Source organism: Xiphophorus couchianus, chromosome 2 (assembly GCF_001444195.1).
Source record: "Xiphophorus couchianus chromosome 2, X_couchianus-1.0, whole genome shotgun sequence".
Taxonomy (NCBI): domain Eukaryota; kingdom Metazoa; phylum Chordata; class Actinopteri; order Cyprinodontiformes; family Poeciliidae; genus Xiphophorus; species Xiphophorus couchianus.
The window spans coordinates 18,900,461-18,972,549 of record NC_040229.1 but is presented as its reverse complement, the minus strand read 5'-3'; the positions used below and the strand labels follow the sequence as shown (position 1 = coordinate 18,972,549).

The window sequence follows — 72,089 nt, the reverse complement described above, 5'->3', positions numbered from 1 at the left end:
TTTAAATACTTAAATTCATAGTTGTTTTTTTTTCCCCTTTTAGCTCTAATTCATATTTCTATCAAAACCACATATAGGGAAACTAAAGCCTGTATATATTGACAATTAAACACATGTAGCCAAGCAACTTAAACAGTACTTGATGATTTATTTATTAAAAATATATTCTTGAATTTTTAAATATGAGCAGTTGTAATAAGAGATAAATGTTATTAGACCTGATCCAGTTCATTGGAAAAATCTTTTCACCTGTTATTTATGAACTCTAAGTCAGTAACATATCTCTCTTGAACATTTGCTTCTCCCTCCTTCCATTCAATAAATTGACTTGCATAAAGGTTGGCAACACTGAACTGCCAATTTGCACCGGGGGTCTTGGTTCTAGAGCTTAATTGGTATCAATATCAATATAATGTACTTGGCTTCAATCCATTGCAACCACTGAAAAAAAAAATGCCATAGCAGCTCCTGTATGTTGGAGTTTCAGCAGCAAAAAGCAAATGATTTAGTTTATTTGAAATTATCTTTTATGTAATTTTTACTAGATTTACTTTTTTGTATATAAAATTCAGCTGTTAATTCATTGTACACATATCGTGTACAGAAAAGTTTTAATGTATTGAGAATCCCCAGTCACATTATGAATAATTGTAACTGTTTCAGTCTCTAATTCTTAGTTTCTGATTCTAAGTTTCAGTCTATTTTTCTCAGCTTAAATTGTTTATGCTATGACTATTATTTAGGCAAAATGGTATAGACTGACAATATATTTTTGGTGTTTTAAAGACTTTTTAATTGTGTGTAGGAATTATAACACTTCTTTTTAACACTCTTCATTGGTCCTATGAACCAGTACTTACGTTTTTAGGCCTATGTTAACTAATATGAATATTTATTGTAAATATTTCTGACAATTGAAATTCTTTTTTTATTGTCAGCTCTTTTAGAATTAAATCAACTTATGAATAACAATTGTATAGAATATTTTATTACTGCGCTGGGGCATGGTCCATTAATATAATCTGCTAACTGTTATCTGAATATAATTTTAAAGGGGACAAAAAACAATTATTTACTATTTTTAGCAATGCTTTGTGGACAAAGGCTCAAAATCTGTTAACACTTCTCAAGTCCACATCAGGCAGATACTCCGTGATGTGACAGAACTGTATTTACTCAAAATTATTTTAAAAAGAGGTCAGATCCTAACTCAGATAAATTGTATCTGAAATTTAATATATCGAGGAAGTAAGGAAGATAATAACTATCCTGTCCACCGCTTAGAAATGTTCAATAGCTGAACAGGTAGAAAATAGCTCTCTCTATAAATGGAAAGCTCTGATTATAGAATGGGAAAAATTTAAACTGTTTTAGCAATGAAACACATAATTGAAATCCAAGTGCAGCTTGACACGTGTAATGTGGCATTTTTGTTGTCTGTGTGAAACTTCATGCTTCTCATTTTAGCTCAAAGTTAACAGATTGCTGATTACGCAATGGCTTCATGTCATGTCTCATCTGTGACTTGGGCTGCAATGTCCAAGTCTCAACATTTTGTCCATTTTTCTTTGATAATGGGAGGCTTCCTAGCAAAACTACACAGTTACAGTATTTTGTTATGTCCAAGTATTATTTTCAGCTTTTTATTTTTACAAAAATAAATAAAAAACTAAATTACTATTATGGTTTTTCTGACCACAATAGTATCATTAAAGAGTATGTACAGTATGAAAAAAATACTTAATTTGAAGAAGCCCTATTTGAGATATGAGAAGACATACTGTACAGTATAAAATGCATGCTAAAATACTAAAATGGCACACTACAATAAAAGTCTAGTCCAAGCAGTCTTAACAGTAAAAAGAGCTTGGTCTTGCCGTTTTCTCTTAGGAGTCTTTCGTGGTCGAGCCAGTGCCCGGTCCTGTTGGTTTCCAGTATCTTCTATCATCCTCTCCCTGTCCAATCCTACAAATGTCCACCGTCCGGCCAACATTTTCAATAAGTACTGAGCTCTGGCTTGGGTGTGGTCCCTTGTGGCTCTTCTACGGGTCTTGCTGTTTGCAGTCTCACAGGATCACCTCTTTCCACACCGCCCTTGTCCTTGGCACACTCACTCCTCACCCATCTCCACTGCCAAAGTGCCATATTGTTCAAGTTCAAGCCTGTGTGTCTCTGTTCATCCTTCCTTGCCTGCTGCGATTCTTGCCATGGTGCGAGCCTCTTGGGTGGACGGTGGCGGCCCCCTCGCAGCTCGTTCTCGCTTCGATCACCCGCTCGTCCCTGTGTGCACTCGTACCTTCAGTGTCTGCTGGCTTGTCAGTCTTCCCTCTAATTCCTGCATAGAGCTAATTCACAATTTGTCCATGTGTATTTTCAGCTTTGGCAAAGTAATGGCAAATGGTCTAACTTCATGCATGAAAACAGAAGTTACTCAAAACATGCAACACAACAAGATGAAATGAATCAAAAAGCAAAACATACGTGTAAAAAAAAAAAGTAATATTTCTTTTACACATTTGTTTAATTACGCTACCCAAATAGCAGTCTATTTACTTATTTAAAAACTGATTACACAAGACAGGTTTTCTAAAAATAAGTCTTAGTTCATGACCTTATGAGAAAGTACCTTTCAACACCTTCAAGGAAGGTTAGCTTGAATGAAAGGGGAGGTAGCCCCTTGAGTCTTATGGTGACAACAACCATGTCCTCTCACTGTGTGTGACATTTAGGTCTCAAGTTCCCTCTGGTAGATCATTTCCAACATGCCAGAGGTCAGCCTCAGGGCACATTTGTCTAGCTTCACTGACCACTCACTGCTTCTGGCATTTGACTTTTGAACAAAGCAACGAATTCGATCTTTCAGTCCCTCTTGGAATCTTACATTTGATATATTTCACATTTCTCACTAAAATACAACAATTTGAATCTGTTACAGATTACTGTAAAAAATATATGGCTGTGTCATACCAGAACATCATCAATGATAATGGCAGAATCTGTGCTCTGTCATACCATACATTTACAATGAAAAATACATTATGTTGAAAAGGATTGCTAAACATTTATAATAAAACCATGTCAGCTTTTTTTATAGTCAAACCTCAAATTCAGCACACTTCACATTAGTATTTTATTTCTGTGTCCATGTGTTCTTGTAGAGCACTGGTCTGGTTTAATGTTCATGACAACTCTTTGAGTGAACTCAAAGCAACAGGTGAGCCTTCATTTTCTGTTAAACCACTTTCAAATGTTTTATGACTTTGACACAAAAATGTAAAATCCACTAACTTGAAATGAACAGCTTTTAACTTGATACTGAGTGACAATAGTACAAAAGCATGTGCTTGTTCACCTAAGAGAGGATAGCTTTCTTGGATTTATGTGAAACAGAAGGAGCTATCAGAACTAAAAAAAAAAAAAAAACTATGATTGGACAACCTGACACTTGTTTAATCTACTTGACTTTAAATTCTTGAGTTAAGATTATAAATATTTTTTTGTTGACTTTTTACTTGCATTTTGAAGGGAGCAGGTGAACTGTCATTTTCAAGTCAATTGACTCTTAAATGTTTTACAGTGCACATTAGGTATCACAATGAAAATTTGGTCTCAACATATGCAACCAGGGCTGCAAGGTGGCAGCCTGCACTGTGCACTGCGCCTTGCAGCATGAAGGTTCTAGGTTCGAATCCCAGGCTTGAGTCTTTCTGCACAGAGTTTACATGTCCTCTCTGTGCATGGTTCTTTCTGGGTACCCCAGCTTCCTCCCCTAGTCCAAAAACACGACCATTAGGTTAGCCAAACTCTAAATTATCCTTAGTTTGTTTGTCCTATCTGTCTCTGTATTGCACTGCAATGGAGTGTCAACCTACTCAGGGTGTACCCCGCCTCTCGCCCGTTGACTGCTGGAGAAAGAAACCAGATCTCCTCTAGCGACCCTGCAAGGACAACCGTGGTAGATAATGAATGGATGGATGGCATACTCAACCATGCCTACCTAGTAGTGCATTATATATTTAATTTTAAAAAGCATGATATACCAAAAGGCAGATTGCTTCTTTCATTTGTTCAAGTATAACAACTTCCTTTAGACATATTGTTTCTGCTATGCTCTCCAGAAACAGCAAGTCTTATTTGTTTAGAGTTCAGTCTCCTAATTGAAATAGTAAAACCAAATAACAGAAATAGGACTATTGAAAAGAGTGCTAAAAAAAACTGAGAGGCACAGAAAATAATAAAGCTGTCCCATAATAAAGCTTTTGAGAAACTAAGAAAGTCAAAGGACAGACTGTTATACAGAAAAGCCTTCTCTGTGGTAATGAATACACTTTACTTTCACTTACTTTTTAACTCAAAAATTGCTTGCGCCTCAAGGCAGACAATAAGAGTCTTCTCAGCTCTATTTCTCCCAGGGTTGGCAAGTGATTTATCTAGCTAGTGAAAAGCCGAGTCAGGTGACTTGTTGAAAGATGGAACTTTGATTCCTATTAGTCTCCCTTGTGCTCAAAGTTGCACATTGTAAATGTTCTTTCTTGCTGTGTTGACTTGGGGATTAACCTTAATGGTTTTTCTCCTACTTTAGTTCTTACCCTGTTTAATCCCAAATTGTACCCTGATTGAAAAAGTAAACATATTTACAAATGAAGCAAGGCATTTCAAAACTATTTTTTGTTTGAGCTTCATTTAAAATTGATATCATTAAGATCAGTTAACTCAACACAAGACTAATGCATACAGTAGTAACTGTGTCATTCTAAACAGCACATCAGTCCCACTGAATATTCCATATTTTCATAACTGCCTATGCAATACATGAGGGTATAGACCAAGTCCTTCTTCCACTTGATTCATTAATACCCCAGCAAGAATAGGAACCTTAGGCAATGATTGGCATGTAAATGGCCTTGGTCCATCTCCTCCCACTTATTTTCAAAGCCCCAACATCCTTCTAAATTGGTGCAATCCAGCACAATTTTCTATATGAAATCTGGGATGAAATACCCAGAAAAAACTTAATGCACATCATGTAATGCACAGCACTGATGTTCTTATCACAGTAACAGAGGTCAATTTTTGGGCAAGAAGCCTATTGCTTTTTGCCTAAATGAAATAATGGCCGTCTAATGAACATCAGGAGCAATACATTTGACAATAAAAAGGTTTAAATCATACAAATATGTTGGGCTCTGTAAAAATCAGTTGTCAGTAGATAAAAACAAAAACGCTTATATTTAGAAATCATAAAACAAAAACAAGCAAGAGATTTATTTAAATTGCCATTTAAAAGTTAAACAAATATGCAGTTCTGTTTTGCAGAATTATATGCAAATATATCAAACTGATCACTTTATATGAATAAATAGTCTTAAACTAACGTGCTTTCACTCAGAGATTCTAAAGGCAGAGCTGAAGTATTTTCACACAAACCCAAAGCAAATAAGTAAGGAAGGAGTGAATGGTGTACAAATCACTGTGATGCTAATGGAACCTGATACTGCTTGGCTCAGCTGAGAAAACCAGTACATCCATGCTCTCAAGTGACTCATGTCAGAAAACAAATTTTAGTTAAAAGCAGTGTTTCCATGTCCACACAAATGCCTGTTATAACAGCAGCAATTTGAGGTTGTGCTTTACTTCTTGGTTGGATAAAGCTATTTATAATTTTAAAAATACAGCAGTGCTTTTTAAGCATTTTAAAGAATAAAAAAAAATTGAAAACTGAATATCATGACAACATAGGTATAAAAACTTTGTAAGCAGATGTGTGAAAATAAACTTTTGACAGTTTAAAGGGATCTATGATTAGTTGAACATGTTGACCTAAATATGTATTAATTTTAAAAAATGCTGCTTGTGATACTTAAAAACCCATAATTACTTCAAATGTTTTATATCTTTTAACCCATGGAGGTGGCCATTTTTCACCTGCACAATGCATGTTGGGTTGGCAATGCGGTCACAGGTCCGTTCTTTACTGGGATCTACGGAGTAAACACAGGCTATCTTTATCCAAGTTGTTGTTTATTATATTGCACTTGGTGTAAATTTAGACAATGCCATACTACTGTACTTCAGTGTTGACTGTAATCAAAAAGAAAAATAGTGAGGTGAAAAGAGTGCATTGACTGTTTGGAACATGCATTTGTAGCTGGATCAGTGATCAGTTCATACGAGCCAGACTTTGAAACTACCTAGTTGCATCCAGATCCGCTTGAAAATCTTCAAACATGTTTGCTTGGGTACGACTGACGCTGAGTCATTTCCCTTCACACACTTGAAGACTCCAGACTTCTCCAGTCCCCTTAACAATGTATTTATTTTTTTGCTGACTCACGGCTATCCCACAACTGATGCAGACTTTTCTCGTGTCAGGATCTGTGTTTTCTATGTTTATTTTGAGTTTCTGTGTCCTTGAGTCTCTTCGTTGTCCTGTCCTCCCCTTGATTGTTCCCAGGTGTGTCTCGTTCTGTGATTACCCCCTGTGTATTTAACTCCACCTGTGTTCTTTGTTCCTCGTCAATGTTAGCTTCTGTGTCGTCAGTGTTTCCATGTGCCTGCTGCTCGTTGTTTGGATTAAGTTTTCTCATTAAATCTTCATATTCATCATACCTGGGTCCGCTGCATCTGCCTCACCACTCTCAACACACCGCTTTATGACATCTCGACTGTGGTAAGTCAGGCAAAATAATAGTGTATCCCCAACTTAGGTTTTTCGATGCTGCTTTTTACTGAAAGAATACAGTGTGTTATTCAGGTAATTGTTAAAAGTTTCTTTTTGTGGATTGGAATTTGTGTATTTCATGAACTTTTTTTTTTTTGCTATTAGTATGCTATTGAGGAGCTCATGTTAGACATGGACAGGGTTTTTGGTTTGCACAGTAATTTGACAGACTTCATCAGTCATACACCATAAAGACCTTAATTGTTTTTCAGATACTGAGTGTCTGGACTAATTTTAATCAGTCATTTTCCTTTTCTTACTGTCACGTGAAGTAGTATTAGACTCAGTAATCTTGATTGTTCAAAATGATCTTACATGCTAGGATAAATCAAGTCATGGTTGTAGTTTCCTACATTTTTTTCACACTGTGATTTTATTCAGTATGTCTTTTCTTTTTAGTTTCCTGCTGTGAATCAATTTCCATGTATCTATCCATGCATGTCTTACAGTTTATAGGGTTAGAGTTGTGTTTTAACCGTGTCAACATTTGCATTAGTTTCCCAAATGTTTATTTCAAATTATTATCAAAATAATCCCATGTTGATTTTTAAACAATTGAACAATAATGTCACCTGTTTACAGGCACTTCACAAGTGCAGGTTCACATATACATACTGTAGGTTTGAAGTACTGAACTTCATTCTTGAAAGGGTAGAGCTTATTCTCTTCACTCTACTTTTTCAACAATATTCTCCCATTACTTTTTAAAAAAGCCACTCAATAATTGAAGTGTTTTCCACAATTATGTTTGGCTGCCTTGATATGCTGAATTCTTTCTTAAAATAAAAATGAAAGGCAATAGATAAAATTACATTTTTTAAAACTTTAAATTCCGTACAACCACTGTGTAGTTTCAAAATAATCACTCTATTTTTTAACGCTTTCTTTGGTAACTGGCTTGTTCTTTTCTTTTTATGTTCCTCTTGTTTTAAATATAAGCTTACTACTGCCATAATGGCGGGAATTGTATTGTGGGGTTCTTTTCATCATTTATAGAGGATTAAAATTGAAATCCTGTCTTCTAGGGTATATAAGCTGCTGCCTGTTGTCAGTTTTCTGCTCATTCTGCTAATCCCTAGTTGACAGCTCCTGCTTTGCAAAGACATTGTACATGGCTGCCCCTCTCTTTCCATCTCTTCTGCTTTCCTATGCTTCTACCAAATAAACAGTTTTTTTCTTCCAAATTGTTGCAAAATTTAATTTGAGACATAAATCCGTCATGGATATTAAATGTCAACTTTAACTTGATAAAATACATTGAGGAATGTATTTTATCATTTTATCAGCCTGAATGTTGCTGACTAGTTATTGGAAGATTGACAGGCCCTACTGTATTCACTATTCCATCTCATGTAAAACAGATAAAACTGAGGTCATGTTAGGGGGAACAGCTCATAGTCTGGAGACTTGTAGAGAACAAAGAGGCGGGGCTGTGTTGCAATTCAGATAAGACATTAACCTTGGCCCAAGCCTCACTTTATCCAATCATGTTGACTGGTCTCTCCAGCTGACTTAGCTACTTGTTCTTCATTGAACAGTGACATGTAACCATAGGCATAAACACAACCCCAATAACACTTGAGAAAATAATGGGAAGCCTCAATGCATTTGGATATGTTTTCAATTTGGATGTGCCAAAATTTTGTCAGAGAAATGTCATACATACTTACAGTACCATGCAAAAGTGTTCATTACCCTTGAACATTTCCATATTTTGTCACATTACAACAAACATACATGTATTTCATTGGAATTTTATGTGGGAAAAAAAGTGATATACAATTGTGAAGAAAGAAAATTATACATGACCAAGCTATTTTTTTTTTTACAAATGAAAAACTGAAAAGTGCAGAGTAGAAAAGTATTCAGCCCCCTTTTCTCTGAGTTCAAAGAATTGTCTCCAAAAGTTTCCAGATGAAACTTCAATAGTTTCATGATAAAATTTCATCTGAAGTTTCTTTTTTTTCTAATTTTTTTCTTTGGCTGAAACTAACTCGCATGAGCAGTTTTGCTCAGGAGCTGGCTGCCTTGGTGTTCACAAAGGAGGTTCTTGCCCAGTCCACCCTGACTGGGAAGTCAGGGACAGGGGGACCACCAAAAATGCAGCTGAATGTTGCGAAAGTGCAAGCCATAACTAGTAAGTACCTTGAGTCTACTTACAAAGCTCATGTGGTTTTATTTATTTTGTGTAGCATTACTATAAACCACCAGTTATCATTAACTGTTTTGCTATGATAGGAATATTGGCATGCCACTGTGATGTTATTCCTCACTGCTAATCCTTTGAAAAAACTAGCATTGTTCATTGCCAGATGGTCTAATTTAGTTAAAATAGAAGGAAATGTTGACTTTGCCTCTGTTCTGTTCTGCAGATGCTGTTCTTCAGGAGTTTCCACAAACAAGTGTCTCTGATATGCAAGCAGTCATCAGACACGAGTGTAATGATGAGCACTTCATTAAAAAAAAGAACATAGTATGTAGGTTTAGGTAAAGTGCAATAACAGAAATGTTCATTCATTGTGCTTCTTGCTGTTTTCAGTGTCTGTTTTTTAAGTCATTCTGAAATGCTGTGATGAATTATAAAACAAGGGTAATATTTTATATGTTTTTTGAAAATTGTCCTCTTTTTCCAAGTGTTAGGTTTTAATTTACTAATTGTTCACATTGGAAGTTGTATGGAGTGGTGATAGCTAAAATTTGCTGGATCGCTTTGGGGGAATCTTACAAAGAAAAAAAAAAACAAGAATAGAGCAGAGATATGGAACTGCATACAATTGTTTTACAGAAAGACAAGCAAGAGTAGAAACAATGATTCAAGGGAAGTGTGTGGGGGAGTGTGTGGGGGAAGGATGGAATAGTAACATATGGTAAAATTGAAAGAGCAGTTACCACCAGAAAATCAAAGTATCTGTTTAAATTATGTTCATTAAATCTACCCAAGGTCTTGGTGGATAGAGCATCTGATTCATTCACAGTAGTTTCTTTTTTGCATGAAAACACATGTAAAGCTTGCAGCCTTGGTCAAGCTTTAAATTAAACCCCAACATTTGGAATTACACCACAGCGCAAAGAGCAAGTCTGTAATCTATAATAGCTTGGGGGAATGACACTATTTCCACTGGATAAACATTCTAAAATTCCTAATTTATGTATCTTTTCATCTGTTTTGAAATGAAAGCACATTTTTAACATTTCACAGGAGGTGCAAGAATGTTACGCCATCATAAAAGAGAAGGGTGGTCTTATGTTATCAACATCTTTGGAAACTGATACCATAAGTAAATGTGTGTTAATGAAAAGAAAAGTGAGCTGTACCCTCTTTTGCAGCCTCAAGCACAGCACCCCTGTTGAAAATTAACCTGCACCCTCAGGTGTCATGTTGCTTTTAATGTCAGCTGGAACTGATTAATACCTGCAACTTCAGCAGATTCAGTTGATATGGGACTGAATGCTAATTAAACAGTTTACCATTATAGTCAAAGGCCAGATGTGGTAGCTTTTTTGGCTTTGAGAACTTGATGTAGCAAGAGGGAGAAGTTCACTTTACAGAGTGATGCAAACATTTTCACATACAGCAAGTTTTTCACATCACAACTCCAAATGTTAATATATTTTATTGGGATTCTGTGATAGCAACAATAGCAACACATTAACTAATAAACTAAAAAGTGTGGCATGAACTTGCATTTTGCAAGAATTACATCTTTGCAAAAATATCTCAAGTTCAGTGAGATTGGACTGCAGTAAAAATGTTGTCACATTTTCTTAGTTAGATTTTGTCATAGCATGTAGATGGTGCAAGACCCAAATGCAGAGCAGGCTGAGGCAGCAAGTAGTAGTTGAAAGTTTAATGAAAAATGATAAATAAGAAGTTACAAAATTAGGCATTCACTTGGAGCCACATCAAGCAACAAACAGAGACCAGGTACAAGGGGTATAATGGGAGAAACCAGAAAGGAGTGAGAGGTGGAGAAGTGCTTAAATACTGAGAGAGTGAGTGTTGGAACAATAGACCCGGGCTGATTAACTAACGGGTTGCAGGTGTGAAGAGAGGGCTGAAGGCAGGCTGACGGTAGAGGGAGGGAGAGGGAGAACATCACTGGGAGTGAGGAGGCGTGAACACATAGGAGAACTGGGAAAACAAATCTAACAAAAGTTAACTTCAGAACAAGAAAAAATTAATAAAGAGAATATAACTTAGAATAACTAGGCATGGCTAAATTAAAGTAAAACAGAAACATGGCCAATCTAATCAAAACTAAGAATAAGACAGCACAGAAAACAAAAAAAAAATCCAGAGGAAAACAACCCAGAATCCCAATAGAGTTAGGCCTGGCCTAATAAATTAAAATGCCTTGATATAAACCATTCTATTGTAATTTTGTCAATATATTTGTATATTCACTGAAACCTGCCCCTACAGTCTCATGTCTTCTGCAGCCCCTAACAGATTTTCTTTCAGTGTGGCACCGTAATTAACCATCCATCTTCCCATCAACTCTAACAACTCCATGTTTCTGCTGGAGAAAAGCATTCACACCATGATCACCATGTTTCACCGTTGGGATGCTGTATTCCAGGTGCTGTGCAGGGTTTCCCAGCAAACATAGCATTTTTAAAAAAGCCAAAAAGTTCAATTTGATTTCATCTGATCAGAAAAAGTCATTCCAAATGTTTGCTTTGGCCAAAACTACAAACATGACATATGGTCTTCTTTTAACAATGTTTTTTTTTTTCTTGCCAAAGTTTTATAAATGCCAGATTTATAGAGTGGATAGCACAATTTTCAAGTCAATGGATTATCATATATTATTTGTATATTAACACTGCTCCTCTGAGTATGCCTCCTGCCTGCTCCTCTAATAAACACTCACTATGTCCAATATGTCAGTTTAGGTGGACAACCAGGTCTTATTGAATTTGTAGGTGTCTCATGCATTTTTCATTTTCGGATAAAGGAATGAACAGTGTTCCCTGAGATATTTAAACCATGAGACATTTTATAACGTTGATTTAAACTTCCTCTTTCTGGTATATTCCTTATTCTTCATGATGCTTTTTCTTCATTTATGTCCTCTGAGCTGGATTTGTACTACATTACATAATAAATTGAAGCACTTTTCAGGTTACCATTTTTGGTTTTTAATCTTTGTATCTTTTTCTTTCCTACTGTTAGAGTAGAAATTCAACCCCCACTGAAGTTTTTCTTTGTAACCCTGACAAAAAGATAACATTTGATCATGATGTTCGAAGTTAGAAAATTGTATAGCTTAGAGTAAAAAAACAGCCAGACATCTGGTCATAAGTGATGTCACAAAGAGAGAACTAGATACTACATGCAGGTGTCTAGTTTCAGTGAAAGTCTGTTTTCTAGACTTTATCCTGTATTTAGTAGTAATTATTTATGACAAGTGAGATTAGGAAATTAAAAGTTCAAACTGTTAATTATAGTGAGACGTTTACAGGTCATGAGTATCAGCAACAACGTACTGCCAAATATTTTCAGAAGAGAGAGTGTGGATAATGATGTTTGTATGAGTCTTAATCGTAAAGCTCTGTTGAGTGTTATTTGTTTCAAACTTCTAACTTTTAAGTTTACACGACGACACGCGGGTTAGCAAAAGGTGAGTACAACTAGCAATGATTTCCAACTTGATTATAGAACAATGTGCAGGTGTGAATGATCACAAAATCTGCCCTTTGTAGGAATAAAGGAGAGGAAAGAATACATTACAAACAACATCACGACAGCACAAACTTAAATCATACTATAAAATATATGGATGAACAGTTAGATTAGGAAAAAATAATTCCCTTTCTAATAACAAAAAAGGGTGTGTAAAAGGTAAGACTGGAATTCTTCACTAATTTTAGTAAGTCTCTGCCAAGTGGTAAATAAAATGCTGCTTTCTTTCAGTCTCTTCTCTCAAAGACATTAGCTCTAAGCAGAGCTTGTGATTGGATTATCCTAAATTATTGACATACTCATTTTTTTGCATTAGCACTTAAGTGATAGAGAGGGATTTATAGAGAATTCAATTAATTTTAGCAGTCTGGTAGTGTATCTGAGAAAACTGATTGTGTAACTATGTTTCACTTTTCATAATTGAGCCTGGCTTTGATACCTCGGCAGATTTCCTTGTCTTTAATTAAAATACAACCTGCATTATACATAAGTGGCAACTTTAATATTTTGTGCATTGTTTTATGTAATTAGAACATCCACATCACCTCAGCAATCAGTTACAGTCAACACCCCCTGCACTAATCATATGCAAAGCAAAAAGGCCTGTATATTAAAGTGTGTACCTTTCTTAAGCTTTCTTTATTATTCACATAGTTCACTGACTAATAGGGCTGTAGTCTATTCATGTATTGCTGTGTGTCTTGAAATGTATGTTGCCTTCCAAATTAAAAATGCTGCTGTTACAGTAAACAGCTTACACTGTAATTATCTTGAGCTAAAGGGGTCCCTTTCTTGTCTGGATGCACTATGTGCAGATATAGCTTGGATTTTAACAGGCTGTTTTATAAACAAACAAATTATCTGTGCCCAGAGATGTTAGATTTTACTCGGAGCTGGTGACTATAGATGAGGATAGGAACGTAGGTCAAACAGTAAGTCAAAAGCTTCGCCTTTTAGCTCAGATCTCTTTTCACGATGACATCCGCGATATTGATGCTTTTCTCACATTCAAATCACAATTCAAAACTCATCTGCTCGAGTTGGTCCTTTCATTGTAATCTCTTATTTATACAATCTTTTGTGGGGGTTTTTCTTCCACATTTGTTTTTATTTTTTAGTGTATTTTTGTATTGTTTTTTTGTGTAAAGTGTGTTTGGGTGAAAGATGCTAGCAAATAAAATGCATAGTTATTATTTTCAGAATGCAAACTACTTAAAAATGTACAAGTTCCAATGATCTACTTTCTGACAGTGGGAGGACTCCTGTCTCAAAACCCCAGATATAAAATAAAATGTACGTAAAAGTAAATTTTTTGTCTGTGATGATGACATAGAAGAGAAATAGGACAACTACATGGAGAATCAGTGTTTCTGCCCCCTTGGGGTTAGCAATCCTGTTGGACAAGGCAGGATTTCATGACCAATTGTATTTAATCTATATGCTGATGATCTGTTCATACAGCTGAGAACCTGTAATACTGGGGAGATATTAATAAACCATCTTCCGTATGCAGATCACCTGGTGTTATGCAGCCCCCTTTCACTCACTTTCAGAAAAGCTAATGTTTACTTTTAGGGAATGACTGAAGGATGCTGGTAACAGTATAGTTTTAGAACTCGCAGTTCCGACAAAGTAGTTCTTGTTACTCATCCAGTCTGAGGAGGCAATTGATGAATTGACTGTGGCAAAAAATGGTAAGGTTCCAAAAATATAATAATCTGGAAAAGATAAGACACCTGGTCATGCTCTGATCACTGTCTCCCAAAGTGCAACGTCTCCCCTTTCAGAAACCATAGCACAAAGTGTGGTGGAATTACACCACTGCAAATTTGGCTGGATAATCGTGTCACGTTTAGGATTTATAGGGCTAAGCAGAGTAAAACTGATTGAGAACACAGATTTCTTTGACAAGAGTTTTATGACAATTAGTGGCTTTTACTTTACATTATTGAGTATAGCAGTGACGTGCGGTCAGGGGAGGCAGGTGAGGCACTGCCTCACCTGCCATCATGGAAAGAAAGAAAATATATAATCATAAAGTAATTTAAATTGTTCATCCGGTGGTTTGCACTAAAAAATATTTATTTTTCATGTAGCTTCACCAATTTCGATTTTTATTTGTTCAAAATCGCTGAATTTTCTTATTTTCCCATTCAAATGCTTGGAAGCGATGCCGGTGAGGCAGCAGCGAGCTCTGCCTCACCTTGGATTGCGCAATCCCTGGCTCTGCGCTGGCTGCTAAGCGGAGAGAGCATGTTGCTGTACGGCGTCAATAAAATGGTTTAAACAAATTTAATATGTGAACTTATTTCCAATAGTTTAGCTTATGTATATAATGTACAGTGCTTTTTGTCACCAACTGTGTTTGTGTAACGTGTTTCGTGTAATGAGCGATTATAAACGGCAGAGAACAGGTTCGAGGTGAGGCAGGCAGTTCTCTTGCCTCATGGCAGGGGGCGCTCAAGATCCCAGACGTTCGTCTTGTTCACTCCTCAACTGCCGAGTAAGTGACAGCGAGCTAGGCTAAACGATTCGGGAAGCAAGTCAAGTGCGGCGATAGATTATAATAGAGATAGTGATTTTTTTCCTCTCGCTCATCCCGACTTTCGACATGAATGACTACATTACAACACTAAAAAAGTTTTCTCAAGTGGACTTTCAATCGAAGCAGGTAAGACAGTAATAACATTTATTTTGTTTTGTTTTTTAAGGAAATGTGTGTTTTGTGAGCTACAGTTTGTATGTGTAAGGATGCAGAAGTGAAACATAACCTGTAAACTGCTGTCAATCTATGCATCTATTTGCAAATCTGATTCTGATGACGTCAGTGCCTCACCAGCTATGAACCTCACCGCACGTCACTGGAGTATAGCCTTTTAAAAACACAAAATGAGGTGCTGCATTAATGCAATAACCGCCACACGTTATGCCATTTTATTGGGTTGAACATCCAAGTATGACATGTTTAAGTCTTGTACATAATTTTTTATAGTTCACAGTGTGAGGTAAGTTTAGCCTGGTAAAAACCAGTCCCTTGTCCTATGCCATTTATGCCACAATTCTAGAACAGTGCAGAAAATTGACACAATTTTTGATAACTTCTCCTTCTGTTTGCTCTACTGAAGATAATCCAAGTCATGTGGAGAAAGCCCAGACGGTGCTGGAAGTAAGAATTTTTGTTTAAGTGGAATTGCACTGGAAGGCAATGGTCAGGCTAAGGTAAATATGGCATATTTACCATAAATATGCCATATTTATGGATTAATCCCCAATCCCCAATGGGATTGGGGATTAATCACCATTAATCCCCAATGGTGATCTCCACAAAATCCTGTAAGTAATTGATGTTATATTTCAGTGTTTTAATTCTGCAATGTTCAATTCTTTGAAGGAATTTCTTCTTTTTTTTTTTTTTAATAATAAAGTACTGCTATGTTTATTCACATTTATATGCTATATTTACATGGAGACGAAAGATACACTAACATAATTATATAAAATCATTTTAGAGATGAAATAGCTAAAGTACAAAATCTAGACTAGAGTTATGTCCTCCATCATTTATCTGAGAAAAATAATGGTGAACACTAATAAAGTAGGTCATAAAAAACCTTTCTGTTAATATTCTGCATGTATTTTTTTATGCTATTATGTGAATTAGTCTTTCGGCTCATTAACTTAGCAAAAATAGTGTGGCTGAGGTCATTTCAGACTAGTCCTTTGTGTCTCCTATGCTGTTTGATCTGTATGTCATAAAGTACATTCCCCACGGCACATAATGTATGAAGACGGATTATGTCTCACCTCTCTAAAAGGGGGATATTATGAAAATTTTTATTTTTCTGCTTCATATCATTATATGTTATTCCCTATTTAAAAAGCATACATGGAGTGTTGCTTTGATTCTTTCATGCATGTTTGAGAAATCGGTTAGTCTCCGCTGGCAACCATTCAGGGTGTGTAAATGCTTACTCTATCTGAGTGTCGCCTATTCCACACAGAACTGCTCTCTCCAAGCTGAACTTCCACCTCACGCCTATGTCTAATGTTTTATTTTTTTGACTCGGGGCATAATTGTCTTGCACATGAAGTGAGCTCAAACATCAAGCTGTCATGTCCATTCAGTGTGGTTGCTTCTTGCTCTCTATTTTGTGCTGCTTTCTATAGAAAAATGTTTAGCACAAATTCAATGTAGAATTCACTTGTGAATTCAGTATGAAAAACTGTACAAAATAATAAGCACCAATTGTATTTAATCTTTTTTTCTTGACTTTCCTTGCTTATAGAAAAATCTGCTCCTTTCTCTAAAATACAGCTTTTAAACCTAGTTCAGTATTATGACTTGAGCTATAGTGATAAATAACCATAAAGAGGGCACAGTGTGGTTTTAATTTCAAAACATGCTGAAAGATTCTTGTACATTTCAAAATTTGTCTAAATAATGAGCAAAGAAAATTAAAGTAGCATTTATCATCAGCAAGAGATTGTAACTGACAAAGCAACATATCACAAGATGTTAGTTTTATGTAGTGCGTTTGGCTGAAATCAAATTTGTTGATGGTAATCATATTATCCATGGATCTGTAGGGAAACTGTCTCTCAGCAAGACATGAAGCAGTGAACGCAGCCTGGTTTAGATTGTTTGTGACATGTATGTTGTCACTCAGCAGCAGCAACATTTAGACTAATTAAATTTGTATCAATTATTTTTTCCTACATTGAATTTGACAGCAAAGCAGCTATTTATTAATAATTTATTTTCAGCACTTTGTAGTTTAAATAAAACAGAACAGGCACAAAGTTCTTTACAGGCTTTGTGCCTGTAAAGAACAAAGCATTTGTTCTTTACAGGCACTTTGATTTTGACAATAACAAATAATTTTAAGTCCCATTTATAAAAGTGATACAGCAGTAATAATAGTATCAAAACAGAGTTATTCTAACATAGAGGGGAAAAAATATTCTCATCTTGCTTGTTGTGGGTGTTTTTTGTGCACTGTTGTCACTCGCAGTCAACTAATTTGTCCTGTTGACACAATAATGATCATGTCTTCCACATCACTGGCAAAAACTATTATCTCAATCAGCCTTTTAAAGCACTAACGGTGCTCATCTATCTTTTCAATGGTCATTGTATTTTAAAAACAATAGAAGTAACCTTTGTCCATGAGGAGTGTGGTATAAATGTGCACTGGTGCTGTGACAAAATTGGGGGCAATGGAGTGAAATAATGCCAAGCTTATTTGAATTGAAAAATGGATATTATGTAACTATTGTTACAGCGTTTCTCATTGTGCCACTTATGTTGGGGTTTCTAGAAACACGTTTTTGTGGGTCCAAATGAGAAAAAAAAAAAAGTAGGTTTTTTGTTGTTTTTTTTTTTAAAATATTGACTCCTGTGATACATACATATTGCTCCTGAGAACAACGGTATTGTTATGAGACATAACAATACCAGTTGGCACTGTGGCAGGTTGCCTGTGTTACTGATGTTGTCAAAACAGTTTTCAAATAAAATACATTAAATATGGAGTTTGATGCAAGTCCAATTAACCTCAGAGCTATTCCATTTTTATTTCAAGTCAGTAAAGTCAGTAGTCCTTTCATTTCATTGTGTTCTTTAATACATGCAAGAGAAACTAATAGTGGATATTTCGCTCAAAAAAACAAGATCAACTATCGATTTTTTGTTAAAAAATGTTTTGAATTATTTCTTATGCCATCATTAAAATTTCTAATTCCAATGGTAAGAAACACTCTGAGGCTTCTTTTTTCTTCCCATTGGCATGGTGGGTTGCTTTATCTGCCTTCTGTTGATGAGGGATTCTTATTAACTCATGGTCACGCTTAACTCGGGACTGACTTGACTCAGAGTTGAGTTACCTAGTTGATGCCTCCTGTTCTGAAACCGAAAATCCTGAGTATCAGAGTCCAGAGTAGGATTACTCAGAGTATCTATGTATGTACGTATGTTATGGCATTTTGTTAGCTACATACTTATGTTGCTAAATCTAAATGAGCTTGACTTTTTATTTAGTTATAATACAACATAGCTATCCAGTAATAAGTCTATTTGGTAACTACTTTAAATATTTGCTATTTGCTAATAACCTAATTTATAAAAAGAATTTGCAAAGGAAATATGACACAACCCCCCAGCACCCAGACATCCCAACTTCATCAGACGTCTTTAAATTATTTTACATTATGCTAAATTTTTGTTGTGCCGTGATAAAGGTATAAGTATTCAGATGAATTATGGCAGGTGTAAAACAGCAGGGCAAACTCGTTCATAAATACTCATAAATAAAACAAAATATATGCAAAAGTCAGATTTTTCAGGCAAGTGTTTTTCTCAGAGTATCCGCTGTTCTTGAATGCCATATTTACCATTTCATGTGAAGCGATAGTAGGCTTTCTCCCGCACAATTACTAAACCATGACAACCCATTTCAGCTTTGTCAAACCACTCACTTACCATTTCAAATATTTCTATTACGATGCAGTTTGGCCCATTATCTTTTGCAGTAGGACACCCTTCTTTTTTGTGGGTGTTGTGATCAGTGTGGGCAGATTTTGAAATTTTAGTGAAACATGTCTTAACCATCTGTGTCAGATATTTTTTCTTAATTCTGGCTCAAAGATTCATCATTGATTTGCCCTGTTTGGCTGCTGTAACGCCTCTGAAATATTTTTGTTTTAGTTTTGAGCTTCCATTAAAATGATCCCTTTGAGAAGTTGTACTGTGCATTTATTTTGGAATATAACTGTCCTCTTTTCTGTGTTGCAGCATGATGTCCCTCCTCTAGGCATCATCCCATGATCCCTCTCCTGACAAAGACCTGCCAAAAACCACAACCACTTCTGGTCCCTCAGGCTGATGAACAGATCCATTTTCACCAATAGAGTAACTTTTCTCCGTTTGTCACTAGTAACTGCCCTCTATCAAGGAGAACTGAAAATAGAAATGCAAAAACTTTCTGCATAACCTTAACAATATTGACTTTCAGTACCACATCTTTATTGAATGTCATTTTATTTATATTTTTAGTACTATTTTTTTAATTGTGCATAAAAATTACAAATAAAATCACCTACACATAGACATGCAAACAACTTAATAATTAAATGCCATTTTGTTCTACATACAGCAGATAACCAATTCAATAGTTTAATGCTGTACAGTATATTTAGAGGGCAAGCAGCTAGTTCCTGAATGTTCACATACAACCACAGAGCCAATAAGCAGTGTCAGGTTTGCAGCACTAACAGGATTAAGCACCAAGACTTTATGTCTTTTACAGCCACTGCCAGCTACAGGCCTGGAAATAATGGGATCACTTTTGAAGCAGTTCATCATGGGGAAAACCACCTCTTCACACATTAGCTAAGGGGGAAGGATTCTCATCATGTATGCATGCACAGGAAAACAACAATAAATTCTCGGCAATTAATGACTTAAAAATCCACAATATTAGTTACAATATTATCAGCAAGATGTTTATGAAAAGGTTACGATGTAGTCAAGGGGTTCACTGTTAATGACAGCATGCCTGATTACATTTACATTCTTTTGAATTTGCTTCCTTTTGGAGGGCCTTAATGAACAAAGAACTGTCATTTTCCTACCTATAAGGAATTATGGGTAATCAGCTGCAAAAATATGAATTGGTGTAAAACAGATGGTAGGTGTAAAATAAATAACAGTATAGTGAAAAGCACATTACAAAGATTGTTATGGCTGACTATTTTTTTTTGTTTGTTGGCACAATAAAAGTAGGCATGACTGGCTGGGTAGTTCCCTTGTTGACTACAGAAGCATCTGATGGGTGGAACCTTGGCAAAGTTGTTTCCTATCACCACAGTCCATAATTACCCAGGCTCAACATCCACTTATCGACAGAACTTCTGATTCAGCTTCAACTTCAAGTTTGCTCCCGCCTCCACCCTATTATCCAGCCTTTAACTCTGAGTCTACTATTGGGTCCCTCTTTACAAGTGTTTGACAAAGACAGAAATAAATATTTATGGTTATTCAGTCAGTCATTGTTATCTAACAAAATACAGACAAATGCCAAAATTCAATTTTACAGTACATTTAAAACACATTCTATAGTCCTAACTGGCACTTTATTGTTTAGTATGACTTAATGTTAGCAGATGAAGGAAAAATAATACTGTCTTAATACAGTCTATGTCAAAAACAAACAGCTATACACATCCACTATAATCAGCCATTCACCAGTATATTTACAGTGGGAAGATACTCTATCTATCTATCTATCTATCTATCTATCTATCTATCTATCTATCTATCTATTATTATTATTATTAGACCACTGTCATAGTTCACTTCAGATGATGTTTATTGTGCTCATCTTCAGGTGAAAAAAGTTGGAGAAGCTATGCAGCATAAATAAAATGGACATACAGGGAGGTTATGAGGAGAGAAAAGAAAGGGGGCAGGGAGGAAGCAGACTTCAATGCAGTGCAAAAATAAAACAAACCAAAGAAATGCAATATGATGCATAAATATATATAATTATCTGACAGCCAGCTTTCAACGTACCTTCAGTGTGTCCTCTTGAGTTTAAATTCACACCGACTCCCTGCTGCAGAGCTCTCTTTCATTGTCACAGGCTCCGCCCACAAGAAAACAAAACAAAACAAAAACTAAACAATTTCTTCTAACTGAAGCAAACTCTTATCAAAATGTACAACATAATCAAAATACTGAAAAAAAATAAAACTGTGACCAAAAATACAGTACTCTGTTTAATAAATACACTCAATCAATACGTCCTGGTGACATCATCACGTGATTCCCTCCCAGTGCGCTGTAATCCGGAAATAACTTTGTTTGAATATCCGAACCGGGAAAATGTTTGACTGAAAATGGGCTCTTCGCAGGTTTGCTTCCGCGTTCAGGGACAAACGGCTAGGTCGTTTCTGGTCTATAGAAAAAGGCATTTTACACTCGGTGCTTGCAGGGCTTGTCCAAGCTCCAAAGCCCAAACAACTACGCTGGAGCACTGTTATAAGATGTACACCTCGTTATACATTCGCAGATACAAAGGTGAGTTTTATTTTCTTTAAACTTTGTGACTAACATTAACTTTAGCTTATACTAGTAGGCAATATTCTCGGACATTTTTCGGTACCGGCCTTTTGCTTCCGAAGTATGAGGAAGCACAACAAGCCCCATATGTAGCTTAAAAGTAGGGCAGCACTGGTAATTGTCAGAGTTCTGATTCAGCTGACTGTTCAGGTTCAAATTTGTTGCTTTTATAAAAAAAATATGACAATGTTCCTTAAGGCCTCCGTGTTATTTAGTTGTATTACTTTTCCATGTTTCTTGTGAGATGCTCAAATGGGATGGTGTTTACAGCAGTGTGTACAGGCGGATCTTTTGCTCAGCGATCTGGCTCTGATCTGCTCACTCCTTCCCATAGACTCACTCTTTCAGGCTGAATACAGAAGTTGTTCCATGGAAATAATACAGGGGCGGCTCCTTTATTTGCTATCCCCCCATCTGGCCCCCGGTAGTTTTAGGCTGAAGAAGCTTATCAGGAGCGAAGTGAAGGCTGCAAACTTTGCTGTGAGGCGTTAGCTTTAATTTGTCACGACAAATATTTACAAGCCACTGTCTTCCTAATTCAGGGTCTCTTGGAAATCCATGAAAACTTAAAAGGGCATTATATTTCAAAGACAACAATGTTCATGGTTTTGCTTTATTTGCTTCTGAAATACGACTTTGTCTTTTCTAGCTGCCACGGGAAGCCGCAATGCGGATGTGGCGTCGGCGCCATACGTGCAAAGAGCCCCTTACCAGCAAGGATGGATGTGACAACTAAGGCAGGAACACGGCGTGTGCACCCACGATGAACCGCGCCAGTTTGTGCTGAAACCAATATGGATATGTGTGTGCTTGTATGTCGGCACGGACTGTAGGACTACGTCCCAGCTCATGACGGCTCCTCAGTCTATGGTACTGGTAATATAAATTATAATGATCTCTTGTTGGGAGGGCGCCACGTTTATAATTCTTTATGCATTGTGTCGATGTTTTCTGCAAATTTTAATCAGGTGTGTTAGAACGTGCCAACATCTTAGAGATGCAGGGCAGTATGCTTTGACGACCAAAATCAGGAAATATTGCAACAAGAAATTGCTGCTTTAGATATCTCCCTTTTTTCCTTTCACCTCTCATAAAATTTTGCTCTCTACCGTCTTGGAAAACATAAAAAAGGCACCCAAGATTGAGAAAAAATGTACATCTTAGGTTTTGCTTACTGTATTCATTTTAGTCATAGTTTAAAAAAAATCCTCTTTAGGAAAGGTTGCCAATTGGCTTGTCAGCAGCATGAGTAAATATGACTAAATTAGGTAAGCTGGCTTTGAATTAAATGAATTTGGCTTCCCTTCAGAATAAATTTTAATAATTATATTTGTTGATGCCTTTTGTGGAGGTTAGGAAGAATTGTTACTTTGATCAATTCTAGCTTTCCTTTGCACTATGTGATACGTAGCAAATGCCAATGGTGATTCCTTATGACAGACCTAGGATTCCATGAGCTGGAGAAAGCAAAGTAGAAAGACCCACCATCTGTTGGCTTTTTAGATATGATAGAGAAAGCTCAGTTTGATGACCGAGTACGAACAGACAGTGTGAGTCAAATCAATTTGTTATAAGTGGGAGTGACAGTGTCATAATATTTTCTGTCCTCGATCCTAGCAGATTATTCGTAGTAGAGAAAGATAGGTTAGAGTTATAATCTTAAAGGGGTAGTATTGTGTATTTTCCAGGCACATATTGTGTATTTTCCAGACACATTGTGACATTGGTGTTTTCTTTTCTTTTTTTTTTTTTACTGCAAAATATTTTCTACCATGTGGCCTTGAATAAGCTTTGGGAGTTGGATGGTACCTCAGGGTGAGGTGAGGTTTACCACATTGCCAGTTACCATTAAAAAATATTAAACACATCAATTTAGTTATCTTGCAATAAAGCTCCATAGATGGGCTTTTAGATACTTAAAGTAATAAAAATACAATATAAAATAAAAAAATCTAAATAAGCTGCAAATTCATTAAAACTGCTAGAATAATGACTACTAACAAATGTCAAAAAGAGAAATTTGGCAATCATATGAGTACAAAGTTATTCCTTATTTACAATGAACAAAATGTAAATAACATAAACATATAAATGCTCCAAGCTGACAAAATTACAAGACGTTTGTATTTTGGCTGTTACTGGAGAAAACTGTATGCATATTTTTGTTACACATATTACTGCTAAAATCTTACACACCAGTGCTTCTTCCACTTATAGTATAAGTGCTAGATATTTTTATTTTAAGATGTAGAACACTAGATTCAGTATGCCAGAAAAAAAATAAGCTTTTACTATTTTTGTGTTTCTTGCAGGTACATGGCAAACAGCTATCCATGCATGTACGTCAAAAGTATACTTATCTTGCTTAAAGGGAAAAGAGGTGTACAGATGCACTCAACTGGTATGCTCATAACGGTGAAGTTAAATCTGTTTAATGTGCTGTCATTATAAGTATATCATGATTAGATGGTTTCAAAAGAGTGTTAATTGGTTCTTTAATACATTTAAAATACATTTCTTAACCTAACTGAAGGTGGTTAGGTTAAAACAATCCTATGAAAGTAACATGATTTTATATATCGGGCAACAACCTCTAAGATGTGGGACAACCAAAGGAAGAAATAATACAAATTACTCTGTAATCTGGAAATTTATTTTGCACGTACAATTTTATACCTTCATAGGTTTGAACATCCACGCGCCTCCTCTAGGCACACTCACAACCACGCGTGATCAACATATAGTCCTTTGAGTGTCTTTAGGTGGCACAAAAGCTCTGTTGTGTTCACAGAACGTACCAGGTTTACAAGGTTAGATTGTAATGAGTCTCTTTGCCTGGCCAATCTCTCATCTGATATGTTCCTTTTTGTTTCTGTTAGAAGCCCAAACCATTCTATCATTGTGTATACAGGACTAGCCAGGTCCATCATTAATACTGTTCTTATCATTGTGTCTGCCACAATTTCCATCCAAAGCTCTGTTATCAGTGAGACCCATATCAAACCGTGTCTGTCTTGTTGGGACATACAGCAGAAGATTTGCTACAAGGCACACTGTCTGTTAGTTGTTGCCTCCCGGGCAACAGAAGACGCCACAACCTTGACATTAATGATTCAATGAGCACAGTAATTGAGTGCCTTTCTCATTTCCTGGCAGCTACAATACAATGCTGGTGTGGGGTGACAGGAGAGATACAGAAAGAGAAGGATAAGGGGGTGGCAGAGAAAGGCTTATGAAGAAAAAAAACTTAAGGAAACGAGAAGCGATAGGATTGAGTGGCAAGGATAAGACACAGAGGGAAGGAAATAAGGAAGACGACTAAAGTGTGGGTTAGGATGAAGAGAGGATCAGAGACAGAGGACAGCAAGAGGAGAGATTGCTTTTGCTCATCATCCCAGTAGGCCTGGCTTTGCTGTGAGGTTGGCAGTCCTGAGAGCTCCTGTCCTTCAGACTTCCCATGTGCCTGTAGCATTATCGCCTACTTGCCATAGTGACCCACACTTTATTAGCTCATGTTTTTTTTGTTTTTTTCTCACTTTGGAAATTATATAGTAGGTTTGCTATAGGTTTTAATAAGCTTTAATATCTTAGATTTTCAAGTTGGTCACTCGGTAAAAGTAAGTTTGAGTTTACTTGACCAAACCTTTTTTTTTTAATAATATGCCTCTCATTACATCAATCAAGAATCCCATTTTTTTGGGAGAGACTCAGTTTGCAGGTTTTACTGACAAATGAGATTGTCTCAACCTCCTTTTGAAGAGAAATGCGCTTAAATAGCATTTTAACAGGAGAGCAGACTTTTGAGAGAAACTGTAAAAACATGCACATATAAAACTGTACCACGTTTGACTGTTTATTGTATGAAATAGGAACAGTGTTTTTTTTTTCCCTTATCGGTTCTTGAGAAATTTATCCTCTGATACTAACTTTGATGTTGTGGGATTAGAAGTTGCATTCTTTTATTTTTTTTAATTCTGAATATTTTCTGATGCCAAGAATCGAGTGCGACTATACTACATAAGCATCTTTTGTTGACGTTTTGTGATATGGAATGGATTAATCATACAAAAAGTCACATATAAAGGCCACCACACATTGCATAAGAACACAAATAAAAGATGAATGGGTCAGTAAGTGTCTGTGTTTGAGTATGGCACCATGCATCCATTCTCAGTCCAGACCGTCTGACCCAGCCGCCTGTCAGCGGGACGAGGCAGATGGGAGATATAAAATGCTCAGTGCCTTGACAAGGTAGTCTGTCAAAGTTAGGTAGAACAGTCACAGGGGTAATGTTTTGACAACGCATTAAATGTCTACTTCGCAGACTCCCGAATGTCATTCCACCAGATTGATACAGATAACTTTATAAACTATGCCTATGGACATTTTGTCTATTCATGCCTTGGTTTTTGTTATGCCTTGACCCACTTGCCATACAAGACAAAGGGTTAACCTTAATGGAGACAATTATATATTTTCCAGGCACATGCTGCCATTTTATACCAATATCAAGTAAGTGTATAACGTTCAGTTGTTACAAAAATGATGTATATATCAAAAGTAACTTACAAGAAAGTTTATTTCACAATTTGATGCCTTGAATTTGTCTTTTTAAAAAGCTCCAAATCATGTCAGATTTTTCCTCATGCTTCAAGATATTGATACATCACTAGATTATAAAGTATTTTTTTAGTAATTTTATTGTCTTATCACCACATTTTGTTTTTCATGTTTTTTTTCTATTTCAATTAAAACTTTTTGGCTGCATTTTATTTACCATAAAATATTGTACAAAAAATAAATGTACAGTACTTTAGATTAAAAAAAAAAATACTTTCAGTTCTAAATACACTTTGCCTTGATTAGAAAAAAATGCTTCAGAACCTGAGATGAGCTCACAAGCTAAGGAGCCTGTTTTCAACCATTAATAAATTCTAACTCTTCTGTTACTGCAACAAGACATGAATCCACTTCCTTCGCTTTTCCTAGTCATCTGCTTTGCCTCTGTACTTTTCTTATTATTTCTTCTTTTTGTGTGTGTGTTTTTTTATGTCCATAACCCAAATGCAACCAGATGTCAATGATGCCAATTTCTGTTTATTTTTCACCCTTTCTCTCTCCTACAACCCAAATGTATAAAACACATACATGCACAGTGCCATGGATTGACTGGCACATGACAAAGCAAAACTTATTTTCCCTGACTCTATTACACAATCAAAGTAGACTGGGGGAAATTGTTGTTGAAAGTTTTAGCGAAAGTCATTCAGAAGTAGAGTATAACAAAAGAATTGTTTTAATATTTAATAAATAATGCACCAAAAGGGGCTGCACAGTGGCGCAGTTGGTAGCACTGTTGCCTTGCAGCAAGAAGGTCCTGGGTTCGATTCCCGGCCGGGGTCTTTCTGCATGGAGTTTGCATGTTCTCCCTGTGCATGCGTGGGTTCTCTCCGGGTACTCCGGCTTCCTCCCACAGTCCAAAAACATGACTGTCAGGTCAATTGGTTTCTCTAAATTCTCCCTAGGTGTGAGTGTGTGTGTGCATGGTTGTTTGTCCTGTATGTCTCTGTGTTGCCCTGCGACAGACTGGCGACCTGTCCGGGGTGTACCCTGCCTCTCGCCCGGAACGTAGCTGGAGATGGGCACCAGCAACCCTCCCGACCCCATTAGGGACAAGGGTGAACAGAAAATGGATGGATGGATGGATGGATGCACCAAAAGTATTGCAAGTGATTAGAGGGAGCTTTTGCGTTATTCCACTGATCCTCATCTCGTGAACACAAATTGGTACTGACAGAGCTAAGCAAGCCCACAACTCAGAACATTCAGAGAAACCAATTTGTCACACAGACTTGAGCTAAAAATGAGAAAGAGAAAACAGGTTGTCAGTCGCATGAAGTTGTTTTGGCAACAAGAACAACATGCAGCACATTAAATACATTGATCCAAAGCAAATCAACATCCTCACATTAATATATCCATATAATGATATTAATATAATATTCATATTAATGACATATCAATGTCATTATTATGAAAGATACAAAGTAACCACAGGACAACTCAGACAAAGCAATCTCATTATTTAAAATGGAAAAAAAGACTTACTAAAATGGCAGAGTCCAGTTACTCAAGTCACTTACATAAAGAAAAAGGATGTTACCACAGTTTTAAAAAAGGCCAAGCCATCTTTCTACACTATGACAGGATTTCAAAAAAAAAAAATTACAATTGTGATCCAATAATGTACACTTTTGTTCTAATTTATGGTACTCTTTGGGTCAAATAAAATATTTCACACATAACAACAAAACAATTTATTGAAAAAGCATGTGTGTGAGTTTTTTTGGTCTGTTTTCCTATAGAAAACAACCACATAACTTTATAAAGTGTCCCAATTGGAAGCTAATTAAACACCAATTACGGATGTTCCACTGACTGTTATTTGACAAAAGTCAACTATTAATTGCTAAAAGCTGAATTTACTCATAAATATCTTCTTTTTTTTAATAGCTTGAAATGCATATTCCCATAGTGGCTCTTATAAAATAACGTGCTTTTACTATATTCTGCTGCTTTGTTTTTTGGGGATTTTTTAAGGTGAAGAATTTGCACCTATGCATGACAGTGACAGTCGTGACTTTTCAAGAATAAAGTGGAAAACAGTCAGCTATGATGACATAAGTAGATTCATTGAAGCTTTTTTTCTTGTTAGTCATTCCAGGTTTTTGTCAATTGATTATGAGTAGTGAATTAATAATGGATGCATATTAGTTGAAATTGACTTGTATCCCTAATTTTTAATTGTTACTCTGAGTAATCTTGATTGTTAGTACTTTAAAGTACTTGTTAAAGTACTAACAAGTACTTTTACCCAGAGCATCTCATGGCGCATTTGTTTGAGCAGACACCCCTTATACTTCTTCAGTTTCCTGAGGGAGTCTTCCCAAAGGATCAATAAAGTACAAGTCTAAGTCTAGTCTAAGTCTTATACAGAGGCTATAAACCAGAGGCTATCAACACTGCCATCTTGAGTTTGATTCCTATCCTCGATAACTTTGCCACATATGTTTCCCACTTCTTTCTACATCCCTCCTGTCAGATTACTTTCAATTACAGGCATCTAGTGCCAAACAAAAATTACTTTCACTCAGCTGCACTCACACTCACTTTCAGTTCTGATCAGTAGATGATCTAATTAAATTAATTTCATTGGCTAATTTTTCTCCCCACGGACACATTGAAGCATGTCTGGGAAAGTTGGAATCAAGCTACCAACTTACCAGTTGCTAGTTACACAAATACAGGATCCCATCTCAACATTCCCTTGTTTAGCCCTCGCTACATACCACCATTGTCCACCTTTTGCAATAGCAGTGGTAGACATGCAAGTATAAAAATCAGATTTAAAAAACAATTTTTTTTACTTATTTTGTGAAATTAGAAATTTAGAAAAGCAGCTCTTTTATAATTAAATATTCTGCAAACTTTAGGACTCCCTTGCATGCATGTGCAAAAGGTCCAGGCTTGGCTTGTAATAGACAATAAGCTGCAATATATCTGGGCCATGTTGTCCTCAAGGTTTTGTGTTCTGCTTTTTGTTCCAAGAACCTGTGTGATAAATGTTGCATACCAGAATGGATGAGATGAGGCTGTATTTTAACTTCATGGTTTTGTGGCCTTCAGCCTCTCTTCACCTGCTGTAATGAATTATATGCATTACCTCAATGTTGTGCCAAATGTAGTCACTTCTTACCTGCCCCTCATCTTTATTCTTAAGATGGGCCTCGTCTGCACAGCAACTGAGCAAATTGAATCTGCCACTCAACTGAAGCGTCACACTTATCTAATCTGACCTGTAATACAGGGCCATGCTCTATTGCCTTTGCATAACAACCTATCCGTGTTTGTAACCCAGTCCCCAAGGTAGCTCTTAAGTATTGTAATTTCACCTACCGTAAATCAAGGCTGACTCCACCTTTGCAACCTTATTTCTTACTCTGCTGCTTTCTGTTTTTGTCAGGGGTTCTCTCAAGTGTGCTACCACATAAAAAAGTTAGCCATTACTCACATAATTGAAAATACTTAATATGTAAATGCCTACACAGCCAATCACAGCAAATGAGGGCAGAAAGATGCACAGAGTGACTGAGAATTCCTCATGCCAGGCAGTAGTGCATTTCTGCTGAAGTCAGCAAGGGAGATGTTAATGCTGCAGTGAGAATTAATGAAAGTATTGGCTTACAAACATTTGGTGATACATTATTGTGGCTCCCAGCAACTGGCGACTCTTAGGTTATTTTTCAATTGCAAAGGCCACAAGGGAAGAACTTCCTGTTTTAATTAGATACAGGAGAAGCAAATAGTAACTCAGATAAACTGTAGGCTCTGTGGTCAGCTGTTTCCTGTTCCACAGAATTATTCATAATTTTCTATAATTGATCAAAGAGCACTTGCAGATAAAAATATCATATACAGTGACCAATAAATAACTTAAAGAGGGACGAAAGTAAAAATTAGTATGAGAGAAAATGCCATTTTTAAAGGAAAGAAGAGCAGATTTTTGTGTGGAAATGGAGTATTCAAGCATAACATAATTTAGTAACTTGTAAAACTGCAGTTTTTTTTCTTTACAAAGACTAGCACTTTTTATTCTTCAAACAGAAACTGTTTTTGTTTGTTGAAGAAAAACAACTAAAACCAATATTATGGTTTTAGTTGTTATGGGTTTGTGCAGGAAGAGATCTGTCTTCAACATCCTTAAGTTTTTGTTTTGTTTCTCTTCAAACTCAAAGCTTTTGTCCAGTTCAGCAATTGTAGTGGGATTTGTTTAAGGACATGTACAGATCCCTAACCTAACCTGCCAGCTAGAGTTGAAAAGACTGGAAATAGTGACGATGAAAAGATTACTTTCCGTCTAAATATAGTGATTTATAAACTTATACATGTTTGGGCATCATCTGAAATATGAGGTTTTTGGTATGACAGTTACTCCTAATCAGTATTAAAACAACCATTGGAATATATAGGTTGCATTAAAAATGTAATCTCTGCAACAGCTTAGAAATAATGTTGTATTAAAGGATGACTTGTTTATGTTTGAGGTTATAAATGAATGCTATTCCTTCACTGAATTCTTGACAAAGGAAAACCTTTCAGTTCTGAAAGTCATTAACCATCAGCAGGTGGTCTATGCAAAAACTATATCACACTTCAACACTTTTTTTTTTATTAAAAGCTTTTTTCTTGTTGCCGTTTTAGTCTGCAATGTTTTTCCTCAACACAAAAAAATCTTAATTTTGTTGAGGACTTCCCATCATTTCTCACTTAATCAATAAATAGCTACTCCAGCATCTCAGAGCTTGTCACATTACAATGGTTTCTTAATTTGAATAATTAAAAATAACAATATTTTTCTGTAAATAATCATCAATCCGGTAACTAAGAACACTGCCTGCTATGGTCAATTAGAGAGTGGTCCTGTAATCATTTCCATTTCCGGCATAGAGAACACTATTTGCACTGTCTCAGTAATCATAAATAAGAGGGCTCTTAACTTTCTCAAAATGCAGATGCCACCTGATCTTGAGAGTTAGGCTGTCACAATTTGTTGGATATTGAGCCTAGCTTGCTCCTTTCACCAGCCTCCCAGGTTAATTGACTGTGCATTTTGAGTTCTCAATAAATATAACATAGGCAACAGATTAACCTGTGTTTTTCTAATTCCTGACAACATTTAAGACAAAATAAAAACCTTAACATGATTAAAAGAGGAATCACAGGCAAGCCAGAACAAAACATTCTCTACTCCAAAGCCTGCAACATTAAAAAAAAAAAAAAAATGCAGTATGTTATTTTTTTAATGTTTTCTAGTAAGTATTTTTGTTGCGGTTGGTTAAAATCAGCTATTTAGTCTTAGTTTAGTGAACAAAATATCTAAGGGATTTTGTTCACTAGACTATGGGCAGGATGGTAGACAGACCGCTGACCTTGAGAGTCGCACTGATTTCTTCAGCAGGCTGTTTGGGAGTCTGGAGATGTAGCACAAGCTGTATCTGAAGATGGATAAATCTACCTTATTAATATCATCTGGGCAAGAGAACATTTTATTGAGTTTTTTTGAGTGTGTGTGTGTGCGTGCTTGTTTGTTTGTCATCTTGTGCATATCTGTGTTTTCCTGTAATGGACTGGTGACTTGTTCCCACAAACTCTGTGACAACAAGTAGGTACAGACAATGTGAATATTGCCTGGATATTTTTGAGTTATATAAAATGGATAATACATTGCAATTAAGATATTTTACTCAAATCTTTATGGTATAATATATATAAAAAGTTTGTTTACGTGTTAAGTTTTACTTTATGAATGAGATTCAAAATTAAGTAAAGTCCTCCCCCTCTTTGTGGAGAGATAACACAGTATAACATTTCAGTAAAAAAAAAAAAAAATACTAGCAAAGTATTTTAATTTTCTCTTGCTCACACACAAGTTTCAGTTCGTGATTGTGCCGATTAAGAAGTAATATCAACTACAGGAGGGAAGTAAAAAAAAGCCAATATTCCAAAGTGAGGGAATTTTCAAAATCCTCAAATGAATTATATAAGACCATGCTTTCATTTCACATATATCAAGCTACTCAAAACCACTGACGCTCTTTTACATTTTGCTTTGTATGTTTTTTCCTATTTAAATGTAGAGTTTGATTATATTGGCCTCTTTTTGCTAAGACTGTGGCCTTGTTCTCCAAAAAAAATTTGATTCCTATAATAGTTTTTTTATCAAGGTTCTTGAGTCCGTCTACTCTTCATTTTCCGGGTGAAACTTCCAAAAGTGTTGCTGCAAGCAGTCATCAGATCTCCAGCATACCAACCGAATAAAACTAGAGTAACTTTAAATCTAAGCATAGCAGCGAATGTTTACTTTTTATATGATGAACAAAGGCGGTGTCATTATGATTTTAACAAAGCTTGCAATCTATTTTCTTCTTTTTCTATCTTAATCAGTAAACACCACTAAGAGGTGAAGTCTTTTTTTCTTACTTTAAACTTTTGTGTACTACCAAGAGATTTACAGGAGAAAAACAAACTAAAACCTTCTTTTTTCAAGCCCAGCAGCATCTTCTTTGATGTAAAATTTAATCTAAAGACCGTAGGCACATAGATTTTGTTCATCTGAACCTTTCGCAAATGTTATGCAATTTTTTTTTTTCAAAGCCCAAACATTTTAAGACGGGGTTTTTAAATGGAAAAAAGGAAACAATGCAGTGCAGTCACTAGATGAGTGACCTCAACAGTGACTGTCCTATCATTGACATTTTGACTTGTATTTATAAATTCAGCCATGATTTCAATGAAAGCAGCTTATCAGATGAAGGCTGCTTTTTTCATCTTTGCAAGATGAAAAATGAAGTCTATTGGTCTTTAGGAATTGGCCTGAAACAGCTTGCCTTTCATAAACATGTCTGTGGGAGGAATAAGTGGAAAGAAAGATCAAAAGAAGAGCTAGGAGTTGAGGCCACGTGTAAAAGTATTAGAATCGTCAAGACGCATTGTTTTCAGTTCAACATGGGGTGTTGAACTGTGATAATGAAAATAATGATTATTGTTACAGTAATAAAAATAATACTTTCCACATCTAGATGTAAACATTAGAAAAAAGAGGAGTTTAATTCGTTACAGTGACAATGTGGTGTGTAAGTAACAAATGTACTTGCTGGTAGTGAAATATAAAACACTGTAGGAGCTCACCTAATAAAAATTACTTTTTTATTTTAATAAAACATAAACCATAAACATAGATTAAACATTATATGTTCGCAAGAAGATGTGTAACAGGTTACGATGTTATGCTACTGACACTTAACATTACCACCACAAACCTCAATGTTTTCACCAGGATTTTATGTGATAGACCAACACAAAGTAATACAGTTATATTCAATAAATTAGAATATCATTGATAAGTTAATTTATTTCAGCAACTCAGTTCACTAAGTGAAACACATTATATAGATTAATTACACACTGATGTTTTCAAGCCTTTAATTCTGTTGATGACTTGCCACCTACAGCTAATGAAAACACAACAATTAAGATTAGAAAATTACATCAGACCGATAAAAGCATAAGGCAAAGTAAGAATAGGAGCCAAAAAATGCAAAACACATGAAAATAAAGAATTGTGAGAAAAAAACTAAATAAAAAATAAAGAGGGTTAGACACATAATGCACCTATAATTAAATACATAAAACAAAAGAAAATACATTTAAAAAAAGTAAAATTTGTATGTGCTTAAACATATATTTAAATGAAACTGAACAAATAAATGTGAATGTGAGATGTAAAGTTAGCCATTTTAAATTGGTGCATTATAAGTGTACTGATTTATTTAGTTTTCTTTTCATTTTTAGTTCCATCAGTTTGAGCCATCTTTTTCCGCCAGCTTTGTACTGATATTTTTGTATTTTTTTGGAAAATACAAAAGTATTTGTAATTATGTGTCTAACCCTCTTTATTTTTTATTTAGTTTTTTTCCTCACTATTCTTTATTTCCATGTGTTTTGCATTTTTTTGGCTCCTATTCTTACTTTGCCTTATGCTTTTATCGGTCTGATGTAACTTTCTAATTTCTAATATTTGTATATATATATATAAATCCATCTAGAAGCTGCAGAGGTAGAACTTGAGGACTGGACTTGGGCATACCTGCTCTAGACTCTAGAAAAGGGGTCCTCAACTATGTAAGTTCAAAACAATCACTTAAGCAAAATAACATTTGGAATATCACCCAAAATGTATAAATATGTTGGGGGGGTTTGTTTTTTAATGCACATTAACATGTTGGCACAATAAGCACAAGCATCTTGTATCCCAGATTAAGCAGAATGTGCAATTAAAACAAAAATAAAATATTATTTTATATATTTTAACTCCAATAACACCCTTTACCATTTTTTAACAAAAACATTAATGCCCTCTCAGGAATGTTAAAATAATGTTAGCACATATTTCCAAGGTGCTCAACTCCATAGGATACCATGTAGCTCAGTTGGCTGTAATGCTTGCCTGTCCTTTTATGCAAATTGGCAATAGAAATCAAGAAAAAGAAGAAGAGTAAAGCATTTTGAATATATTTAACTTTGCAGTATTGATGGATAAAGACAGACCAAGCGTACCTTCATCTATCCATTATCGTACACGCTTGTCCCTAGTGGGGTTGGTAGAGTTGACTATCAGCGGTCAACGGGCGAGAGGCGGGGTATATCCTGGACAGGTCGCCAGTCCATCACAGACCAAGAATACCTATTTCTACGACCTGAAATCAATCTATGGCTGTACAATAATCTTTAAACAGGAAGTATCCTGCATGTTTGGCTCCTGTGAAAACTGGTTTCACAAATCTGGATGTTATCTTTGATAATTCCTTGTCTATTATTCTCTGTAAAATACTTGTTCATAACGGTTTTTATCATTTAAGGGATATCTCTAATTTAGGACCATTTGTGTCATAGACTGAAATAGAGATGGTTATTCATTTTTTTATTTCCTCCCACTTAGGGACTATTGTAATAGTCTTTTTATGTGTTTGAGTAAAACCCCGTGGCTCACCTTCAGTCTTTGCAGAATACTGCAGCATGACTGTTGACTAAAACGAGCGCGCATAACTCCTGTTCCTACTTCCCTGCACTGGCTTTCTGTGCACTCTAGGAATAATTTTAAAATTTTGGTTTTAACCTTCTAGGCAATCCATGGCCAGTGCTCCTAAATACATTCTGAACCTTTTGGATCTTCAAGCTCCATCGAGGACTCTGATCTTCGATACAAATGTTGTTGGCTGTAACTTGAACTCATTTCAGGCAGTGGCTTTGAGACTTTGGTACGCCCTCCGACTATCCCTACACTGCAGTCTCCACAGGCTCTTAAGGAATGACTAGATATTTTTATTCAGAAAGGCTTTTGCTTAATGTTTCTTTTGTTAGTTTTCATTGATTTACCTTTGCGAAGCTCTTTGTGATCTATATGTGTGTGATAGGTGCTATAGAATTTAAATTTTACTTATATTTTGTGGTAGACTTCAACTCATGCCCAAAAATGTGAGGTCCTGAGAGGAAAAACTGCAATGATCCAAAACAACTAAGGAGCAAAATGACCATATATCTGCACTCAAAGTATGAAATGTAACTTTCATGTACTGGAGCTATTGCTGTAGAACCAGGAAAAGAGATTCAGCTAGAGGCAGTAAGCTTTGTAATACGTTTTATAACTTTTGTAATGTAAATATTGTAGCTTCTACTGCACTTTACTCTTTTCATTCTATAGCCATTTGGGTTTACTGCAGAACCTGTCTGCATTTCTCAGAAATTCAATCATGGCCACAGAGGAAACAATAATTGGGTTCAATGTCAGCTTGTGTTATTCTGAGTGCTGTCCTAGAGCATGGTGTCCCTGAAATTTCAGGACCCGCGTTTTCTCAGTCACAGAAAGGCCTTTATAACATGTCCAGTCTCTTATAATTGGTACAAAGGTGGGTGTTCTAATCTAGTTTCTTTCTCATTTTCTTATTTCTCTTTTGTTATTACACAAAGAATGTGTGAGGTCAGAATGTCTATAATTTTGAAGTGATGGATAATAGGTAATTAGGGCAAATATATTGCTTGATAAAGAATAATGTTCTCTCAGTAACCAAAGAAAGAGGTTAATACGAACTTAGTCCATATCATTTAAATGGTCTAGTTATGATTTGCCCTATCCCATTATGTGGCTCCTTATTGAATTTGAGGGTGAGTTTCCCAAGACTTTAGTGGTGCTTAATACCAATGATAATACTTCCATTTGAGAAGAAAAATAGGTATCTACACTTCACATACCATAAAAAGGATGAAGATTCACATGTAGCTATTTTTTTCTACTCTTTGCAAGCTAAACCACACTGATTTGTTTTTTGTGCACCAAGATTCAAATATTGTTAAACACAACCCCAAGCACTTATTTCAAAATGCCAGTAACTCACAGTCCAACTTTAGATCCACTAGCTGGACAGTGTGAAAGCCATTAAAAGCAATGATGGAATAAATTCCCAAAGGGAGAGTAGATGGACAGCTACATATATGGCAGGTGATGAGGTGAACAAGGGGGCATGAGGAATGGTTATTGCCTCCATATCACAGGTGATTACTGCAGTACATGCTGAATCACCTTCAGCATTACTGCACTGCTTACTGAAAGCTACGAATGAATTCTACCTGTGTTGAAATTGTCATTTTTATTATGGGGTGATGGGTAAAACGACTAAGTGTTGCTTGTAGACAACAGATTGACATGGGTATTCAGGATGGGAAACAATTCTGAACCTTGAATGTATATAAAGCCATTAGTCTGTCTGAGGACCATGGGTTTTGGGTTAAATAAAACAACATTTTAATTTATTATGGCTCTCAAAAGTGGACACACCCTGTTAAATTCTTAGATTTTTGAAGTTGAATCCATGACAAATCATTTCAGAACAATTTTCACCTTTAATGTGACATGTATGGAAAATTCAGTTTAAAAATACAACTGCTACAATGACTTTTTTGTATAATTGGGCACATCATATAGACAAAACATTTGTTTTATGCATCTTTTGAGCTATAAATTACCCTTACGAAAATGTGCATGCATATGTGTTGGTCTTTGTATAAAAAAGAGCATTTTGCATTATAATCAATATGATTTTTGTTATTTTAGTCATAAAGAAGGGCCAATTTTACTGTTGCACGTTTTCCACCATACAGCATAAAAGCACTAAAGTCTTTTTCATTGGTTTCAGAAAAGTGCAAAAAGCATCAATATGAAATGCCAAAACTGAACAATGTGAAACTGAGTTTTTAAAGAGCAGCAAAAATATTCCATTTGATAGGGCCAGATGGTCTTTGCAAAATAAATGCATCAAGAGGTGAAAACAATTGAGGAACCACATGTTTTGAGCAATTAGGCTTATCTGAATTTGCTTGTTTTCCCGCAATATTGGAAGAGCATTAAAAACCTGGGTTTTTTTAATAAACCCCCAGTTTTATACCCTGGCGGCTATAAAACCTATAGCCGCCATTAAGGCAACAGGGACTTGGTAGATTTTCTGAAATCAAAATAGCATGAAAATAAGACTGTCATTCTACAAGGAAGTGTGGTACTTTAAATGTAGCTTCATGTTCTCAAGTGGAAATATTGTCTCAGCAGGATTTTAAGTGTTTCCATTAAACATAAGGATTTGTTCATTTTGACCTAAAATAACAGTGTTGTGTTACAAGGCAAGTTCACATTTGAACTGCCCACATTAGCAAGTGCCACTCAATATTTTTTTCCATCATCTTCACAATGACAAAGGCATGATGGCTTTTATACACCACCTAACTGATTAATCTGAGTAAATATGCCAACATTTCACACACACCCACCCCTACACACAAGTTTGTGTTTCTATCCATACTAGGAATTAGTATTGAGTTCCATTCATCTTACTTGCATTTATGCCTAACCCTCTACAAGGTGGTCCACCATATTAGGATCAGGCTTTGGTCTCCATAAGGTCTTCAGAAGGTTAGTAAATATACCCAGATGGTCCGTAATATGATAACTAAACAAGTGCACCCACACAGAAAAAAACAGGATCATGAAAACACTTTTCAATGCCTCAAGTACTCTGAATGATTTTGAACTTGTAAATGGGCACTGGCTGTCGGAGCAAGTGAATGAGCTGCAGAGGACAGGTGTGGGGTATATTTCATTAGACATGGAGCCTTAGGGGAGCTGACTGCACACTATGTTTGTCACAGAGGATTGACGACTGCTTTCTATAAACATAAATAAATAAATAAAAGTACTGTAATCCCAGAGATGTGTAAGCCATGTGTCCTGCCACAGAAAAATAGTCTGGTTGGTGGCTTGTGATTGAAGTTTAATTCAGCATGGAACATGTAATTTATACATTTAATTAATTATCCACTTATTTAAATGCGGCTGCAAATGTGACTGAACACCTGGCCCATACAACAACAATAGCACAGTGGGTTATTGTGTTTGTTGCTACCTATTTAAAAAGTATTATCTGCTTCTAAGCTGGAGGAGATTATAAAATGTGAAATGTGTTCTGGGCAAAACATCAAATGAAAGGCTTACTAGTTATTTCTCTATGAATATTCCTCAATCCTCAGTTCTGTGGAAGTAAGCAAAAATGGCAGAAAGATGTGAAGGAAAACATACAAGATGTTCAGGTTGATGTTTATAGTAGTGTAGTGACTTTAAAAAGAAAATCAAATGCCACAAAACCAAGTGATGTGCACCAGAATCAAGTTTAAATATAAAATTCAAACCTGTTTATTGAATAACATGATACATTGAAAAGAAAAGAAAAAAGTCAGTTTTCTAAAGATAAAACAATATACTTTTACACATGAAACCAAACACTTTAGTACCTGACATTTAATTATGCAAGTTTATATAATACTATTTACATTAAACTTTAATGTAAATAGTGCATTGAAAATGCATTATACGTCCCTTTAGTGATTAAAGGGATGTATAACGCATTTTTGATGCACATGGTGCCATTTTACAGCACAAGAAAGTAACCATGTTGTCTTCAGTTATTATAAAATGCTGTATATAAACCTCAAATATGGTAGTGTCAGCCACCAATCTCACAACACCTCAGTCTATACTGAATACAGGTTGAATGTACTATTTCCTCTCTAAAGACATGACCCTCATGCTAATGATGTGGTCAAATTGATTATTCTTTTGCTCCATAATGACTATTCCCTTTAGGCCTCCTTCACCTGTTGTTAGCAATGCTTTCTGAGGAAGTTTCTGTCAAATGCTGACAGAGGGGGAAAAAAATAAACATATGGTTGCCTTCATCTGTTAAAGCTGCTGGAGAGGAATCCCTATGAGGCCAGTTTGACCCTCTACAGTCTTTGTACTGCAAATACATAGTAATTGTTTTCTTAGCTGAAGCTACTGTGCTCCCCTAATATATTTATGTTTAAGAGAAGCTGGATAGCAGTTCAGGCAGTGGTATACAAAATGCTTAAAGCACTTATCATAACTGATTAAAGTTGGAAGCAAGATAAGATTGCATAATCTCCAACACAATGGTTGTTTCATTTTGCTTAATAGATACATTCTTAAAAGTGTTATGTTAACATTGCTTGTTTTTTTATTACCATTTTACACATCAAAAAAAACATTTTTAAATGTTTTTTTTTTTTTTCAATCCTACTTGATTTTTGAAGAGGTCTTCAAGTTGTTTTCAAATCGGTTTTCATTCATTTGCACATTGCCAGTTCACAACAAATCCATTTCAGGCGACTTTAAAGTAAAGATATGCCCAATTAAATGCAGCCCTTCCCCTTGACTGCATTTTGCATTTAGTGCTTTAGGAGAAATTGAAAGAAAGTGCTGAGGTCGTTTGATGGTTGGTGGTTGGCTGCCGTTGGGCTGTGTGTTTCTATTGGGATCTTTATAGATGTTTGAAGTATGCTGTTTATGTGAGAAATGAAAAATGTATAACCTTAATGAAGATTCCTTACTTGTTAAAAGCACAGATTAAAAACTGAGGAACTGGCATCTTTTGCATACCAGTTTTTCTTTTGTTCAATGTGTTCTGTTCTCATGTGTGTGAGGTGTGAAAGTTTAGATACATGCATATAATAATTAAAAACTGCAAGATAGATTTCTGGTTGTTAAATCTCAATACATTTGAGAAAGCCTTTTGATGACTTAATGTTAAACTTCCTGTCCAAAAAATATTTTCTGGCATTACCGAATATGATCTTGTAAAAATGTGTTTTTATTCTTTACATAACCATTTCTAGATATTGTATTTCAGTGGGTTCTTGAGTTTACATGACTCTATTACACTAAATACATATTGTTGTAGTTACACAAGAAGAAGAGCATAAGAATAAGGATGTGAACAAGCTGCAGCTACTTCTGAGGTTACATGAATAGAACTAGAACTGCTATGATGCTGTCATCATTACCATATAAAAGACACGTGGGGGAGGAAAATCAGTACGCTGTATATTTAGAGCAGATTTGTAGATGTTCAGATAAAAGAACAGCTATGACCCTAGTATTGACTTATATACACCACCCAACAAATAAAAAAGAAGTCCTTTAAAGCATATTATTGTGTTTGGTTACTAGCGTCTGAAAAATTGGAGCAAAGGTTATTATACACTAGTGTAAAAAATGCTCGATTTCCTTTTGCAAAACAATTTATATATTAGTCAAAGGCAACACAAGTTAACCCAAATTGCTGTTTTTAAAGGGGCCGTAAGGGGCGAGGAGGTGTATATAATCTAAAATTGACTTTAAGCTTTGTATCATGTTACAATGTTATTCCCTCATCATAAACATACCTGAAGAGTTGCTTTGATTCTTTCATGCATTTTTCAGGAATCCTGGAATCTTCATTGGCAGCCTTTAGGAAGCGCCATAATTCTTGCCCATAAAAGGCACTGCCAATTTACCCAACGCTCCTCCTAGCACTGGGAGTACCAGGGTTTCGACCTCTCCCCTCTTTCGGGACTTCCCCTGAAGTCCCGAAAGAGGGTCAAAAGGGTCAAAAGACCTGAGTCCAAACTGATGATTCTGATGGCTCAAATTAGCGTCCCTTCTTCAATTGTAAACGTGGCCATTGACCGTCAGGCCAGAAAGGAGGAGTGGAAAATCATGCAAAACTGGTTATAGCTAAAATAACCAAATATTGCTAAAATCCTTCAGGTCAGTCGACCCATCTCTGGGCTCCAAAGGTAGAAATGTTAACATAGGACCCTTCTCTGGTACCCACAGTGCTAGGGGCTCCAGTCTCCAGCTGAGTTCCCACCCTACCTACAACCCCTGCCCCATGCAGCAATTAGAAAACACCTGGTGGAACTGCACATTTGCTTGGCTTATTTTATGTACTACTCAATCAAATGCTCTTAAGAACAGTAGTAAACAAGAACATGCAGAAGGATTGTAGTAGTGATGTTCTGAAGGCGGAGGGTCGGAAAGATTAAGAGTTTCTTAAAGAGACAGCCCAATTTCAAAACAGAAAATTGCAAAGTCAGATTTCTTTTAAGATATATTTTATATATACTGTATTTTATAACGACTGAAGAAAATCTGCCTATATGGGTCATTTGGGTTCTTTCTATGTTTCTGTGCAAATTTTGAAATTTTTGTACAATTCTTTTAAATCTGCATTATTTTGCTTAAAAATGTCTCACCACTGGCCTCCTTCAACTGGCAGTTGAATTTTCATATTGGTTGTAGCAGTATGGCTTGGTACATCTTCGTCACAACCTTATGTTCGGGTATGAAAGCACAGCACTCCCTACCTCCCCACCTCTTTCTCCCCCTGCCCGTCCGGTGGGGAGTCAGTAGTTAGAATAGCAATGTAAAAACAACTAAATAAGTTAGTCAATGGTGTTTCTGTGTGTGAATATATGCAACAGTTGCTGTGATTATTTATTTATTTATTTATTTTTTATTTTCTGTTATTATAGTACAAGGAATTCTGCTGTCTACATCCATGCCACTCTCCATAATTATCCCTCTTCTTTTTCTCATCAGAGATCCCTGAGCTGTGACACCAAACTATTCTCCTATTCTCACTAATAACCCTCCACTTTTGTCTTCATCATTCTTGCATGAAATTGGCCACTAGGTTGTTCTTTGGAACAGAGAGAGGTGTAATATTGTAATACAGTACTTCTTTGCATTGAAAATATATTGTTCAGGAATGTTCAACATTTCTGTATGGCATTTTTGAGACATTGTAAACAATGTTCTGGGTACAGTCAGTCTGTTAAATGTGTCATTCAGTCATCCAGACAATAATTGTTTTTGGGTCAATGTTCCCCACGATTTCATTTTGACAGACTCATGACAATGCTGGAAAAAGGTTTGTGTGGATTACTACTCATTTGACAAACTGGGCTCCACATTGCACAAATTGAAATAGAAACCTTCTAAATGGATTATTTAATGCGCACATGGAGCATAATACAGTCTTGTGGTGAATTAAAATAATACTCCTATCAACGTTTACGGTAAAGTTGATGCCATATATCCCGTCCTGGCATACCTTTAAAGTAGATGTGTGTCTTACGATGCAGCCTGGTTTAAAATTAGTGTATTAAATGAAATGAAGGTGCTGAATTCACAGTGTGTATGGAGAGGGTATGTCTTTTTATTTTTATGTTAATATATGCCTTCTTTTTTAAATAGATATTTTTATTCAGTGTTACACAAGTACTTTTAATGGTGAAATAATTTGTAGCTGAATTGATCAGAGGAGTTTGCAGTGCACTCAGTTAGAGCTGCTCCAAGCATTTGGCCTGCCCAGCTGAGTGAATCCTTATCAGTGCATACAGATTTGAGCAATAGAGCTGATTCTAACTTGGAGATTACATGCAGGCCTCATTTAGATGTAAAGCAATGTTAGATTTGTTCACAGTCCTGATTTAAATGCAGATATTTTGCCAATGTTTACACAAAGTGAAGTTGCTTGGTCTAAATAGACTCTTGGTTTTAACATATCTATGACTATCACAAACACAGAAAATTACAATTTTTAAGGACAACAAAAAGCCTGTAAATCATGTAAAAAATACAGAAGACAAAACAGAAGCAAAAAGACAGTGTCACTTATTTCAGTATCAATTAACTAATTTAATTTCCTTTTTAGTTGTGATATTATACTAATAGTAACTGATAAGACTTTATATTTTAGAAAAATGGCAAATTATTATATTCCTTTAGTTCTGTTAACATAATATTGTTTTGTATTGTATTATTTCATTTTCTGTGAACTAACTTTGTGTTTGGCATGCTGTCCTGACCTAAACCCCACCCCCAAAAAACTGAAAACTTTGTCTTGGTAAAAAAAACAAACAACATTTGTGTTTATATAACTAGTAGGGCTGAAACCATTCCTACCTTTGAGTACCTCGATTCTTAAAATTCCTCGAGGAGAACGTATCTGCCTCGAAGCTTCGTTAAGTTATATTTTATTATTTAATGCACCGTGTTCCGGCCTAGTTATTACTTGCGTCGCACGGAGCTCTCACTTCCGCCTAAGTTGTTGACGAAAACTAAGTGTTAGCGGCATAACGTCCAGTTTTCAAGTTCGGCCTGGGAGGATTTTATTGATTCATGATAATGCCTGGGTTTTTGTCTTTTGCATCCTTAAAATGACTGGTTGATCCTCCTGGAGCTGCTTCCTGGTGGCCGGTTCAGAGCGAACGGCGGGAACGAGCGCTGAAAGTGTATTTATATAGGTGAGAGGATATTAACACTGTGGGCGGCTGTGCATTAGATGATTAACGCAAGTGTAGCTTTACACGAACCGGAAGATTAATTTCATATCATCCCGGTTGCAAAAATAGGGGCGGAGCGCTTTGTGACGGCACATAGCTGGTGGATGTTTCCGTGTGGTGAACGATTTAGTGACGTCAAATCCCATCGCTAACATGAACACAAAAGCTATAAATGGCTGGGCAAGGTGAGAGTTCATCTGTTAACTTGACTGAAGATGAATACATAAACGGAAAGCTGGAGTATTGAAATTTTTTATTAAGCGTATTTGTGAGCCTGCCTCTTTATTATTGAATTGGATATAAGTTCAGATTTTTGTATAAGTTTTCTTCAGGTTAACTAGAAAGTGAGCTATTATTATTACAGGTTGATTTTCTAAACTACAGAAAAGTTATTGTTAGGAAAGCTCAAATATGAAAATTGGATTGATGTTGACATTTGATATTAACTCTGCTGTTATGTTAGATTTACCAATGTTTTATTTAACCTTTTTATTTTATCGGACTACTCGATTAATCTTAAGAATAATCGATAGATTACTCAATTGCTAAAATATTTGTTTACAACAGCCCTAATAACTAGAAATTGTAAAAGGTGGTAAGTAGAAATATGTTGAACTAAGTTAATGAGCATTTTGAAATTGAATCAAAATGTGGAGTTATATCTTTAAGAAATTACATTTCTGAAAAACTTGGGATTTTAAGTTTATCAACTGGCTTTTAATTATAATTGCAGTAATACATTTTATTTGCAGTGCACTTCACATTATAAAAATCTCAAAGTGCTAAACAAACAAAAATAATCATAACAGAATAAAATCACTTGAGGTCGATTCTATGAAATAGCAAATACATTTCTACAAATGACAAAAAAGCAAAAGTCATTAGCAGCCAATTGGGATACATTTTCCGAATAACTACAGCAATGGTTTAAGGAGAATAGGTCCTTTTTCCATTTTGATTTTAATTTGTAGGCATCACTTATCCCATCTGCGATTATAACAATGGGCTTACAGTCTTACTATTCCCCAATCATGTTAACACAATCAGATTTCTGGGCACTGGTTGAGATTTGATGTGCCAGCCACCTAAGCATGGACAGAGGGGAAAAATGAATAATTATCTGTTGGAACCTGGTTTTGAGAGGGCCACATGCTGGGTCAATTATTATCAGAGCTTGTCCACTCTGGGCTCATCAGAGATAATAAAAACAGAAAGAGGCAGGAAAAACAAAAATGGCTCACTAGGTTTCGCAAAGCAAAGAAGATGGAGACAAAGTATTCCCTTCAAATATGCCTTGCTTCACCTTCACCGTTTATCAATGCACCAACTGTGACAAAATGACAATGTTACACTCATCTGATATCCAGGATTGCAGTTCTCAATTATTTTCTGTCAACTTCCAACAACATAAAATTGAAGTTGTTGCAATTCATTGTATTGTTGAAAGCATTAAAACAGTTACACAGTGTGTGTGATTCTCATAAAAGAAACCATCCAAATGATTCACTGGGATTTGCATTTTTTGACTTGGGGGCAGAAACATTCAAAATGTGTTTTTTTTTCCTTTTTCTTTTTTTTTTTTTATTGTAAACTGTGAAAGAAAATTCCTGGTCTTTTTCTGCTGGCTACTGTCACTTGCTGCACTTGCCTGTAGCTTCTCTGCAGTTTGTTTTTCACTGTCATAAACTTCTCAATCTCTCCTCCTTTGTCAGCTTTGTACATCGGTGTGTGTGTCTAAGCCATTCTGATGGATAGAACAAGCAACCTATTGATTAGATTGAGAACTGCTGCCCTCTTGACAGGCAGGTGCTAGTAGGAGCCTGTTCTGTAATCAGTGGGTGCTGGTTCGAGCCCCTGCTCCGTCCGTCTAACTCATTGTGTCCTTGGGCAAGACGCTGCAGCTGCTTTGTCTGCTGGTAGAAGTCAAGTGGCCCAGTGGTACCAGTGCATTAGAGCCTTGCTTCTGTCAGACTGCTTCTTCTATAAAGTTACACTTGTGCTAAGCATCAGCTGCAGAGTTACAGCAGCCCAGTGTTCAGTCTATTTACATTCACTTCCTCTGCAGTTGTGTACATACACCCGCTGCGCACTTCACTGCTGTTCACTCCAGCATCTCCAGGAAGTCGGCCAATGTAGAAAGCCTGTCTAATTCCATGCAGTGTGCCAGTCATTTTATGAGGAAAACCAGGTCATTTTCATCAATCACTGAAATCCACTTGGATTCTCCAGACAGAATATGAAAATTTGACATGTCTGAGAAAATTAGAATGTTTGATCACTCTATGTTATGTTGATAGCATTTAGCAGTTGTCTACAACTCATTGGCAGGCGTTAGCAATACACAATCATCCGACCAGAACGCAGTGCGCCAAATAGCAAAACACAATTTAACAAAGCTTTGAGTCAGATAATTTGACTTGAGGAATTTTAAATATTCAAGGTACTTGAGTCATTAGATAAATTGTCACAGTCATATTGTACATACTACCTCTAAACTTCTATTGAGGCGTTATTTAAAGCAAAATTTTTCCAGTGAGCACACAAGTCTTACTCTCCTTACTCATCTTTTCACTCACGTTTGCAACTCTGTGTCGTTGACTGCAGTATAAGATGACATAATGGGCTTGACACATAGAAGCGATGTTGCACTCTCTCTATTCATTTCCTATGGAACTCGACAACAGCTTAGCCTCCTACAGCCAAGCAACTGGCAAAATTTGCACATGTGAAATTTCGAGCTCATGCAGATATACATGAACACGCTGGTTAGCGACACAACGTAAGACATTTTTAAAATGTTCAACTTTTGATGTTGTTGCTATCTCGTCACATATATTGCGTTCACCCTCAGTGGCAGAAAACTCTCACCTTTCACTGTTGATCATTACTCTGAGCCCGAAATAAGCTGCTGTGAATTAATTAACCTTCCACTGGAGAGAGAATTTTAGGTCAAAATTGATTATTTGATTAATAGCAATAAATATGCATCACATCTTTATTTTTAACCTAAGTATTTTGAACTCTGAACTTTGAAACAAAATGGCAGTTACTAGATCTGCCATAACTTGAAGACTAAATAACTACAGAAGTAAAAACTCACTTCATGCTTCATCAAAATGTGCCACTGAAGAAACTGCTACCTGAGGGTGACATTTAGCATCAAATGTAGGCCAGTAAAAGGACAAAAACTCTGGGCATCAGCAGGTTTCCTGTCCTGCATGTTAGATCCTCAGTAGCTCTTCCATCTGTTCCTCTGGTAATGCAATTTGCCTTTAATTTCCTAATGTTCCTCTAATCACCAGGCTGGGTGCACGAGGGCTAATAGAGGGGTCACAAGTTAAAGTCTGTCCTGAGGAATGGATTTAATGGGGAACAGAGAATGCAAACTGCATTATAAAACACAGCTGTCTTTGCCTCACAGCAAGTCTTTTCAGTGTCTGTTGCACATCTGATACGGTGAGCAACATGTTACTTAAAATTCAACCCATGTTTTTGTTTAGTTTTGTTTTTGTATGATGGCTTAGTAAAATCAAGGAATAAAAATCTCATTTAAATGGAGAAGGATAATAAATTAAAGATATTTACTAAAGACGGCATACAATTGTAAACTGTTCAGTATTGTTTTCTGGTCATTTAAACCTTTATTATGTTTCTTTAAATATTATATTTCTAGTATTAAATATCAGTCATGGTGTTTTACAGTTTCAACTCTTAGAAAGTATTTCATAATTTACTTAGAAAGTTCCATTAACTTCAACTTTCAAGTCCTTACATATTCCTAAGTACGCCAGATTTTTTATCAACAACTTAAAGCCCTAAAAGAAGAGAAAGTAGAAAAATCATCCGAAGTAAGAAACCTAAATAAGAAGGAGTCAGGCAACAACATCTGCTCGGTTGCACATTTCTCGTTTAACTAAATCCTCACGGCCACACGCAAACAGAAAATATTTACTGAAGTCATTTCGTACCATAATGTCCTCGCAGTGATGGCATTTTTGCTTATTTAAACATTCTAATTACTGTGTTTGAAGTGTCTGGTGCATGCAATTTTTATTTCTTTTTTGCTCCTGTCTGCTCTTCTGAATTGTCATATTAGATCAATTTAAAAACACAGTGGTTTTCAAAGCTTTCTTTCAGTTAGCTATGATGATGATAAATTTACAGCTAATGTAAGCAACATTTTATTCCTTTGAAGATTAGAATATTACATCAATAATACAAAAAACTGCTTTTAATTCATGTAAGTGGACTAGATGAAATGTAAGTTTCAATACCCACTTACAGTCGGGTTTTTTTTCTTCTTTTTTTCAAAAGACACTTCTGATGAACAAGCGTCATCAGAACCCATTTTGTTGAATATGACTATAAGACTTTGATAACTGCTGCTTGAATTCACTTTGTTCTCTTTTCTGAATAGTCCATAATGTTACAGAGCAAGCGGAGTGTGATGCATTTGGTCAGCTGAGTCTGAAAAGCTTCATGCTTTTTAATAAGAGAAAGGTTGCAACCCTGACAAGAGACAGTACCGGGTTGGGGTTTTCACAGAGCATACATTCCTTGGAACACTGAGTAATCACGAACTTCCATGTTTTTCTTTCCAGCTTAAATATATGATGTAATAGTTAACAGCTACCATCTTTTGTTATAGGCTTACATCGGGGCTTTTCAAAATGTGGGGCATGCCCTCAATGCCAGAGCTCCTCCAAAGGCCAGGAAAGGGGACCTACAGGTTTGCTATGTGAGGAAAAAAAAAAAAAAAAAGTAAGTGTAAACATTTAGCCAACTTCCTCAAACCAATGAGTAAAGAGGTAGAGCTTGGGCCAAGCATAAAAAAAAACAAAGAATTAATTATGACCAGGTTTAATTTGGGAATTTTCATGGGCTGGGCAGTGCTCCCCTGCCACAGTGTTATCTGCATCATATCATTTGGTGTGAAGCATTGCTGAAGCAGGTAAACCCCACAACATTAGTGAAATAAAAGCAAATTGTTTACAGAAATAATAGCGACAATGTAATTTTTTGAGGGGGTGGGGGGAGCAGAAGTCTATCATCTACCTATACTTTGAAAAGCCCTTGCTTAGATGATATCTGTAACTGTGGTCAAACAAATTTAATTCTCAAATGAACATTTTTTTTAATCTAAATTTGGAATCTTTTTGTTCATATCTATTATGCTGTAGATGCAATGACAAACATTTTTGTATCATGCTTTAATTCAGTCTTGCTTACCTTCTCTGGAATAAAATGACATTATTTCTTAATTGCAAATACACTCCGCTATTAAAGGATGAAAGACAACACAAGAACTTTGTCAAGTCTAGAAATTTAGTAAAACAAAAAGACATTTACAATTATGCTTTATAGATAAAGTATTTGTTAATTAATTAATTTCATTATTTCATAATGAAGAAGTGTTGTTTCTTACATCAAGAAAGAAAAATAGTAGGTGTTTTCAATAATCTTTTTAGCTTTACATTATGAAACATGAAAAGTAAGCTGGTACTGGTACTTGCCATCTATAATATTGAAATGAATCCCGAAAATGTAAACCTGTACTGGATTCAAACATGGCATTTGCTGAAACAACTTCAGTTTCAGCAAATGTCATGTTTTGAATTATGCTGGATCATTTAACGCAACCTTTTACTTAAAACAAAATCCAAAACATAAATTTCAGACAGCACTAAATTGAAAAACTCTGAACTTTTATTATTGTATTGTGTAGTAAGTTTTCTCTTTAATGATACATATTTCTGGCACCGTCTTGAGAAATTAGCTTCAAAAGCTGATGCAAATAGTTCTGTTTTTACTTAACTTTGCTCATTTGTTGCCATTACAGTTCTCAGGGTGAAACTGCTTGCTTGTTTAGGATTCAGCTCCAGCAACATGAGAAGAGCGAGGTCTTTGGAAACCTCAGGCTCTTCAGATTGAAGGACTCCAACCGAGTGGGAGAAGTTGCAAACAGCAGGAGTCAATTTTATGTCTAAGCAGCTCCTCTTCCTGTGGATATAATGCACTTTCAGAAAGCTCTAAACTCTGCTGGTGTGATGCTCTCCACTATGAAAGATTTTTTTTTTACCTCTTTTTCAAAAGGAATGATCAAATGGCGAACTTCAAAAGAAACCTGTTCAGAACCTTTTGTTTTAAATATATGTGACATTTGCTGGGAGGCAATTAAAGATAAATTGTCATATTTGAAATAGTTGTCAAGTAGAAAAAGGGTTAACTGTCAATTTTTTAAAAATTATTATTTAAGAAAGAGTATGATCATAACAGTTGTACATAGATGTACACATGCTTATCTTAAAGTAATTGATATTAAACATGGTCAGTGACAGCCTGATTCTGCATGTGGCATTTTTGGGTCTTTCACTAATTGTGGTATAAGAGGTCCTAAGTTGAATTCTTTCATTTCATTTTAAATTTTGTTCAAAGTTGAGCTTTCTAGGATTAAAGTTTACCTTTAGATCTCAGAAAGGAAGTTACAGAGCCTGTCAGTTGTGAGAATTTCACATTAAATAACTGAAAACCTGGCTTGATTCTGCTGTAGAGGAGGGTTCGCCTCACCCTGCCACAGATGTCAGACCTCGGGTCGAACACAGGTCTCCCCCAGCTACCAAGCTCTTACTTTAAAAAATTAACAAAAGTCAAAACACTTTCTTTGAAAGTCTCATAGAAACTTATTAGCTTCAAATAGGTGGCAACTATGACATTAAAAAGCTATTTAGGTTGCACACAATTAAGGGTTCGAAAAAGTCAAATCTTCCAAATATACTCAGATTTACATTGTCCTTTGGAGTGAGTGTGGGTGTGCACATCTGGAGTCACTCTGTGTTGTCCTGTAATGCGCTCGTGACCTTGTATGAATCTACCTTTCCTCCCAGTGGGGGGGAAAGGACTTAGTCATGGACTTAGTGGGGCACTAAGTCCATGAGTAAGTAGGAACACCTAATGAATGGCAGAATGTTTCTGGGACTGCAACTTTGCAAAAACAGAATAATAGTAAAATTACATTATTGACACATCTTTTCTTTGCTTTTTCTTTCTCTTAATTTAATGTCACAATCTTTCCTATTTTGCCATGTGTGATGGTATTGTGAAAAATACATGTTACATGGGTTTAAACATTTGTAACCTGCAAACATAAAGTGTTTGCAGGTCTATGTGAAACATCAAGTCGTGTGCTGTTTTTGCAGTGGTATCTCAGTCATAAAATTATGATCACCATTTATAGCCTGGAAATTTAAGATATCTAATATGACATTTCTAAGATGACTAAACGATTTCCCAGGCATCTGTTTCCATTCACTCTCTGCGAGCCATGATGGTACTTGTGCCAAGGTCTTTAACTCATCTCTCTCAGGGTTCAGACCTAAGGACCCAAAACAGCCTTAGCTAAGCTTACTCACATGGCCTAGGTCTCACACACATAGCAGCATGCCTCAGTATAACAGATGGAACTTGCTGAGAGAGAAATGCCCTGATTGGATGCAGAACACAGACAGGCTACAAACTAACTAGAGTATGGCTAAAATCACTCTCCCATGGGCAAAAAACAGCAACATTAATTTACTCGTTTCATGTATATCCTTAAAAAAACAACACAAAACAAACAAACAAAAAAAAAACAATTCAGTGGTTACAACTTGAAGAGATACCTCTTTCTTCAATCAAGAAGATTTTAACTGTGGTTTCTCGTCCAAACTGTTTAACTGGTTATTATTATGGTATTTCTCCTGTATCTGTATCTTAGATTATTAAACTTTGGTATTTTTATTTGTCTAAATTAGTCTGCTGGTGTCTTCTTGCCAATTTTTGGTGTGATTTTCATAGTGTAATCTATTTTAGTTGTATGTTGATAGCAAAAGTTAAACTGTAATTACACATTAACTGACTGATTAAATGAAAAAATACTGCCACTGATTAATTAGTACTGTCAATGAAGCCAAGCTATTGAACTTTTGATTGAATGAATGTACTTATAATAAGATGCATGTCTTCTTCAAAAAATTAGGGATGAAATTTAAATTTGCAGTATGCAACTTATAAAAATGCTTTTTCTATACATTTTTTAAAAAACTAGGGCTGAAACAATTCCTCGAATGATTTGAGTACCTCAATTATTAGAATTCCTCAAGGAAAATGTACCTGCCTCGAAGCTTCGTTAATTTATGTTTTGTTATTTAGCGCACCGTGTTCCGGCCGGGACATTACTTGCGTTACTGACGAAAGCTAAGTGTTAGCGGCATAACGTCGAATTTTCAAGTTCGGCCCTTGGGGATGTTATTGATTGATAACACTGGGTTTTCATCATCTTTGGGGGACCAATAAGCATCCTTAAAATGACTGCCGCGATGCCTGGAGTACGGCAGCCTTTCTCCTCCGGGAGCTGCTGGTTGAAAGTGAACGGTGGGAAGAGCGCTGCAGGAGTATTTATACAGGTAAACAGATAGGCTGAACACGGTGGGCAGCGGAGTAGTTGATGGTTACAATGTAACTGTAGCTTTACGGATGAACTGCACAATCAATTTTATATCATCCAGGTCTCAACAAACCGGTGGCGGAAATCATCGTGGCTGTACATGGCTGGTAGACGAGTCTCTGAGTGTGACGAACGAAGGTGCCGTAAATATTCCTTATTGCTCCTCCTGTTCTTACATTTGTCCCCTGGTCTATCAGTCCCCAGACTTGCGTTTGTCTGTCCCCTGGTCTATTTCCTCCCCTCCACCACCATCTTGCGTTCGTTCGCTCTCCTGCCCCCCACAGTTGGAGCTATGATACAAAACAGTTTGATGTGAACATTGTTTTCCACTGCGTTATACAAAGTATACATATGCAGATATAACAATCTACCTTTGCGGACATCCACTTTGTGTCTGTGTGAACCACTGTGGAGTGAAATATAGCAGGCTTCTAAGCTGTTTCCAAACATTCTTCGGAGCATTGGACAGAATTCATATAATAAGCTCAGCAGATACACCGTTTCACCAGGTGTTTATTTGCTGTTGGCACTAGTCTGAAGGAGCTGATTGGTGTTGGGGAGGGGTGCTCTGAAAAGCTCGTCTTGGCTTTCCACAAAGGCAGTGCTTGATGAAAGCAAGTGCTTGCAACCCCAAATGGGTGCCACAAGAGATTCAAGAATTTCTCAAACATGCATAAAAGAATCAGACTAACACTCCATTTATGTTTTGATGAGGGAATAATATTACAACATGATATAAAACTCAAAACAGTTGATTTTACATAATACTGCCCATTTAAGGAATAGGACAACACTGTTGAGGTAAGCCATTTAAAGGTACACTCAGTCTGTTTGCAGAGTAAACACGCTCCCTGATCCTGACAGCAAGAGAGAGGGAAGCAATGCTGTGCTCAACTCTCTCCACTGTTCACCTCTTGATGGTTGTCCAGAATGAAACCAAGGGGAATGTTTATTTTCTCAGCCAAAGGAAGCAACAGATTTGCTGTTTTGGAAAGAGTGGGTGTATTTCCTAGCCTCGGAAGCCCTGTGTTCTTCTCCCAGGATATAGTGGGGGAACTTACTGCCCAGACATGGTGACAGTGCTTACTTGTACTGCATTCTAGTGCATTCTATTAAAAATAAATGCGCTTTTTTTTCATGGCAAAGCTTAAGTTGTTGCAGGATTGACAAGGCAACCTATATGATCAGCATGACACATATGTTAGATATATAAGAGAAGTGTATTTGCAGAAAAAGTCTGTCAGTTGCATTTAAAATAAACTGATATGTGTGGTACCTCTACAGTATAGCTGAGGTGAGGTGGCGTGTATTTGCGTGTGTGCGTGACTTTGGGAAAGTTGGGTGGCTACATTCAGACACTAGACTATTTCTCTAGACTGTCAATTGTAAAGGGTAAGGAGTTGGACTGGGAAACTATGTCCCTCATACTTGAATTATTAAAGTAATAATTAAACCAAACAGAAAAAAACATTGACATACATTTGGAATCCAGTCAACAGTACTTCTACCCTTCCTCCTTGTCACATCCTTTCCACAGAAAACTCTAAACATCAAGTAATATTAATGAGCTATGGGACAATTCAAGTGGTTCATCCACCCAAGCCACTGACACTGAAGAAGAGATGTGATACTACCTGATAGATCTGGGACAAGGGAACAAAGTGAGAGATGATTCCATCATAAATACTGCTTTAATGTTACGCTTTCTGTTTTAGTTCTCATATAATTTATTTTGATTTTTTTTTTAGGTTAAATGGCACAATATTAGAGAACTGAGCCACAGCAATCACAGTGGGATGAGATCTTTTTTGTTTTTCTTATTAAAGGTAGCCTGGCCACTGCTCCTGTGCAACTTCGCTCAGGAAAAAAAAAAAAAATCTTGTTTCCAGCACAGTCTGGGCTATCTAGTCACACAGATAATAAGTGACTCAGATTGTCTCTAGTAAAATTTCTACCGGGCAAACCAGCGAACAGAAAGAAAAGAGGTGAACGATGATGTTGATTTTCTGTGCAGTTTTATAGTCAGCCTGCAGTTTTAGCAATAGCAGCAGACGAAGTGAACGGAGCTGTTCAGTTTGTGCTAGCCAAGCCTCCACATATTGAATTAACATTATCAGCTGCCTGATTCAGATTGGCACCTCTCTTTTCATAGTGGAGGATGCGAAGAGCTCAGGGAATTTCTAGCAAGCCTCATTATGTGAAACTGGCACATTACATACATCATGGGCAAACGTTAGTGATTGGGACAATGTCCAAGCCTCCACGAAACAATAGTTTCTCACTAGCGAAGAGCCCAGACCCTCTGTATGAAGCAAATAGAGTAGGACAAGGAGCTGGTTTTTACCAGGTCGCATTAAAGGTGATGGCCCATCCAACTTTTTAAAGTAAATTAAATTAAATTACTTGTTTATATATATGTATATAAAAATTATATATATATACACACACACCTTCAGTTCTCAAAGAGCACTAGTGATATGTGTTGACTGAACCTTGCGAGTGAGATTTTAATGAAAAAAAATAATTAAGACAAAAACCATGCAGAGAAAGAAAGGAATCAAGAGCAGGAACAAACAAAGAGCAGAATGCATAAAGTGATGGGAGCATTCAGAGGGGAGTGAATGAGGGAGAGGTATATTGATGAACTGACATTTAGGAAAATAAGCATAAATATATTAAATTGACTCAAAATGTAATTAATTAAATAATTTAATTGAAATAAAGCAATTTATACTGATTTGTTCTCCACAGTGCCAGGTATGCACACAAATACACACCCACAGATCTGTGCTACAGTAAATTTGCAGACATTTTTGACTTAAAATGAAGTTGTCAAGAAACTGAGAGGATGATTTTCTCTCACTGTTTACATGCCACATTTTCAAACTTGTATTTACCTTTCCCTATGATTCATTTTCAAATGAAAAAAATGAAAGCTATCTTTCACAACATACTTTGGAAACTATTTCAAAATACCATTTTCTTTTACCAACAAGTTTAGAATTAGATTTCCTCACAATCATGCTAGTAAAAGTCTTAGCAAAAGCTGGAATTGCTCCGGATTTAATAAAAGGATCTGATTGAAATAAATAATTTTACAGTGACACATTTATCAATCATAAAAATCATTATTAACTTGATTTTTAAATGCTGGTGCATAATAGATTATACACTGATGATTGCTCTTTTGTATTCTTCAGCAAGTTTGAAAATGTGCTTTTACCTCTATTTTAGAGTCAGTCTTCAAATAAAGCCAGGTGTCACTCATCACCAGAAACTCAAGTTTCCATGGTAACAGTGGTGCAGTCAATGATTACTCCCTCCATCTTTTACAACACTGAAATATATTTTTGGTTGACCTAGTATGGAAGACGTCAGCACCTCTAATATTCTTTCATTACTATTCATTGTTTTGTTGAGTTAAAGAAAAATAAATTTAAAAAATGACAAAAAAGAAGCACCAAGACAAATAACCAATGTCTGTGCAGAGCTCCAGGATCTGTATGGAGTATGTTCACTATAGCAGAAAAATAATGAATATGTTCTAATATAAACCCAGGAAATCAAGATTATGTGCAAGAGTGCTGCTCTTCCAGAAGAACAGAACTGTTTTCAGCCAAGCTCTTGAGAAATGAGTACCTGTCAATCGAAACACATCAGCAGTACCTGTTTGAATCTTATTATAGTTCCTCTTTCAGGTTCAAGTTTTGCATGCCTCTCATGTCTTAATGATTTAGAATACCCTAATTCACTTGTTTACCCCTTCATTTTAGATCAGACATAATTTGAGTGAGAGGAGATTGTAAGAGAGCGAATCAATTGTGGTGAGCCCTGTGGAGTGAGTTATTCAAGGAGATAGTCTTAGTGAGTCTACCGCTTTCAAGTGAATATATGTACTTCTTTGTAAATTAGAAAAATAATGCTGTTTTCTCAAGGCTCACATAGCTACCTCAGCTCTTCTTTCTTCTTTTCCTCTCCCACAGCCCTTTCCCTTTTCTATACGTGCTGACAGAGATTCTCTCTAAGCTTTAACTTTTGTGTGCAGATGGAATGTAGAGTTTATCTTTTATTTTACTGTGTGATTTTTTTTTTGTTCAGTGAGATTTGAAGAAGGTGACTTTTATCCCGGGGGAAGAAGAAGAGGGTACTCTTGTAGGCTCACAGAGTACAGCATTTGGTTGACTCAAAATGAAAATATGTGTGAGATGGGGGTGAGAGAGTACGTACTAAAAAAAGTTATTTCATACAGACCCATTTGCTTAGTGACTGTTATATTTGTATTTGACTTGGAATAGCAGGACAAAAGCAGGCTAAGAATATCATAAAATACAAAGATGTATTATATAATGGAAGTAATGGACCTATGCACTTACATGCAGTAATTTATGGCTTTCTCTCTTTACTTAATTTCCCCCCTCTGTGACTGAAATGACTCACAGTAATATCCTTAGAGAAAGGGAAATATGCGTTTCCTAAACACAAGGAATAGAGAATAATCATGCCCAAAATTGAACAGTCACAGAAAGTCTTTGTGGGTGAACTGTTCAGTGTTAGTCTGACTGTAGCAGGGCAATCACTGTGAGGTCTGCACATCAAGGTGAGCAAGCCCAGAGCCAAATTCACTTTTTCTTTTTGCAGAGCTTATCAAAACACTCACATTCAGCATATCTGACAGAAACACTACATCCATTTCAAATGAGTCCAGTGGGGACACCTTCCTGAGATGTTGCCTCTGAATTTGCCCTTAGGGTCAGAGCCAGATGGGACATAGGGATGCTTTAAAATTGTGATTAGCCCCTAAGGTCAAAGAGAGGATGATCAGCTGGACACCTTGAGGTTCTACTCAATATACTGCTCCCTAGTGAGTGTCCTGTTCTCCTTCATTTACCCTCCACACTGTGCACAAGCATGTAGGAAGCTCACAAAGGTATTAGAGAGATTGTACCCATCAGTCTTATAAATTCTTCTTTAGTTAAAAGGAGTCTCCTGTCTGAATTTGAGCTCTTAAAGTGATGATTTATAGAGATTTGCCACTGAATAGCAGGGTGTATGCTCTATGAATAGTAGCATAGGGACCTAGAAAACTGGCATTCTATGTATATTTCTAAAAGTGCTCAGTAATTAGCGCAATCATTTTGTAATTCATCCCACTGATAAATGCCAGCTTGTTACCAAACCTGTGCCTCAGGCAACATTCACACCATGTAATTTTTGGTTTTGATAAGCATTCTTACTCTAATATGCTTAGATATGCAGCAATAGCTACACAGTAGTTGTGCAAGACTCGTTTTTTTCTCTAAATAGTCATTTGATTATGAGATGTAGTTATACTACAGTAATGCAGCTTTCAAGAAAAACAAAGAAAACAAAACAAAAAAAACATCTTGGCTAAATGCTGCTATTCAGATGAATTGAGGGGAAAAAAGTAAGAAACGATATTGTTTGCCACTTTACAAAATATCTGAGTGTCACTAACAATTTTATATTAAATTGGATACCAGCATGTTAACAAATGGACCTTATGGGTTACTGTCACAATAATCTATAATTCTTAGAAGTGGAATTGACTATTTCTGTGTAAATTTTAACTTTTTCTTTTTTTGTTTTTTGTATTTGTGTGTGTGGGCGTGTGTGTGTGTAGAATGAGAATTGGTGGTGTGAGGCGGTTCAACTCAAACTAACAAATGACAAAACTGGCAGAGCCAATCATGGATCAGGCCCCCTGATACGGCGCAGCGCAGGCTTGTCCTCCAGCAAGAGCCTTGTGATACATCTCCCCGGCTGTTTTCTGTTAACTCGGCTCTTTCAAGGCTATTCATTCTACCATGCAGCCTGATGTCGCAGCAAACTCTTCCAAGTCAGCCACCCACCCCGCCCCATCCTCTCACTTACACCTACAATGAGTCTACTGTGTACTGCAGGTACATCTTTTTATTTGATTTTTTTTTCTATTTTCTTTGGTGTGGAGCTGGGAGGATAAAAGCTGTCTGCTTTACAAAGTAAAAACGTCACCTTTTCATTGTTCCTGTTTTTTTGTTGTTTTTTTTGGGGGGGGGGGGGGGGGTTGCAACAAATATGTTTGAAAGAGAGATGAGATAGTATTCTACCCCTTCTTCTTGATTTTGTCTTGATGGTTGAACACGTCTCAGATGCTGACTGACCACTTTCCTTTTCACAGTGATTCCTTTTTTATTGCTCATTCAACAACCTCCAGCAATGAAGATGGCACTACCGTAAGATGGTGTGTATCCTGCTTCATTCGGTGGCTGTCAGGCCACTTTATCATTCGACTACTGTGGTCAAGAGTAGACTGCTGGACTCTAAAAGCTTTTGACTAGCTAGCAAGAATTCCTGTAACAGATAACAAAGACAGAGGGGTTATAGACAGTGTTGTTTGTGGAGAAGAAAACTCATTCTTAGAGGTAAGGTTGTGTTATCCATATCAACATCATCCATCATTGACATCCCTTATTTCCCCTGCTGACCAGCAGCATTCTTAGCCACTGTTGCAACTAATATGTCAACCTTAGAGATCATATCATTTTATTTTTAGTCAGTCATATAGGCCTGATATCAGAAGATTAAATTTGTCAGTTACACATAAACAACACCACTCAGCCAAAGCTAAGTGTTTAAACTAAGAGACACTGTTGCAGCAAAACCCCCAGCAAAAACAATGTTTTTATTTTTAAAGTCTTACTCTGTTTTGAAAACAGTATTTTTCAAAGAACTAAAATGATCTTAAGTGTTCTTATGAAATAAAGAAGTAGCACTTATGTTCCATCTCTCTATCCCATATATTTTGTTCCATGTTTTATCCATCTACATATATTTTTGGGAATGTACAGCTTATTATAAGAAAAATAGCTCAAAAATACTTCCATAAAAGCATTTTGTTTTATATTTTTGAGATGTTAATGCAGCACAAACACACTACAATTTTCAGGTAAAAGACATCCATAGTTGCATATCATCATTAGGAACATTTGAGGTCACCCTAACAGAACCACATCATTGCTCAATGTTCCAACAAAACTTCCACATATCTTTTTCTAAAAAGAAGTACATGAGCATATTTCTTTGTATTAGAAAGACTGTGATATGTTAGTTTTAAAATTGTATTTTTGGGCTGCAAGGCGGTCCTGTGTTTCGAATTTCTACATATTCTCCCTGGCCATCCCTGGTACTTAGGTTTCCTCCCACAATCCAAAATTTTTCTGGGTGTACTCTGTTAGATTTCTAATATACAGTAGTTCTAATATAGAATTTGAGCTGAATCTTTTCTTGTTAGAGTAAAAGACAGAATATCAAGTGATGCTGAAAGCACTTGTATGATGTTAATGTCAATAAATGAGCTCATGGGGGACAATTAGTGAAGAAATATTAATCTAAAGATGTTTTGACTTGGTTTGACCTAAAGTGAGGAACATTTAACTTACTGCATACAAGATAGTTACTTTTGTCACTACAAAAAGCTTACATTCTTTAAAAGTCAAAGATTAATACCACTTCAAAAAGCAAAAAAAAGGAAGCTAGAATGTTGCATAAAATGAACAAAGCATATTTTTTAACATGACACTCATATTGTAGAGTTTCTATAATTGGGAAACAATGTTCTGACATAGATACAGTTTTGAAATTTTAATTTGTATTCCCTGAATGAAAACATTTGCTCATTCAATGGTTTTTCCAGTATGAACCATTAAAAAAAAAGAATTGTCAAGGAAGTGTGTTTACTTTAAGTCTTACTTGGAGTCAGAACTACGTCATTATTGTTGCAAACATTTGACACTCTCAGATTCCCGTAAAAATATTTTACATTTTCATAGCTACATGACAGCGCTATTAAAAAATAAATGTCCCATTAAAGAGATTAAGAATTAAACAAGGGGAAGTTATAAATATTAAATTTTAAAAATTGGATTTTTCTGTTCTTTGCAGTTGTGTTAGATTATCCTACTACATGGTGCAATTCTTTCTCTTTGCAACAAAGATTAAATGTGAATAGTCTCTACAGTCATTTAAGAGTTCCATTAAATCTACCCTTAAGAGTGCAGTCCTCAAGTAAAAAAATAAAAAATTGAAAGTCCTCTCTTCTCTTCACCTACTTCTACATTCAACATGACCATAAAAGGAGCCATTACTGAAGAATTATCCTGTCTGCTCATTTGTCCAGAAAATCTGCTCATCATCCTGTTACCAGCTGGTCTGATTGTAAGGAAAAAAACTATGTGTTTACGGATTCAATTTTCATCATAATGAGCTGACATTAAGCTCAATACTGTCCCACTAACAAGCTTGTAAAATCAAGATATCAACATTCAGGAGGCAGAGTGTAATGAATGAAATGGAAGAAACTCTTAGGCTATTTTGTTGGTGAAACTTGAAAGCTTAAATCAGTTCCATAGAAAGCTAAATTAACTTAATAATGAAAATGGCAAGTACGCAACAGGGTTAAATATTCTTAGGGATTTTATTCAGTGTAGTATGAATTCACAATTCAAGAAGTAAAATTTATCATTTTAAAATAGAAATAGATGTATAGGATGAATGTCTTTTATTGCCTTTATCACTTAAATTATTTTAGATTTTTGTATCAAATTGGGTTTTAAAACCTCAATAGGATTGTTAGTCCATGTAGATTGCTCACGTTTTTTGTCATCATTTTCTTGTAATATGGCAAAATCCCTTGAAATATTAAAATTAACACTTAATTTAGTTGCACAATGAAACATAGCCTTTACAAAAAATTCATATACTGAAGTTGTGTTTTACATAATTTCAATGTCCTGTACTAGTTTCCCCAACAACATTAATCCTTTGTTAATGGTACTTTATAAAAAAAAAAGCCTAAATCATATAAGTGTCAACCTTCGATTCGAATGTAACAATAGTCTTAGGTTTGTATTTAACCAACCCTTCTTTCTTATACCCTTCTCACATTTGTACTTTAATAGCACCTAATACATGTAAGAGCTCAATTATGCTATTCAAGGTAGCAAAATACAATGCAGAGTGACTGCAGCGTCTTTGTGCAAGAAAGTACTGAAAAGAAGTAGCTGTGTTTTATCATGAAAAAATAAAATTTGAAAGAGTGAAAACTTTATTTACAGCCTCCTTGTGCAGGAGTCTGGCATACATGAGGTAAAACCCATCCAGAGAGAAAATCAGCAGGCTCTCATTAATGCGACGTGTTGTTTCTATTTCTTCCATTGCATTTTCTGTTTCCAGCTTATCTACTCAGGGTTGCATGAGGACTCAAGCCTCTGCAGTCTGCAGAGGAGAGGAGGGGTAAACTACCCATACATTTCCAGCCCATTGTAGGGGGTTTGTTTAGTCGAATTTAAAGTCACCCATATTACTCACATGATCAGCTAAAGATTGTGGGAGAAAACTGTTGTAAAACTCAACACAGAAGTCATGGCAAGATTTGAACAGCTTACCTATAGTTGTACAATAGCCCTAATACTTTTTTTCCTTTTTATTAATTACGGAAGTATGCCTTATTTATGCGTTAACATTCATTATTTGAAATGACTATTGTTTTAGACACCATGGGTACTATCAAGACACACTCTACTTCATGAAAATACTTAACCTTGTTTCCAGTGAAATCAGACAAAAATTTTTCTGTATTAGGTCAAAAATTATTTTTTTCCACTTTTTTTCTTCAAGTTCAAAATTTTACATACATTTGTTACATTTGTATTTGATTGATTTGTCTTATTCTCTGTTTCGCTGGAATCCAGGCTTTGTGATGGCCACAGCAAAACATTCGCTTTATTTTCCTAAAGACAATTTGTTACTAATTAAGTTGTAATCTTAGAGCCATTGTCTAGTGGAAGCTATATCTGTGCCAGCTATTAATTTCCTCTTGAGTGATCTTTTGAGATGTTGCTTCGGTGCCACAAAATAAGGTTATTTGCTCAGATTTTTTTTTTTTCCTTTTAAGTCTTACAGTAGTCATTATCACCAAACACTAAAATTTTAGTTTCAACAGACCTCTGGACATGTTTCAAAAAAGTTTTTGTCGCTGAGTGTATTTGCAAACTTTAATCTGCAGTATTTGCAAATGCGTCCATAGTTATGACAACTTTCTGTCTGAGTGGCTTTTCAGACGGTGTTGTTGCTGTACTTTTTATTTTACACTGTGACCAGTGCAGTGATATGTCACAGTGAGGCTTCCGTAGCCAGTTACTCCCGTATGAATAATGACTTACCAGCTTCACACAGCATTATTTGCTGTCATTTTGCTTTTGTTCTGTAACACACACCTGTGTCTTTCCTGAGTTTAGCCGAACGTTGCCATGCAGTTTATACTTGCATATTTTGGTTAAACAAATGCAACCAAAGACTAGCTAGAGTTAAGAATGTTCACAATCTTCTTCTTGAGATCTGGACAGATTTTGTTCTGATTTCACCATGATGTCACATTTAAAGGAGGATGCTTGAGGTATTGCATTTAAATTGGTCTGCTTGCATTTAATTCACCTATCACACGCTTACACATCAATATCATACAAAGTCATTAACAGTCAGCAAACGTACTTCATTAATCTGGAACATATGACTTATTTATGTGTAGTGTTGTTTCCCAGAGATCCTGCAAGTTTGTTTTACTTGTGCTCTAACGTATATAGCACAAGTAAGCGCACTGTTTTAGAAAACAGGCATAAAAAAATAATTAAAAGTAATTTACAGGTCAGTTGTTGAAACATAAGATATTTTTGTCAAATTTTATGCATGACACAGGTTTTTGCTCAGGTTGCCAGTGTCAAAATCTGTTCTTCATGTGCTCTGTTGGAAGCACATGGTTGTCTGATCAGGCAAAGTCACACGCAGACACACGCATATCCACTTTATTCAAGCTAGAATGGCTTAAATGTCAAATACATTTTACTTTTTGAATTGAATAGAATAAAATAGAATAGAAAATGCTGGCCTAAATTTAATCAAAAACACTAAATAAATGTAGCAAAGAATACTTGTTTCTTCTTTTATATTATAAAAGAGGAAACAACATAATTATTTGTGCTCCATGTCTTTCATATTTTTTCGCTCTTCCTATTGACTTGCTGACACTTTTTATTATATATGTATACAGAGAGAAAGAGCTTACGTTTGATCAACAATATACAGTTGATAAAGGCTTTAATCTTGACCTTTATGCCTCTTCTGATCTGTTCATTCTTATCATCATCTTGATTCACTGATCCCTGCCATGTATTTTTACTGGATGATGGCAAAGCTCCCCGCAACCAAATGACCCCCTCCTACTTTTCTTTTACCCTGCCTTATCTGGTCACCCAGGTGTATAAGATAGGGCCCACTGTGCAGTGGTCCATGTGTAATGATAGTCTACGTTGTGTGTTCAGTCACCCTGCTGTTTAGCAGATACTGTGCTTTATCTCAAGCAGACTCTGGCCATCACAGATTGAGATGTGGAAAGAAACGCCAGTCCTCTGAGTAAATGTATACTGGCCAGTTGGATAACATCTGTAATTAACACTCGTTGTGACCACCTTTATACGGTAACTTGTGCATGGCCTATCTGAAGTGTGTGGCAACACACCTTCTAAACAGTTAGAAGATGGAAGTCAGAAGTCACTGGATATGTAACACCACAGCCACAGAGAGAACTTGATGTGCATTAATGTGACTGATCCAAAGTGCTAATTACATAATTCATAAAGTGCAATGCATTCTGGTGCAGATACAACCACATTTTATCAGAGGGTTTGATTTTCAGTCTGATATGATAATAGTTTTTTGTTATTGCCTTTTACCCATGACACACTATGGCATATCTGCTTTGTATTTTAGTGGCTCACATCATATCAAGATACTTGGCTTTAAATTAATACAGTTTCAGCACCTTTTATGCATGTGATACTCTAGTTAACATGTTTTGAAAAAATTTGAGAATAACCATCTCTATCCACCTTATTCCTGGGAGGCTTACTGGGGAAACGATTATGGGTCTTACTTCCGGCACCCACCGGAAGTAGCAGTATTTTATTGTAATTTGTAGGGTATTTTGCTAGTCTATATTCATGATAGAAGTTACATCTCACTTCTTATATATATATATATACAGAGAGAGAGAGAGATCTTCCCATGTATATGTTGGATGCATGTTGTACCTTGAGCCAATGGAACCACAATAATTAATCTGAGTTAAATTTTACTTGGCAACAAAATGACAGCTTACTGTGAGAGTAAAGAGTTGAGACTCAAATTTGCTTGGGAAAACTAAAAGTCATGTGATAGCTGCTTCCTAGAGGTAAAAAAAGGAGCACATATTCCTTCCTTTTTTTCTACAAGTTGCAACACACACACTGACACTAGTCCACGATCACAAACATGCATACTGTATGGAGCACATGCTCACTGTTGTCAGTAAGCACATTCTGTACCTAGATGCATAGCTATGCGTAGATAAATTTATCATGGTGAGAGATTATGCTTCTTGCTGTGCTGGGGATAACTACATGCCTCATTCCTCATTTGTACTTTATTTCCTACTAAAAATAAGCACAAAAATAAATAAGTCTCAGCTCTAAAGAGACCTGAGCTGTTGGCGAGGCTCTGCGAATTCAGATCGACAGCTCAGGACATTTTCAACAGATTGGAAGTCTCATCTGCTCTAGGGTCAATTTAATTGTGAATATGGCTTGTCATTTCATTACGCTATAGTTGAGGAGCATTGCATGACATGTTGAGGACAACCTAAATGGAGTAAGTTGATATGACAAATACAATTCAACTCAAACGACTTATGTTAGAGGCCTGATAAATATATATATATATATCTCAAATGTGCCCTCAAGTGTTATGATTGGCAAATGGTGTGTGGGAGTGCATCTCCACATCAGCAAGATCCTGGTTATGGTCGATAGGGAGAGTGAACAGGCCTGGTAGCTAGACTGCCTCATTCCATGTGCACTTATTTAAGCATAGATGTAACACCAAGTTAATGTAGTTTTCACAGTTTCATGTTTTCTGTTCATGATTGTGTTCTATCTGTTTGATCCCTGTTGGTGTATACATAAATAATTTATAAAATGTGCACAAATCCTTATTTCTTAGAACATTCTGCCTGATGTTCAAAGCGGTTCAAATCGGATGTTCAAATATGAGCGGTAAATCTTTTATATGCTCGGCCCACAAATGTGTCTATTGCAGCTATGGGATTTGCTGCCTCGTAAGGTTGAATCAGTAAGAGACTGAAGCAAGCCACATTGTTTCTCTGACCTGACCAAATATTTTTAATCTAAAAACTCATTAAATAGCAAGCAAAAATAGGAAGAAGTGTAAGATCAATGCAAAACTAAAAGATCAGTTGTGTAAAATGCAATCCTGTTAAACCATTGATAAAGCATTTTTCTAAAAACAGGCTTTAAAGCCAACATGGCAAAGACAAAAATTAAAGCTGTGGTTAATTTTTAAAATTACAACGTAATGTCTTTTACTAATGTAGCCTCCCCATTTGTTGTCTAAGCTTATCTCCCTCTTTGTTGAAATGTTCCAACTTGAAAAATGGGATTCCTCTCATTGACTAAAATGTAGAACAGAAAGACCATAAAGTAACAGCAAAATAAGAAAGAAAAACAGCTTTTGAACACAAACCTCTTCAGCAGAATCCCAGTATAAAGTATAAAGAACAAGTTGAATGTGCAATTTAAAACAAACTGCCTCAAAACCATTATACACTATAAATATGAAGAAATAGTGTGTGTATAATCATTATTCAACAGTTCTGTCTAGAGTCGTAGTATTATCATGGCACTTTGTACATGTATTTGTTTGGATGAAATTAATATTGTGTGTTTTGTGTTTTCGAAATAATTTTGATGAATCAAATCTTCATGGTGTGGTCCCCCCTTTTTGACTTCTTGATGTTTCACAAAAATAACAAAATTTATTTAGAATAAAATATAAGTCTATAATTTTATTATAGACTTATATTTAATAAATCACAATATAATTGAAAAGATAATTTTAGTTACTCAATTCACTGAGTAAAACATATTTTATAGAATAATTACATAGACTTAAAAAAAACAAGTGTTTTTATTACTGAAATGTGGGTTTAAAGGAATGTTTAATACCCACTTTAAGGTTATTTTTAAGTTGCTTTTAATTGTACAAATCGTCCTCATTGAAATGCATATTTCATTTATTAAAAATAACTGTAGTTTGACAGATACACCTGTTGGGAGATCCCTGTCTACACTTGCTTATATTCCTAACTGACCAATGGATGGGGGTGTTATAGCAATGTATAATAGCTGACTTATATGTTATATGTTTCTTATGTTTTTGACATGGGTTGCATAATACACAAACAGTAAACTCAAACCAAAACTCAAGCTCCAAAATAGAAGAAACCATTACCAAATTACTTCACTACCAGTTAAAATACTTTAGTCAAATAACTCTTTTGCAATATGAACAAATAAGAACAAAACTAAAACCAGTAAGAAATACATTGATGCAGTGATTTCATAGGTCAGTTTGAATATGTACGTTTAAGGAAAAAGTTTTGATTTAACAAATTGGAATTGGGTAATATTAGCTCTGAAAGTTATATACACATACAGTTTCAATCTTATTGTTTTGTCAACAAGCCATGGCAGAAACTTAATGAGTGGACTACCTATATGGTGGTGGAAAACAATTAAAGATTCACAAGAATGAGAATGAACGGCAGGCATGATGATGTCACAACAGGAATCAGCTGTTCGTCTTAACAAAACAAAGAAAGTAGCAGCAATTTATGGTAATTGCTATTCAGCATCTCCTTTAACTATAACATGTATTTTTAAGTACTTTTAATATCAGTATTAATGTCTTTATAAGTGCTGATGGTGTGCTATGGGCAAACACCACAAGAACCAAATGATCTATGAAGTAAATAAAAGTAAAAGGAGATAAGCTCACATTGCAGTGGTAATGTGACTCTGGGGAAGCGTTTGCTTGGACTGGTGCCATGGCAGGCATAAGGATCTAATGTTTCCAATGCCGTCTTCTCTCATGGCAGTAAAGGGGAAACTGCTTTGATTTTTTTATTTGTTTTAAAAGGGGTTTTTTTTAGTTACAGTGGCTTTTATTTGACACTGATCAGACAGGAAAGTGGGTCATGAGAGAGGAGGAAGACATTCAGAAAAGGTTTACGGACCGGGCCTTGGACTTGTGACGGCCATGTCGAGGACTAAAGCCTCCTCCCTGCAGTTCTACTGCCATCTGCAGAAAAACACTGCTCCAGTTAAGAAATCACAGCAAAAAGGAAGGTCATCGCGCTGCCAATCACTCTTGTGTGCATGCCGCTAAAGGTTTGGTTTGCTGTAGCTGTACTAAAGAGAAACAGCATACCGTTACAGGAAAACTGTTTATCTGGCGTCTTCTGTGGGCATGCCATCTAACCTGCACATTGCCAGTAGGCCCTGTCGGCTGTGAGGAAGTAGCTGGTGAAGGTGTGAGCAGTGTGCACACAAGTGTGACTGATAAATCATATATTTCATGAAGACAGAATCCAAAAAACAAATGCATATCATTTTTGAAATGAGACAAAGGACATTTAGTTCAGCCAATAAATTGGTAAATGTTGCAGAAATACATTTGTGTATTTTTGAGTGTGTCAGTGGTCTGGCATTTGGTTTGGAAACATGTGCAAAATGTAGGAATACATCTGTGGAGAATCACTTCCATCTCCACGACCTTATTTCCTGACCCCTAGCCTACCTTTAGAAAAGGAAGCTTTCAGTGTATAAAAGCACCCGCTCCAAGCAGCAACTCTGTTTATTTCCAGTTTTTCTCTTTCTTGCAGTGCTCCCACTGATACTGAGCCCCATGAAATCTACACAGCTTTCGAATTAAATGTGAATGAAGAGTATGTTTCCTTAGGATTTCCAGGCATGATGGGTAAAATCCCATAGCAAATATGACTCTGGAACCAGCAGTATCTCTCATGCTGTAAGCTCGGAAATAGTCCACACTTTTGCACTTTATATATCCTCTTGACGAAATCTGATCCATTGCGAAGGCTTATGGAAGGTGTCAGGAGAGGTTTTCGTTTTAGCAGTCCACAAATAAATGAAAAATTGTGAAAAATATGGAGCTTACACCAAAAAATTACAGATCATTGCTTTTTGCTTCAGTAGAATATATTTACTCTTTTAAAACATTGTATCTGAACGCTCTATTTTTATGAAGATTTTAAAATGCATATTTCTCTGTAGTGTATACCACTAGCTACATACAGTGCAATTTATTTATAAAAATAGATGCAGTTCTTGGAATATGCAGGATATGCAATTGTTTATTTCACTGAAAACATGGAATTCTCTGTATATTCCATATATATATATATATATATATATATATATATATATATATAAAAATATAGAATATATATATATATATATATATATATCAAAAGGCATTCAACTGTTCTTGAAACCAACAGTTGAATGCCTTTTGTATTCTCTGATACACATTTCATAGCATTTCCATAGAGACATTCTGAAAAGTTATTTCAGAAGCTGAATTCAAACACAACGTTTACCCTTTTAAAACATTTGAAACTGCTATCACCCCATGGGGTGTTTTCCTCATATCTTCAACTAGTATATTTAAGAAAAATAAAACAAAAATCATTATTTTCTCAGAAATTGATGGGTTTTATTTATTTTCTCTGTTTCTGCTCTGATGACTTGTTCCTACTTTTCCCGTGACGCATCACATATTTACTTGAGTAAATATATCCATCCATCCATCCATTATCCAACATAATTATCTCTAGTGGGGTGATGAGGGGTGCTGGTGCTTACATATCTCCATGCACAGCCCCAAGCCATTCAACCTCAGCAGCAATTCTGGTAGCACTCATATGTCTTTTCTCAAAAGACAACCTCTGGATGTGACGCTGACCACATGCACTCATCTTCTTTGGTTGACCATGGCTATGCCTGGTCTGAGTGGAACTTGTCCTGTTAAACAGCTGTAAGTCTTGATTATCTTGCTGCAGCTCAGTTTCAGGATGAGAGCAATCTTCTAGTGGTCAAGGCCTTCTTTTTGTAGAACAACTCATTTTCAGATCCCCAGAGAGTTCTTTGCCATGAGGTGTATTGTTGAAATTCCAATGACCAGCATGAGATAATGTGGGAGAGAAATTTAACACACCTGCTCCTGAGTCACAGTAGAGACATTGTAACACTAATGAGTCCCATGACAAAGGGAACGGGAAATGGCTAATTAGGTACAATTTAGACATTTTCACTTCAGGCTGTACTAGCTTTTGGTGCCAGCGGTTTAGATATTGATGTCTTTGTATGTTTATACAGCAACTTTGCATTAGCTGTAGGCCGACTACTTTACATTGTGTAAAGGTTTCATATTTTCACTGTTGTCTGGTGAAAAGACATTAAAATAGTTATAAAAAAGTAAAGCGTGTACTCACTTTTGTGAGATGGTGTAATTTATTTTACAATTCACCTGGAGTATTTGCTACCAAAAGATTAGTCATATTCCCATCTGATCAAAGTATACATTTTCAGGTAACATCCGTTTGGCAAAAATGATTACATTTTTGATGGCAAGGCAACTTTCCAGGAGGAAAACTTTTCTGACTCACATTCTTTTTGCACATTCTTTTTGAAGTTCTCCAACAAAGACTTTATGTGATAATTTCACATTGATTAAAGTGCACATTTGACTCCACCTTGGCTTCCACTTGTTCTTGATCTTGTTTCTAGAGATGATATGATCACATAGCATCTTTGGGAACCAGACCATCTCTGGTTTGGGAACCTCAGGGTTTTCTCTTTGCTTCTGACTCCTGATTCTGCTGGCAACCTTACGTCTTGACCTTCAGCACACCCTTCTGTGGGTTTCAAGGATGAGAGTGTTTTTGTATAACTTTGAGCCCACAGCTGTTAGAGATTTTTTGGTATTATCGTTTTATTTTCTTACTCTAGTTCACATTAAGTCTATAGATCTTTGTGATTTTCTGTTTAAAATGTTCTCTTCTTTAAATGACCTGGAGGTCACTACTGTCTGTTCAACTTTACGAGAAATAGATAACACTGAGTTTCTCAGACTTTAAACCCTTTTGCAAGAACACCTCCTAATTTAGTAACCACCTGTGAGCAGTCGTATTTTGTTTTCTTGACAGTATTGACCGAGATTTGAACCGGGCTCAGACCTTTGATCAGATATCACATCTGGACCTGGGTTGTTAGATGTTTGGGTTAGAAGCTTTACGACCTCTGTTGTTTTTCCTGACTGCCCCCTTGCCTGTCCTTCTTTGACAATAAAAACAGGAGCCGTTGTGAGGGCAGCCCAGAATGCTCTGTGGATTCTTCGGAGGAAGAGTTCTCAGAGCCTTCCCTTTTGCAAAAGCTCCACGTAAAATTCATATACGTTGTCTGTGGTTCTTTCTTTTATTTAGGTTCGAAAGGAAAATACCTATCAACAGCTATTGACTGGAAAAAGGTAAACTGCACCCCCTTGCTGACACTGACACAGCATCAATTTTTGCGTCAAATATGCTGCCCAAAAGCAGATTGATGGACAGAATAGGGCTTCATCTGCAGAGAAAAGGCAGTGCTCTGGTTCATTGCGGTGAGGAAAGAGCTGAGTAAAAGAGTACACCCTCGATTGACCAGTTTCAACTTTCTCCTGTGGTCATGCGATAAAGGTGACGATTTGAGAGAATGAGGTGATGGACGCAGGTGGTAGACATGAGCTTCCTTCATTGGGAGGCTGGGCTCACCCTTAGAAATAGTGAAGAACTTTGTCGTCTAGGGGCAGATGACAAAGTTCTCCTCCACATTGAAAGAAGTCAGTTGAAGTGGTTTGGGCAAAGATGGTGCCACTTGAGCACCTCTGATGCTTTGCATCTCCTACTGTGAAGAGGGTTTTCCTTGTTGAGGGAAAGGGACAGATGGATTGATGGACATTAGAATTACATGTTTGTTATCAACATTGTTACAATTACTACTCTTTTGTCATTAACACACAAAAAATGTAAGGAAAAAATCAAATGAGTTTTGCATCTCTAGTGACATGAAGTCCATTGTCTAAGTTAATGGGCTAACTTGGCTTTGTAGATGCAGAGAAACAACAAAGATTTAGTGCTATGAAAAACAGGATCTGACAGCAACACTATATATGGGCTATATTGTGCAAATCAGGAGTATAAGGACCACCCAAGTAGCCAGACTAATTAAAGAAAGTTAAATAACAGAATATACATTGTCTTGTGAAATTATTTGCTCCTCTTGGCAGTTTTTTGTGTTGCTACTTCACAAGTTGAAATTAAAGTTGATTGTTTTAGGGTTTGCATCATTGCCTTTACAGAACAACTTTGAACAGTTCCTTTTTTATTTATTGTGAGGGAACAACAAATATGACAAAAATAACATAACACTCAAGTGTGCATGACTACTAACCCCAATAATTTAAGTACGATGCAGAGCACGTTTACAGCAATTACAGCTGCGAGTCACTTTTGATATTTCTCCACTGAGTTGCCACATCTTGCCAATGAGATTTTTGCCTATTCTTCAAGGTAAAACTGTTCTAGCTCCTTCACGTTAGACAGTTTCTAGCTTGAAGAAAACATCTTCTAAACTTTCGAAGAGCAGTCTTAAAATCTGACCACTGATTCTCAATTGGATTGAGATTTGGGCTTTGATTAGGCCTTCCCATTTCAGTGTTGAGTGTTGCTTTA

General features: G+C 36.1%; 1 long non-coding RNA gene across 1 annotated transcript; it reads left to right on the top strand.

Moving 5' to 3' along the window:
* Positions 1–22,188: 22,188 nt before the first annotated feature.
* LOC114134519 (uncharacterized) lies at positions 22,189–48,700 on the top strand. Its single transcript, XR_003593398.1, has 2 exons — positions 22,189–22,395; positions 48,521–48,700. It is a non-coding gene; the product is annotated as an uncharacterized LOC114134519 (long non-coding RNA).
* The last annotated feature ends 23,389 nt before the right edge of the window (positions 48,701–72,089 follow it).